General features: G+C 37.4%; 3 protein-coding genes and 1 pseudogene across 3 annotated transcripts; 1 reads left to right on the top strand and 3 right to left on the bottom strand.

The window, feature by feature from the left end:
- Positions 1-20,137: 20,137 nt before the first annotated feature.
- Positions 20,138-21,066, bottom strand: LOC123948616 (annotated as a pseudogene).
- A 6,707-nt stretch (positions 21,067-27,773) lies between these two features.
- Positions 27,774-28,736, top strand: LOC123948615 (olfactory receptor 4P4-like). The gene has a single exon (XM_046015817.1). The coding sequence runs from the start codon at positions 27,774-27,776 to the stop codon at positions 28,734-28,736; it is 963 nt and encodes a 320-aa protein (XP_045871773.1).
- A 15,226-nt stretch (positions 28,737-43,962) lies between these two features.
- LOC123948614 (olfactory receptor 4C46-like) lies at positions 43,963-44,736 on the bottom strand. Its single transcript, XM_046015816.1, has one exon. It carries the CDS (start codon positions 44,734-44,736, stop codon positions 43,963-43,965), a length of 774 nt encoding a protein of 257 aa, XP_045871772.1.
- Positions 44,737-66,822: 22,086 nt separating this feature from the next.
- Positions 66,823-67,752, bottom strand: LOC123949340 (olfactory receptor 4C46-like). The gene has a single exon (XM_046016750.1). The coding sequence runs from the start codon at positions 67,750-67,752 to the stop codon at positions 66,823-66,825; it is 930 nt and encodes a 309-aa protein (XP_045872706.1).
- Between the last annotated feature and the right edge of the window lie 4,337 nt (positions 67,753-72,089).

Raw genomic sequence — 72,089 nt, 5'->3', positions numbered from 1 at the left:
CACATTGATGGTTGCTGGGCCTTCAGTGGTGAATAGAGCAGAACAAAGGTCTTGCAATCAAAAAGCTTCATATATAATGAGAGATACCAAGAGGGGAGCAGAATATGATAAGACCATGTTATAAATGGGAAGGTGGTGACACCACAAAGGGGCAATGAAAGCATGTTTGAGGACACACAACAAATACCAGGGGCTCAGGAAGATTTCCTAGATGAAAACATCAAAAATGGGCACAAAGGAAGAAAGGGAATCATGAGAGTGAATAGACATGTGTTAGGATGGGTATATCCCCTTTGTTGCATAAGAAAGACCAAGGGTAAAAAAGAGTATGCAGAAAACACAATCATTTCAATATGCTGTGGCTCATCTATTCATTCAGTAATTAATTATTGAGCTTCTTCTATGTGTTGGGTTATAAGCTGGACCCTGAGCTCCTAAAAATCTACTTAGTAAGACATGAAACCAGAAAGTTAGTGACAGTGAAGATCAAGAAGAGTCTCATATATGTGATAGAGCTGAATGCCAGGCACCATGGGGAACAAATTGGAAGAGTCTTCATACCTTTTCATGGCCTGTAGTTCATTTCTCTTGGCAATGACTAATACCCTACTGTCTGTTATTGCAGTTTATCTATTCTCATCTACTGAAGGACATCTTGGCTGCTTCCAGTTGTATGGACAATTGTGAATAAAGATGCTGTTAAATATGTGTGTGCAGGGTTTTTGTAGACATAAGTTTTTAACTCCTTAGGGTAAATGCCAAGGAGTTGGATTGCTAAACTGTTTAAATTCTGTAAAAACAAAAAACAAAAAACTGATGAAGTGTTATTCAATGGCCCCACCATTTTGCTTTTCCATCAGCAATAATTGAGAGTTCTTGTTCCACATCCTCACCAGCATCTGTTGGTGATGATGTCCCACATTTTGGCCATCCTAAAGGATGTATTGCTAAAAAATCTACTTTGAGTCATTTTCTTATTCAAAATGTTCAGATTAAGTAATTCAAGAAGGCCCGTGGACTTGAAACCAATTGGTGTAAACCTCACAATTAAAATATGACAGGTTCAGATCGATGGCATGCATGTTTGACCTAACATAAAGATATGGAGCCCCATCTATCACTGTGAATTCTAAGATCAAAAAAGTGTGCTCTGGTCAACTTACGATGAATTCTACATACAACAAATTCTTACATAAATTCAGATTATTCCAAGGACACTGGATCATTACCCACAGTTACAGGGGTGTGAACAATGGAATCAGAATTGTCTGTAGAATACTGTTTCCTTTGTTTTTGAAGTCTAAGGACTCACATTTCACAAATAAACCCATTACCATTCAAAGCGAAATGTGAATGCCAATGTTCTGGATGGGAAGGAGTGACATAATAGACTTGTGTTCCCACATGATAAGGTAGCAAAGATGGAAAAGAGAGAATCATCTCTGAAGAGACTGGACAGCTACTAAGGGCAGAAGAAGTAGAGGGGATGAGATTTAAAATGTTGGTTAAGGGGACCTGGTTGGCTCAGTCATTAAGGGTTTGCCTTTGGCTCAAGTCATGATCCCAGGGTCCTTGGCCAGAAGCCTGCTTCTTCCACTCCCGCTTCCTCTGCTTGTGTTCTCTCTCTTGCTGTCTCTCTCGCTGACAAATAAATACATATTTTTTTAAAAAAATGAATAAGATAAAAATGGAGGGTAAACAGCTGTGGTGAGTGGAAATCAATACATTTACCATGAAAATTTTCATTTCTGGGTACAGAATGGAACAAAGGATCCAAGTTTTATGCACATTGACAGCTAATGTTGGGACATAATGAATCTGCAGAGTTTTCGTCAGAGATCTAGGGAATCTTAATGACACCTCAATGTTTCCTTCATCCATTTATGATACCACATGACATAAGCAGGAGAGAAATAGACTTTTTAAAAACAATACTTTTAAAAGATGATACTATCTTCTTCCTTTACCATACTGCTTTAGAGGTTTATCACATTGTATTATTAGTAGTTTGTTCCTCCTTAGAAATAACCCACTGTAGAAACCCACTTAGAAAGACCCACTGTATGGGTCTACCACATTTTTTTATACTTATTCACTAGCTGGTGAACATTTGTATGGTGTCCATGCAAGGACCTCAGTGAATTATGCTCTGTGAACGCTCATGTAGAAGACGTAGGGTGGACAAAAAGTATCATTTCTCTTGGGTTGATACCTAAGAGTGGAATTGCTGAGTTATAAGTTAAGCGTATGCTAGCATTTTAAGAAACTGACAAAGTTTTTTCAAAAATGATGGTGGTATGTTACATTTCTATAAGCAGCGTATGAGCGTTCCCTTTTCTCCACAACCTCAAAACACCAGGCATTTCAGTTATTTTTTAAAAAATGTATTTATTATTTATTTATTATTTATTTATTTATAGGGAATATTTCCAGCATTGTTACAGTTAGGGTTTTTTTTTTTTCCCAAGTTTTATTTAAATTCCAATTAGTTAACATACAATGTAATGTTAGTTTCAGGTGTAGAATTTAATGATCCAATACTGATAATCAACACCTGCTATTCTGGCTAATCTCAAGTGTAGTAACAATTAGGTGATATCAAATGTTCTGTTGATGTAATAATGTATTTTGTGTTTGAACACAAGCTAGGGATTTACTTCTAAGCATTGGCATTTTTTTTTAAATAAATAGTGTTTGTATTAACTTTATTTTTAAATTATTCTCTAATTTCTATTATGATTTCTTTTCACTTTTTATTAAATATGTTTCTAAATTAGCATATATTTGCAATTGAAAGTTACCCTTTTATTACTGTTTCATACCTTATCTGCATTGTCTTTAGATACATTGCTCTGAATGACTCAGATATTTTGACACTTGTTGAGAATATACTTCTGGCATAAAATAGGATGAATTATTTTAAATAACTCATACTCAACAGCTGATGAGTGTACTGTTTTTTATGTATCTGGCCGCTTCCAACACTACTGCATTTTGGGTGCCTGGGTAGCTCAGTTGGTTAAGTGTCTGCCTTCAGCTCAGGTCATGTTCCCAGGGTCCTGGGATCCAGCCTGCCATAGTTCTCTCTGCTCTATGGGAACCCGGCTTCTGCCTTTTCCTCTACCTGCCACTTCCCTTCTTGTGGTCTCTCCCTCTCTCCTTCAAACAAATAAATAAAATAAATCTTTAAAAAAATAAAATAAAAAACAAATACAACTGCATTTTGACTGTTCTTTCTCATGCTTTCAGTTACAATTTTTTCATGCTCTAGGGTTACGTGTATCTTTTGTAAAAAGTGCGTATCAATAGATAATGTACAGTCAACAAAAGACATGTTTCAAAATATTCAAAGCAACTGTACTCACAATGTCTTTGCATACGAAATGCCTGAATGTCTAGCAATGAAGGAATGGGTCAGTTGTCACATATCCATGCAGTGAGATACCCCAGATCAATGAAAATAATCAGGAAATAGATAAATCATAAAGAATAAGTCTCATGAACACACTGAGAAAAACAGACACTGAAGAGTAAAATCTGCATTACTGATTTTCTACAAATTCAAGGACTAGGTAAACTTCATCCGATTTATAAATAAAGATAGTGATTACTTTCCAAAGGTGGTCATTTTAAAGAGGTATGAAGAGGACCTCAGGTATACTGGTTATTTGTGACTTTTAATCTGATTGCTGATCCCATAATATTGTTCTACCCACTTATTGATCTACCCATTCTACACATGAAGATGATCTTTATTCTAGTAACAAAGTTGGTCATTTTAAGCACATGTCCTTTCAAACTTTAGACTAACAAGCCTTATGATGTATTCTCAAAACATAAATCTTTCAGTAGATTTGCTTCTCTATTATGGGGCTCATGGGTGACTCAGTCGGTAAGTGTCTGCCTTCAGGTTAGGTCATGATTCCAGGGTTCTGGGATCAAGTTCCACATCTGGTCCTCCACTCAGCGGAAAGTCTGCTTCTCCCTCTCCCTCTGCCCTCCACCCTGCTTGTGATCTCTCTCTCTCTCTCTCATATACTCTCTCGCTCACTTTCAATAAATAATAAAATCTATAAAATTAAAATAAGAGTCTTAAAAATGATGTTTTCTACTTACAATAGGTTTGCAGGGACATAACTCCCTTGTAGGTCAAGGAAGATTTCTAGTTGAAATCATACAAAAGGGGGCCTCTTCACATTGGCTTCTTTCACTCTGAAACATGTGTTTAGGTTTCCTGCATATATCTTCTTACCTTATTAGCTCAGTTCATTTCAGTTCTGAATAATATCCCATTCTCCCGATGGACAATAGTTTATTTATTCACTTACTGTAGGACATCTTGGTGGTTTCCAAGTTTTGGAAGGTTTGTGATTATGAATAAAGTTGTCATCAAAAACTATGAGCAACCAAAATGCATTAGTTTTTTTTTCATTTATTTTATGATTAAATCACATCTTATTTATCCTCTGCTTGTTCTCTCTCACTCTCTCACTCTCTGCCTGTCATTGCAGTAGGAAAAGGAAAAGTCTTGGATTGTGGATCCAAGGACTAATCATTTGGTTATCAATTTTAGGCAGGTAAGGGTGAGCAACACATGATTTTTTTTTTTATGTATAATACTTTAACGTTTTGGGAAATGATACTAAATTCTAGCCAATAGGTGGAAGGCCAGGAAGTGTGCTTCATCATTCTGAACTGTAGATTCACACTCTGTCTTCACTATTGATTTGAATGGCACATTCATCCATTTATGCCCCTCATAACAGTGATGGTCCACAAACTCCATGATTAGTCCCTGACTTTCATTCATGTCTCCCTCTTTTCTTTCTCAGAGTTGAATAGCCAATACATTTCTTCAAATTAATAGTGTGCCTCCTTTGATATTAATCATGTGCACCACACCTTTCTCATGGCTTTTTTCACCTCTGAATTTCTCAGAGTATAGATTAATGTATCGAACATAGGAGCAATGATATGATGTAAGATAGAGCAAACATTTTGTCCTCAGGAAGAGTAGTAGGTGGCCTAAGGTAGACAAAGAGTACAGTCCCCAAAAAAATAAGATGACCATAGTGATGAGACCAACAGGTGGAGAGAGCTTTGCGTCTTCCCTCAGCTGAGAGATTTCTTAAAGTGAACAATATCATTCCGTAAGAAACAAAAAAGACAATAAATGTTACTAAGGAAACCATACTTGAAAAGCAACTGCAAAGACCCTGGTGATGTAAGTATCAGTACAAGCCATTGTTAGCAAAGGAAAACTATCACAAAACTAGTGATCGATTTCATTAGGACCACAGAAGGGCAAACCAATCACAGTGAAAAATAGAGGAAAGGCATGGATTGCTCCACCAGCCCAAGAAGTTAAGACTAGGAGATGGCACCTTGTCCTGTTCATGATAATCACATAGTGCTTAGGAGTATGAGGATCATTGACCAATCTTCTACGTATTGCAACAGATACCAATCTTTGTTTATGAGGTAGAAACAATATTAATATTTCAGATATACCTAATTACTAAAACAAGTTGATTTATAGGCAGCTATTATCTAAGTAGACTGTGAATAATAAAAATGTGGAAATCACTTGACCAATTCAAATCTGATTCTAAGCAGAAGAGACATAGCAAGAGAATTCAAGTAATTTCTCAGGATTAAAAAGTAAAACACTATAAATGTTAAAAGACAGAAATCCTGTTTCAATCTGGGGCTGTCTTTCATGGGAGAGCACTGACGGGGATGTCATGAAGGACATTATGGAAAAACTCTTGATTCTCCCCCCTGAACAAAAAATAGTATGCCAGTCGATGGATTAACTGGCGTTCTACCTGTCTTTTTGAGAATTTATGTAAGTAAAGAGGTACAGAACATTTAATACACACATGTATTCTAGGATTCACTGATTCTAAAACATTTGAAATGGTTTGCTTTCAGTTTTAAAAAAATGCAAATTCCTCATCAGGATTCCTGCTTGTTTTCTGGATTATCATTGGAATTTCACCTCCAATAGCACAAAACCCCAGCCTGTATTCTGAGGAAAGTTACCCCATGATCAGTGCTCTTGGGAGAGATAAAGGGAAGAGGGAAAAGTCAGTTGAGGAGATTTACTTTCATCAGACAACATAGTGATTCTCACAACTCCTCCCACAGAAAAACTGAAGGCACAATTAATAAATAAAGAACATAAGGCAACCACTGAGCAAGTGGTTGAAACAGCAGCAACACAGAAAGGGGTAGAAACGCTGAGGCATCTCAAATCAACTGACCAGTGTGATCCTTGAGCAAATGGCTTCATCACTTTACGCTTCCTCTTCCTCATTTCACAACTAAGATAGCATTACAAAATGCATAATTTTAGTGAGGAATACATGAGGTAATACAAAACAGCCAGTGACATGTGTGGCTCGAAACTGTCATTTGTGTTCTATGGTCTTTCCGTTTTATGGTCTTTCCTCACTGAGTGATTAGTTTAGGACCACAGATTATCACGTGCGTGCACACACAATCAGTGGAAAAATAAAGGAAATGAAAAAGAACATTCATAACATGGGTTTAACAAGTATGATCATGATTATTTCCAATTCAAACAATTTGTTACTGAAACTCTGTTAATGTTAATCAACCGGTCTTAGACTGTTCCTTAACACTAATCGCTAGTCTATCTTTTTTTTTTCTTTACATAAAGTTATGCAAAAGCTTGCTTTTTGGTATTTCTCAATATACACTATGTGTACATTTTAGATTATACTATTATTTATGAAGGAATAGAACCTGTCATATTTAAATCAAGGTTTCTCTCACACATTCAAACTTTCCTTAGTGTAACAGAATGTAGGGTGCTATAAACTTTTGACTCAGATGAAAGTACTGTTTTAGGAAGGCAGATGTTTTGAAATATTAGAAATCTTTGTTATTGTACATATTAAAGCATAAACTGGTCTTTTAAAAAATATTTTATTTATTTATTTGACACAGAGAGAGAGAATGAAAGAGAGAAAGAACAAGCAGGAGAGGAGCAGAGGGAGAGGGAGAAGCAGGATCTCAGCAGGGCAGGGAGTCTGATACAGGACTCAATTCTAGGACCCTGGTACCATGACCTGAGCCTAAGCCAGACACTTTAACAACTGAGCCACACAGGAACCCAAAATAATCTTTTTTAAATAGGAATATGGAGGACTGCTTATATTCAAGAGTTGGGGAAACAATGAAATTCACTGCCTACTTGAAGATTGTTTATCTAACTCTACTGTTTTGCTCAGAGATTAAAAAGACAGGATTTTTGCTTATAGCAAATGTGCCGTTGAAACTAAGGCATGCTAAAACTTCTTTAAAGTAATCAAATTTCCATATGCTGCAAGAGAAGTTATATGCTTTAGAGTGAAATTATAGGAAATAAATATTTAAAAAACCCACATAATTAACCTAGCACATGTGTGGTGGGACCCTTCCCAAACCAAGGTGACAAGGGTAATTCACTGACCATAAGATCTGAGTGGCTGTCTGGTTAGATTTGGGACTGCATCAGGAAGCATTTCATTCTCAGATACTCACTCTGCCAGTTTGTCTCTAGTACCAAAGTCTGGAGTCATATGTGGAGAGAAAACTAGAATTCAAATAAATCCAGATGAATTCTCTGGAAATATATTCAACATGTCATAAACTTTCTACAATTTATAAGGGACGTGGCTTCCAACATTCACCAAGACTCGGTGGTGCAAGAAGTGGATCTTCATCCCTCAGGAAGCAGCCTGAGAATTTTGAAAGCTGATTTAGCTGCTTAATGATAGCTCAGAGGGAAAATAAGCAACATGGGTTTTTAGATTCTTGCAAAAGCTAATATGAGTATATATGTCCTAGGAATCATCCCTTTATTTTATGCCTATTCCTGAAGACAATTCGGTTCAGAGGAACACAATACAAACTTATATGACAATGTGAAAATTCATAGGTCTTTGAAATCTTTATGTAATTATATTCCCAAAGACATTTCTAGACAGGTCTTGGACCAAGTGTTGCAAAGCCACCATCACATAAATATGCTTGGTGCTCCTGGGTATAAATAATCCACAGATGCTTATATGGGGACAAAAAATTGGCCCTTTTTCCTTGAAGGCCCCCAAAGCTATAGTTTGGCTGCCATGTGCTCTTCTACTGTTCTGAAGGATAGAAGGGAAATTGTAGTAATAATAGTATTAGGTTTGTTTTCAGGAAATCAATAATGAGGTAGGACAAGGAGCACTAAAGACTGCCACTGATAGTCCTTTTTGTTTTCGTTGTTCTTTTTTGAAATTATCGAGATATTTGGTGTCAGGGTAAGTAGATAAATGAAATCAGTGATTTGTGGTATTATAATTGGTATGATGTTAGCATTGATGCATAAGATGTTGGAAAACGTTAGGGAAAAAAAAAAGAAAAGAAAAGAAAAGAAAAAAGAAATAAAGAAACATCTCTTCTCCATAATTTGGGAGGGGGGAAATGCAAAAATAATGTGGAAAAATCAGAGGAAAGAAGCCAAGTACAGCAAAACCTTTAATGTGTTTCCCATTTGTTTCCGTCTCTGCTCACTGGCTAGTCACAGGTGGTTCAGAATCAGCCTCATCTGCCTGCACTGAAGCCAATCCAGTCTCTCTCTCTTCCACAGGTCAGCCCATGCATGTGACGTTTTTGCATGCAAGAAGGGTCAGGATATCAAATTTTATAATATTTACTCTGTTTCAGATCAATCTACTTAGCCAAAGGATAGGTTGGATTAAGCTCATTATATTACTTCTTATTCATGATAATGCATATTTTGACACACACATATTATTAACTTTAATATATAGATTAAAAAGCAGAAGGTTCAAAAGTTTGAATAACTAGTTCAAGTAGCCAGTAAGCACTTGAAGCAAGAAAATGCTTTATTCTGGTTTCCTGCTTCCTTTGGAGCTTTAAATCTTTAATAACCCTGAGGAAATGAGGGATTCTAGCACTTCGTCTTACAGGACATGATAACCCAGTGATTTAGAGCTTGTCTATACCGGCGTTATGTCCAGTGTTGACCAAGCTGTGCTCCAGAGCTGGCCTATACCAATCCATGCCAGGAGACAGATGGTCATATCTCTAACTTTCTCCTGTGCACACACGTGGACAAACCTTAGAGAAGGATACCAGTTAATTCACATCCTCAACTGTTCAGTTCATCCTGTTCTGTATACTAGTTCTGCTGCATAGTTGTAATTATGGTGAAGTGCAAATCATCATTTTTTATGGACACTGTTTATTTATATATATATATATATATATATATATATATATATATATATATATTAGAAAAAGAGAGATAATGAGCATGGTGGAAGGGCAGAAGGAGAAGGAAAGAAATTCTCTAACTGATGTACCCTGAGTGCTGAGTCCAGCAAGGGTGTTCTATCTCAGGACTCTGAGGTCACCACCTGAGCCCAAACCTGGATTCTGATGCACAACCAACTTCACCACCACCAAGGGGCCCCTCTTTGGGACACCTTTGCCCCACATGTTTAGAAAATTATTCTTGTAGTCCAAAGTCATGAAGATCGTCTCATGTTTTACACCAACACTTCTTAACTGTTACATTTCATATATATGTATATAAATATATAAATATTTATATAATTTATAAATATAAAAATATATATTTATATTTTTATATTTATATATTTATATAATATATATTGTATATTTACAAATTTATAAATATACAAATTTATAAATATACATATATATGAAATATATAGCTCTAAGTACATATAGCTCTAAGTCCATTTTAAATAAATCTATACAGTTGTGATATATAGTTTTCTCTGCTTTTTTTGTTTTGTGCAGTAAAGATGCTCAATATTTCCACCCTCATTTTTGCAAAAAAATATTTTTTTCACCACTGAATTGACTGCAGAATTTTGCTGAGATTAGTGGACCCTATATGTGTGGGTCTACTACTGGGCTCTCTAATCTGCTTTGTTGGTCTTCTCAGGTTTCTTTATGAAAATACCACATCATTTTGAACACAGCAGTTTGGTAACATTGCTGGAAATCAGATCGTGTAAGTTCTCCAAATTCTTTCTCTTTTAATGCTGTGGGACCTGATTTAGGACCCTTGTATTTCCATACGAGATTTAAAGCTGTTTGTAAAAGTTTTCAATACATTCTTGTAATTATGCTTGAGAAATTGTGAATCTGGAAATGCCTTGGGGAGAATTCACCTCTTAATAATGTTGAGACATCTGGCCACAAACAGTATTTCTTCTACTTATTAAGTTGTTTATATTCTCCTAACAAATGTTTTACTCTCAGAGTACATGTTTTCTTTATATCTTGCTACATTTATTCTTGTTTTATAATTTTAAGACATTATAAAAGGATTTTTTATTTATCTTTTTATTTACTTATTTTTAAAATTTCTTCTCAGTGTTCCAGAATTCATTGTTTATGCACCACACACAGTGCTCCATGCAATACGTGCCCTCCATAATACCCACCACCAGGTTCACCCAACCTCCCACTCCCTGCCACTCCAAAACCCTCAGATTTTTTTTCAGAGTCCACAGTCTCTCATGGTTCATCTCCCCCTCCAATTTTCCTCAACTCCCTTCTCTTCTCCATCTCTGCAGGTCCTCTGTGTTATTTCTTATGCTCCACAAATAAGCAAAATCATATGATAATTGACTCTCTTTGCTTAACTTATTTCACTCATCATAATCTCTCCAGTACCGTCCATGTTGATAACAAATGTTGGGTATTCATCCTTTCTGATGGAGGCATAATACTCCAAAGTATATATGTACCACATCTTCCTTATCCATTTGTCTGTTAAAGGGCTTCTTGGTTCGTTCCACAGTTTGGCCTCTGTGGCCATATGTGCTACGACCACTGGGGTACAGTTGGCTCTTCTTTTCATTACAACTGTAGCTTTTTTTTTTTTCAAAGATTTTGTTTATTTACTTGACAGAGATTACAAGTAGGCAGAGTGTCAGGCAGAGAGAGAGAGAGAGAGAGAGAGAAGCAGGCTCCCCACTGAGCAGAGAGCCCAATGCGGGGCTCGATCCCAGGACCCCGGGATCATGACCTGAGCTGAAGGCAAAGGCTTTAACCCACTAAGCCACCCAGGCACCCCACTATATCTGTATCTTTGGGATAAATACCAAGTAGTGCAATTGCAGGGTCATAGGGAAGCTCTATTTTTAATTTCTTATGGAATCTCCACACTGTTTTCCAAAGTGGCTGCACCAACTTGCATTCCTAACAACAGTGTAAGAGGGTTCCCCTTTCTCCACATCCTCTCCAACACAAATTGTTTACTGTCTTGTTGATTTTGGCCATTCTAACTGGTGTAAGGTGGTATCTCAATGTGATTTTGATTTGAATCTCCCTGATGGTTAGTTATGATGAACATTTTATCATGTGTCTGATAGCCATTTCTATGTCCTCATTGGAGAAGTGTCTGTTCATGACTTCTGCCCATTTTTTGATATGATTATCTGTTTTGTGTGTGTTGAGATTGAGGAGTGCTTTATAGATCCTGGATATCAGCCCTTTGTCTGTATTGTTGTTTGTGAATATTTTCTCCCATTCCATGGGTTGCCTCTTTGTTTTGTTGCCTGTTTCTTTTGCTGTGCAGAATCTTTTGATCTTGATGAAGTCCCCAAAACTCATTTTCATTTTTGTTTCCTTGGCCTTTGGAGACATATCATGAAAGAAGTTGCTGTGGCAGATATCGAAGAGGTTACTGCCTATGTTCTTCTCTAGGATTCTGATGGATTCCTGCTTCACGTTGAGGTCTTCTATCCATTTTGAGTTTATCTTTGTATATGGTGTAAGAGAATGGTCGAGTTTCATTCTTCTATATACAGCTGTCCATTTCACGTTGATCTTTGTGTATGGTGTAAGAGAAGGGTCAAGTTTCATTGTTCAACACATAGCTGTCCAATTTTCTCAGCACCATTTATTGAAGAGACTGTCTTTTTCCACTTGATATTTTTTCCTGCTTCATCGAAGATTATTTGACCATAGAGTTGAGGGTCCATATCTGGGCTTTCTACTCTGTTCCACTGGTCTATGTGTCTGTTTTTAATGCCAGTACCATGCTGTCTTGGTGATCACAGCTTTGTAGTAAAGCTTGAAATCAGGCAATGTGATACCCCCAGTTTTGTTTTTCTTTTTCAACATTTCCTTAGCAATTTGGGGTCTCTTCAGATTCTATATAAATTTTAGGATTGTTTGCTCCACCTCATTCAAAAATGCTGGTAGAATTTTGATAGGAATGACATTGAAACTACAGATTGGTCTAGGAAGTATAGATATTTTAAAAATGTTTATTTTTCTGATCTATGAGCATGAGATGGTCTTTGATCTTTTTTTTTTTTTTTTGTCTTCTTTGATTTCTTTCATGGGTGTTCTGTAGTTCCTGGAGTACAGATCCTTTACCTCTTTGGTTAGGTTTATTCCCAGGTATCTTATTGTTCCTGGTGCTATAGTCAATGGAATCAATTCTCTAATTTCCCTTTCTATATTTTCATTGTTAGTGTATAATAAAGCAACTGATTTCTGTACATTGATTTTGTATCCTGCCACATTACTGAATTGCTGAATGAGTTCTAGAAGTTTGGGTGTGGAGTCTTTTGGGTTTTCCTTATAAAGCATCATGTCATCTGCTAAGAGAGAGAGAGTTTGACTTCTTCATTGTCAATTTTGAATACCTTTTATTTCTCTTTGTTGTCTGATTGCTGTTGCTAGGACATCTAATACTATGTAGAACAAGAGTGGTGAGAGAGGGTATCCTTGTCTTGTTCCTGATCTCAAAGGGAAAGCTGTCATCTTTTTCCCATTGAGGATAGTACTTGCTGTGGGTTTTTCATAGATAGATTTTATGAAGCTCAGGAATGTTCCCTCTATCCCTATACTTTGAACTGTTTTAATCAAGAACAGATGCTGAAAAAAAAAAAAAAAAGAACAGATGCGGGATTTTGTCAAATGCTTTTTATGCATCAATTGAGAAGACCATGTGGTTTTTCTTTCTTCTCTTATTGATTTGTTCTTTCACAGTGATTGATTTGTGAATGTTGAACCACCCTTTCATGCCAGGGATAAATCCCACCTGGACATGGTGGATAATCTTTTTAATGTACTGTTAGATCCTATTAGCTAGGATCTAGTTGAGATACTTAGTATTCATTTTCATCGGGGATATTGGTCTGAAATACTCCTTTCTGGTGGGGTTTTTGCCTTGTTTGGGGATCAGGGTCATGTTGACTTCATAAAAAGAGTCTGGAACTATTCCTTCTGCTTAAAATTTTTAGAAAAGCTTCAGGAGAATTGGTGTTATTTCTTCTTTGAAAGTTTGGTAGAATTCCCCAGGGAATCCATCAGGTACTGGGCTCTTGTTTTTTTGGGAGGTTTTTGATCACTGCTTCAATCTCGTTACTAGATATTGGTCTATTCTGGTTGTCCATTTCTTCCTGGTTCAGTATTGGAAGTTCGAAGTTTTCAGGGATGAATTCATTTCATCTAGGTTGCTTAATTTATTGGTGTATGACTGTTGATAACAATTTCTGATGATTGTTTCTATTTCCTTGTTGTTAGTTGTGATCTCTCCCTTTTCATTCATAATTTTATTAATTTGGGCCTCCTCCCTTTTCTTTTGGATTAGTTTGGCCAATGCTTTATCAAGCTTATTGATTCTTTCAAGAAACCAACTTGTAGTTTCATTGGTGTGTTCTAGTATATCTCTAGTTTCTACCTCATTGATCTCTGCTCTAATCTTGATTATTTCCCTTCTTATGTGTGGAGTTGGCTTAATTTGTCATTGATTCTCTATTTCTTTAAGGTATAAAGAGAGCTAGTGTATTCTGGAGTTTTCAACTCTTTTGAGGGAGGCTTAGGTGGCTATGTATTTCCCCCTTAGGACTATTTTGCTGTATCCCACAGGCTTTGGACCAAAGTATCTTCATTCTCAATGGTTTCCATGAATTGTTTAAGATTTTCTTTGATTTCCTGGTGGACCCAAGCATTCTTAAGCAAGGTGGCCTTTATTTTCCAGGTGTTTAAATTCCTTCCAAACTTTGTCTTGTGGTTGAGCTTCAGTTTCAAAGCATTGTGATCTGAGAATATGCAGGGAATAATCTCAATCTTTTGGTATCAGTTGAGACCTGATTTAAGACTCAGTATGTGGTTATTCTGGAGAAGGTTCCATGTGCACTAGAGAAGAATGAGTATTCTCTTGTTTGAGGGTAGAATGCTCTGTATATATCTATAAGGTCCATCTGGTCCTATGTGTCATTCAATGCTCTTGTTTCTTTATTGATTTTCTGCTTGGATGATCTAATACCGAAAGTGGCTTGTTATGATCTCCTATGAATAATGTATTCATATCAATATGACTCTTTATCTTGATTAACACTTTTCTTATTTAATTGTCTGCTCCCATATTGGGGGCATAAATATTTAGAATTGTTAGATCTTCCTGGTGGATAGACCCTTTAAGAATTATGTAGTGTAATTTTGTATCTCTGACTACAGTCTTTAATTTAAAATCTAATTTATCTGATATGAGAATCGCTACCCCAGCCTTCTTTTGACGCCCATTGACATGACAGATGCTTCTCCATCCCTTCACTGTCAGTCTGCATGTATCCTTAGGTTCAAAATAGGTTCTTGTAGACAACATATGGATAGGTCCTGTCATTTCGTTCAATCTGCAACCCCGTCCCATTTCTTGGGCTCATTAAGTCCATTCCTGTTGAGAGTGATTATTGAGAGATACATTTTTATTGACATCATGTTACCTATGAAGGCTTTTTTTTCTATAGATTTTCTCCATAAATTTCTGTTAAATGATATTCTTGGGTTTTTTTTCTTCTTTTATAGAACCCCACCCCCTTAATATTTTTTGTAGTGCAGGCTTGGTGGCACATACTCTTTTAAACCGTGCCAGTCTTGGAGGCTCTTTATCTCTCCATGCATTTCAAATGTCAGTTTTGCTGGATAAAGTATTCTTGGCTGTATGTTCTTTTCATTTAGTGCCCTGAATACATCTTGCCAGCTCTTCCTGGCTTGCCATGTTTCTGTGGACAGGTCTGATGTTATTCTGATGGGCTTCCCTCTGTACATAAGGAATCTCTTCCTCCTAGCTGCTTTCAAGAGCTCCTGTCTAAAATTATGATTCATCATTTTCACAATCAGATGTCTCAAGGTCTTTCTAGATTCTGTTATCTTGGGGGCAGAACTTTCTGCCTCTAGTACACAAACACTGGTTCCATTTGCCAGATTGGGAAAATTTTCATGGGGAATTTGTTCAACTGTATCCTCTAGTCTTCTTTCTTTCTCCTCCCCCTCAGGGATTCCAATAATTCTTTATGTTGGAACATTTCAGAGCATCATTTATTTCCCTAATTCTGTTTCCATGGCTTCTAAGCTGTTTGTTCCAGTCTTCCTCCTGATCTTTTTCTCTATCAGTTTGTCCTCTAGATCACTAATTCTATCTTCTGCTTCAGTTACCCTAGCTGTTGGAGAATTTAGATTAGATTGGAACTCATTGAGAGCCTTGTTAATATCATCCCTGGTGGCTTTCATTTGTGCCCTAATCAATTCCATTTCATTATTAAAGGCATTCTCCAACCTAGTCATTGCCTGGATAATTATTAGCCTGAATTCCCTTTCCGACATACTGTTTATGTCCATAGCAAATCGCTCTGATGGAGAGGGCACAGTCTCTGAATTTTTCCTCTGTTGGGCATTTCTCCTTCTAATCATTTTGGTGAGAGATGGTTGAGGGGATGTGTATCTGAATGTATCAACCATGGGGCAGGCAAGGAATACTCTGGAACACTCTACTCTCTGGCATCTTCTGGCCCTGTAGAGATCCAGAAGTATATAATTCTAATCTCAGACTGATTTTATGGGTGATCAGAGTTCTTTGGTGGATAATCAGTTCACTTTAGGGTACTGGTTGAAGCAGCACCACCTACTTCCCCACCATCTTGTCACCTCTCCTCACAGGGCTCTCAGATAGTCCCAAGTGAATGAAGAGAAGACCCTTAGAGCATCAATTCAAACTGTGTGAATGATTTTCGATAGTAGCCCCAAATATCTGGGTACCAGTGTGTGTAATGAATGTTTAAAATCCAATTTCTATTTGTTAGTTACTAGTATAAACTATGAAATTGAACTATGTATATATTGATCTTATATTTTGAAATTATGCTAAACTCACATTACAAAATTGGAGAACTAAAATTGTCTGTACTCACATTCAAATGATGTGTGTGTGTGTGTGTGTGTGTGTCTGCTAATGCAATACTGTTATATACACTTGCATCCAAGGTAGTATTAAAGCAATTATATTTATTATGTTTATATAAAAGAGAGATTACTAGTTCAGTGTTGTTAATATAGCAATATAGGGCATGAATAAGAATCTGGAGGAAAATCATTAACTATTATAATCTGAAATAAACTTAGTTCTGCCCTTAATTAGCATCTTGATCTTGACAGGATCCTTACCTTCTCTATGTTTCTATTACATTATGTATAAACTAAGTATAAAATCAATAGCAGGATTTAACTTACCGGTTTGTGGGGGGATATATATATATATATATATATATATATATATATATATACACACACACACACACATAGTTATATACATTAAAATATTATTTTTATGGACCCTACAGAAAGTATGACTCATAAGAGTATAATTTGAACAACTTTATGCTAAATTTAGAAAGACTTACAATTCCAGTTTTTGGTGATGTTGTAGGGAAACAGAAACTCTCACATATTGCTGGTGGAAATATAACATAGCACTACCACTTTGAAAACACTTGACAATTTCTTGATATGTTAAAATACATGTAACATGGGGCGCATGGGTGGTTCAGTTGGTTAAGCATCTGGCTTTGGCTCAGGTCTGACTCCTGGGATCAAGCCCCGTATAGGGCTCCCAGCTCTTTGGGAAGCCTGCTTCTCCCTTTCCCACTCTTCCTGTTTGTGTTCGTCTCTTGCTCTATCTCTCTCTGTCAAATAAATAAGTAAAATCTTTGGAAAAATTAATAAAATACACAATGTATAAGTCAGCAGTTCAACTCTTATTTATCAATCGTAGAGAAATAATAATCTATGTCCACAAGAAGGCTTGTACATGAATGTTCACATTTCATCATTCACTACGGCCATTAACTGGACAAAATTCCAATGCCCATCGGCTAGAATAAGTATACAAAATATGCTGGAGCCATACATAGGCACACTATTCTTACTAAAGAGGAACAAACTTCCAATAATACAATGTGATAGACTTCTAAAACAGTATCGTGAGAGAAAGAGAAAATATTTTCTTTTGGATGTTATGAAGTATGTGGCTTCACAAATGAATCAAGAGATAAACTGCATTGTCCTTGAGATTCCATAATCTCTGACCAAAGCTCTGTGGATTCATTATGTCCCAGCAGTACCAGTCAGTGTGATAAAAATTTGATCATCAGTTCCATCCTTAACCCAAGAGTGACAATTCTCACAGTATACGTAGTTATCACTCACCTCAGCTGAGTTTATACCCCATTTTTAAACTTATTCCTTCTAGTTCTTCTTCCCTTAGTAGCTTTCCAGTCTCTTCAGTGATGGTTTTCTGTTTTTCATCTTGCTACCTTATCATGTGGGAACATATGTCTGTTATGTCACTCATTCCCACCCACAAAACTGGCATTCACGTGTTTCTCTGAACTGTAAATGGTATACTTATAAAATGTGAGTCCTCAGGCCTGAAGAAAAAAGGAAAAAGCATTCCAACAGACAATTCTGACTCCACTGCTCACACCTCAGAAACTGTGTGTAATAAACCTGTGCCATTGGAATAATCAAACGTTGTGTAAGAACTTTTTTGTATTTAAAGTTCATCATAAGTTGATGAGGGCACACTTTTTAATCTCAAAATTCATTGTGATGGATGGGATTCAATATCTCTATTACAGGTCAAACATGGCATAGATTCTGAACCTGTTATATTTTAATTGTGAGGTTTGGACCAATTGGTTTCAAGTCCATGAGCCTTCTTGAATTAACTAATCTACACATTTTGGATAAGAAAAAGACTTAAAGGAGTTTTGTTTTTTTTTTAACAACTCACCCATTAGAAAGGACAAAATATGGGACACTATCACCAACAGACGTTGTTGAGGATGTGGAATAACAGGAATTCTCATTTATTGCTGATAGGAAAGCAAAATGTTGCAGTCATTTGGGAAGACGATTTGTCAGCTTTTACAGAACTAAAACAATTTACAATCCTGCTCCTTGATTTTTACAAAAAGGAGTTGAAAATTTATGTCCATAAAAAAACCTGCACATGCAGTTTAACAGCATCTTTATTCACAATTGTCCATACAACTGGAAACAGCCAAGACATCCTTCAGTAGGTGAGGATAGATAAACTGCAATATCAGACAGTGATGTACTATTCATTGCCAAGAGAAATGAGCTACAGGCCATGAAAAGGTATGAAGACCCTTCCAATGTGTTCCCCATGGTACTTGGCATTCTGCTCCATCACAGATATGAGACACTTCTTGATCTTCCCAGTCACTAACTTTCTAGTTTCATGTCTTACTAAATAGACTTTTAGGAGCTCAGTGTCCAGCTTATAACCCGACACCCAGTAGAAGCTCAATAATAATTATTGAATGAATAGATCAGCCAGTAGCCACAACGTACTGAAATGATTAGATTTTTCTTTTTTACCCCCTGGCTTCTGTTATGCATCCTCTCCTAGGAATCCTCTCAGAAAAACACGTGCTTATTCACTCTGATGATTCCCCTTCAATTTTTGTGCCCCTTCTGATATGTTTTCATGTAGGAAATTTTCCCAACCCCCTGGTCTTTGTTGTGTGTCCCTCAAAGTGGCTTTCATTGCCCCCTGTGCTGCCACCACCTGCCCATTTATAACATGGTCTTATCATTTTCTGTTCCCCTCTGCATGTCTCAGTAGATCTGAAACTCCCTGAAGGCAAAACCCTGGTTCCTCTGTACTCACCTCTGAAGACCAGCAACCATCAATGTGTCAGATACATTTGTTGGGCTCAAGAAATTTCTTTTGGTGAATGAATGAGAGAAATATTATCAAATATAAGTGAATGGAATACATTTACCCTGAAGTTGTTTTGTGTGTAGATAGCAGCACATATTTTTTAAAACAACAATTCATAATGAAATGTTACCAAGAAGTAAGTAATTAACAGAGGAAAATGACATGAATAGCTCAAATTCATATGATGATGACATCTTGCTGAGAGCAGGGGGAGTATCAAGGTAAGCTATTTTCTCCAACACTGAGGATCCCAGTTTCAATTTTTTCTTAGTACATAGTTTAAGTAGGAGTTTAAAAAACTCTACTTTCTCAAAGAAATTTAGCTAGAATTGGTAGAACCTAGATCAGTGAAATGTAGGAAATAAGTGCCTGTTCTCTGGTACTATTGCTTTTCTCTACCTTTTCTTGACTATAACCCTCTTCCTTTATAACATTATTCACTCAGTCAATATCTTTATGCCCCAGACATTATGCTGCCTTGTAGATGATATTTTGAACAGGGAGCCAAATACTCTATGGAGTGTGACTTTATTTTATAAATAGAAATTCCTCTTAAATAATAGGATGCTCATTTATTTGAGTCATCATTTTTTTCTGAATGTTTAGCAGCCTAAGATGGGTGGCATGAGTATTACAAAATGATGCTTTAGGCTAAAAGAAAATTTGAAAACTTCAAAGAGCCTTTGTTACCTCTCAGAGGTTAAATGGCTCTTTACTTTTGTAATCCTATTGTCCTTTAATACCATAATTTTATAGGCAACATTTTACATCACCCTTGAGGTATAAGGCTTATGTAAAATTATAGTGAACTTGTGTGTATATATATATATATATATATATATATATATATATATATATTAGCATGGTCTGTGACTAGGCTTTTTCTTTCTTCTACACTTTCCTTTTCCACTCAGTGCAGAATCTGTCATTCACAGCAGGTTACTACTTTCTTTATATAGTAAGATTCCTTGCTAAGTCCTTCCAAAATGTCCTTTTGACCTTTGTTTCCATTGCATTGATGTTGAGTGTCAGGCATGTTTATTTCTCACTTGAAATAACTTTTCTACTACACAATTTCCTAATGGCATTTTTCATCTGGTCATTTCTCAGAGTATAGATTAAGGGGTTTAATATTGGCGTTATCATAGTGTAGAACACTGCAAGTGCTTTATCGATAGATAAAGTAGCTACAGGTCTCATGTACACAAATATGAAGGGCACAAAGAACATGACAACCACCGTGATGTGGGAGACACAGGTGGAGAGGGCTCTGTGCATTGCCTCCAAGCTGTGGTTCCTTAGGGAACGCAGAATGACCACATAGGAGACCATCAAGAGGAGAAAGTTTAACAGACAGATGAAACCACTGTTGGCAGCAACAAAGAGCCCTAGCGTGTGGGTATCAGTGCAGGCAAGCTTGAGCAAAGGGATCAGATCACACATAAAGTGATCTATGACATTAGGGCCACAGAAGGGTAAAGGGATGATAAAGGGGATCTGTATGGTTGCATGAAGAAAGCCTCCCACCCACACCACTCCCTTAAGAAGGCCACAAACCTGCTGATTCATGATGGTCGTGTAGTGCAATGGCTTATAAATGGTCACCTAGCGATCATAGGCCATCACAGTAAGTCGGATGACATCAGCACCTCCAATGAAATGTTCCCCAAAGACGTGGGTTATGCATGCATTGAATTCGGTGGTCTTCTTTTCACGGAGTGAATCTATCATCAGTTTAGGGTTATTAACAGAAGAATAACAGGCATCAATGAAAGAGAGATTGGCAAGGGAAAAGTGCATGAGGGACCTGATAAAGGGCTGGCAGTGATAGTGACCACAGTGAGCACATTTCCCACCACACAGATGTTATAGGTGACTAAAAAGACAACAAATATGACTTTCTGCATCTTTGGATTCTCTGTGAGCCGCAGTAGAACAAACTCTGTTACATTGTTCTTATTTTCCATTATGTCATCTTATGATTAAAAGCATTACCTGAAAAAAAATTTGTTTAATGTAACATTGAATTTATTAAGCTTCTTAATCTAGTAAATAAAAAAAACCTAGATTTTAGTGAGTTGTGGAATTTTCTGACGTTTTTTGAGACAGAAAATAAGTTTTGCTGATTACTAAAATTATCTCCTTGATGAAGTTTCTGTTGAGTGTGGCCAAGGGGAACTTTGTAAACAGACAGGCAAGAGGTCATCTGTGTACACATCATCATTTGAGGTGACTAACCCTAACATGAAGCAGTGGATCCTACACATAATGGCAGCTGAGTATGAAAAGGGAGGGTAGTTTCTGATGTAAAAGCTATGAATGCAAGGTTAAGGAATTTTTCCCTTTTTTCTTAGTAATAGGGGAATGATGGCAGAAATTGAGACTACGATGGAAAAGAAGAATATGAGAAAGCAGGAATAAGGAATATAATATTAATCAGGGTCTACTTGTGTCTTGGATGAAGTGGGGTGAGGTTCAGGCAGGGCACAAAAGCTGGAAAAAGAAACCCCAGTTAGGTTGTTCACTATAATACTTAACAGAAGACTTACAGGGCATTGGTGGTGGGTCTGTAAAGAACACTAATGAGGGGCTCCTGGGTGGCTCAGTGGGTTGGGCCTCTGCCTTCAGCTCAGGTCATGATCTCAGGGTTCTGGGATCGAGCCCCGCATCGGGCTCTCTGCTCAGTGGGGAGCCTGCTTCCTCCTCTCTCTCTGCCTGCCTTTCTGCCTACTTGTGACTCTGTCTGTCAAATAAATAAATAAAATCTTAAAAAAAAGAACATTAACAAAAGTGACCATAAATAATCATAATGCATTTGTCTAAATACAATAATGCTATTTTATATATATGGATATGTATGTATTTATAACTCATTGTTATATTCATGGCATAGTGGCAAGTGCTCTGTGCACAGGATCCCATTAAATACTTTGTGTTAACATCCTTTGTGGTTGCTATTATTCCATCCATTGTGAGATGAGAAAACAGTGTCAGAGGTTAATGGTAATAATAACAATAACTATATTTATTAAATTGAATATTTAGTGGCTCTGAATGTGTTTGCAGACATTTGCTGATTTAATTCCCACCACAAAACTGTAAGGTAATTCCTGCTATTGTTTTCATACTTATTTTATACATTATGCAATAGAAAGAGAAGTTAAAGATCCTGCCAAGATCAAGACACTAATTAAGGGCAGAACCAAGATTCCTTCAGGTTGTAATAGTTAATGATTTTCCTTGAAGTTCTTACCCATGCTCTATATTATTATAATTTACAACACTGAACTAGTGATCTCTTTTTTACATAACTATAATAATTATAATTGTTTTATTACTACTTTGGAGGCAAGTGTATATAACACTATTACAATAGAACTTTTGTATAGGTAATCATTTGACACTGAGTACAGACAATTTTAGTTCTCCTACTTTGTAATGTGAGTTTAGCATAATTTCAAGACATAACATTTCCTCAGGGTTATTAAACATTTAAAGCCCCAAAGGAAGCAGGAAACCAGAATAAAGCATTTCCTTACTCCCATTGTTTACTGGCTATTTGAGCTAGTTTTTCAAACTTTAGAACCTTCTGTGTTTTTATCTACATAGTAAAGCTAATAATATGTGTGTCAAAATATGCAGTATTATGAACAGTAAGTAATATAATGAGCTTAATCCAATCAACAGTCTCTCAGAGGATTTTTGTTATCCTTTGATTGAGTAGATTGATCTGAAACAGAGTAAGTATTATAAAACTTGATATCATGACCCTTCATGCATGCAAAAACGTCACACACATGGGCTGGCATGTGGAATAGAGAGATTGGACTGGTTTTGGTGCAGGCAGATGAGGCTGAGTCTAAACCACCTGTGACTAGCCAGTGAGCAGAGAAAGAACCAGATGGGAAACACATTAAAGGATATGCTGTACTTGGCTCCTTAGTCTGATTTTTCCACATTATTTTTGCATTTCCTCCATCCCAAATTATGGAGAAGAGCTTATTATATCTATATATATATATTTTGGTCTACTGTTTTCCATCTGCTCATTTATCAATGCTAACATCAAACCAATAAAATATCACAAATCATTGATTTCATTTATCTACCTGCCCTGCTCACCAAAGATCTCGATAATTTCCTAAAAAAGAACTGAAACTAGTCATCGTGGTTACTTGTCCTGCTTCATCTCAGCTTTTCCTGCACTAACCTGATGCTATTATAGGCTATAAGTTCCATCCTATTCTTCAGAAAGCTGGAGCCCAGGGCAGTCACACTCTATAGCCTTTTGAGGCCTTCAGGGAAAAGGGGCCAATTTTGTCCCATAGAGGCAACTGTAGAAAGTTTATACCCAAGAGCGCCAAGCACGTTAATGTGACAATGGCTTTGCAACTCTTGGGCCAAGATCTGTCTAGAAATGTCTTTGGGGATATAATTACATAAAGATTCCAAAGACCTATAAATTTTCACATGGTCATATAAGTTGTATTCTGTTCCTCTGAATAGAATTGTCTTCAGGAATAGGCATAAAATAAAGGGATAATTCCTAGGACCTATACACTCGTGTTAGTTTTGCAGGAAAATATATAACCCATTTTGCTTGTTTTCTTCCCGAGCTATCATTAAGCAGCTAAATCAGCTTTTGAAACTCCCAGGCTGCTTCCCTGAGGTATGAAGATCTACTTCTTGCTTCAAAGAGTCTTAGTGAATATTGGAAGTACACTTCTCTTGTAAATTGTAGAAGGTTCAAGATTTGTTGAAATTTTCAAAATATGTGCAGAGAATTCATGTGGGTGTGTTTGAATTCCAGATTTGTAACTCTCTGCAGTAGATTCCAGGTTTTGGTACTAGGGTAAACTGGCAGAGTGAGTATCTCAGGACATAATTCTTCCTGATGCAGCCCCAAATGTGACCAGACAGCCACTCGGATCTTATGGTTAATCAATTACCTTTGTCACCTTGGTTTGTGAAGGTTCCCACCATACATGTGTTAGAATAATTACGTGCTCTTTATTTTACTTCTATACGATTTCATTCTAAAGTATATAGCCTCTCTTGAAGCATATGACAATTTGATTACTATAAAAATGTTTCGGCACACTTGAGTTTTCATGGCATATTAGCTAAAAGCAAAATTCTGCCTTTTGTGGAGCAGAAGAGTAGAGTTAGAAAACAGATCTTCAATTAGGCAATGAATTTCATTGTTTCCCTAACTCTTTTTTTTTAAAGATTTTATTTATTTATTTGCTAGAGAGAGAGAGAGAGAGAGAGAGAGCATAGGCAGGCAGAGTGGCAGCAGAGGCAGAGGGAGAAGCAGGCTCCCTGCTGAGCAAGGAGCCCGATGTGAGACTCGATCCCAGGATGCTGGGATCATGAACTGAGCTGAAGGCAGCCGCTTAACCAACTGAGCCACCCAGGCATCCCTTCCCTAACTCTTGAATAAAGGCTGTCTTCCATATTCTGATTAAGAAATGGACAAGTTTATGCTTGAATCTGTACTATAACAAAATTTCTTAAATTTCAAAACGTCTGTCTTCCTAACATAGAGTAGTTTCATCTGAGTCAACCATGGTAAGTTTATAGCCACTACATTCTGTTACACTAAGGGAAAGTTTGAATGTGTTGTAGATACTTTTATCTAAATATGACGGGTCCTATTCAATCATAAACAGCAAAATCCAAATACATAATTTTATTCAATAATATCAAAAAGTAAGCATTTGCACCTTTTTGTAGAGAAAAAATTGGAATAGTGATTAGAGTTAAGAAACAAGTTAAGATAACCCATGGATTATAATATTAACAGAATTTCAGTAACAGATTGTTTAAATTGGAGTTTATTATGATCATACTTGGTAAACCCATATTATGAATGCTCTTTTTTATTTTCTTTACTTTTCCCTTGATTCTGTGCGTGTGTGCATGACAATATGTGGTCCTAAAGTAGTCACTCATAGAAGAAAGACTGTAAAAGAAAAATGACAGTTTTGAACTACACATGTAACTGGGTAATTCATATTAGCTCACGTATTCCTCACTAAAATTCGGAATTTAGGATTGATATCTTAGTTGTGAAATGAGAAGGAGGAAATGCAAAGAGATGAATCCATTTGCTCAAGGAACACACTGGTCAGTTGATTTGAAATGCCTCAGCGTTTCTACACCTTTCTGTGTTGCCTGTTTCAACCCCTTGTTCAGTGGATACCTCAAGTTCTTTATTTACCAATTGTGCCTTTAGTTCTTCCATGAAAGGGGTCCTCAGTATCACTTTATTGTTTTATGACAGTAAATCTCCTCAACTGACTTCTCCCTCTTCCCTTTACCTCTCCTAACAGCACTGATCATAGGATAACTTTCCTCAGAATACAAGCTAAGTTTTGTGCTACTAGAGGTGAAATTCCAAAGATGATCTAGAAAACAAGCAAGAATCCTGATGAGGAATTTGCATTTTTGTAAAACTGAGGGCAATTTATTTCAAATGTTTTGGAATCAGCAAATCCTAGAATATAGGTATTCTTTTCTGCTCAGAGGACTCAAAAGAGTTTTTCCATACTGTCCTTCATGACAGCCCTCTCAGTGCTTTCCCATGAATGACAGCCCCAGATTGTGGAAGAAACAGAATTTCTGTCTTTTAATATTCATAGTGTGTTACTTTTCAGTCTTGAGAAATTACTTAAATTCTCTTGCTATGTCTCTTCTGTGTAGAATCAGGATTTGAATTGGTCAAGTGATTTCCACATTTTTATTATTCACAGTCTACTTTGATAAAAGTCGTCTATAAATCAATTTGTTTTAGTAATTAGGTATATCTGAAATATCAATGTTGTTTCTACCTCATAAACAAAGATTACTATTCTTTACAATAAGCAGAATATGGGTCAATGATTCTCACACCCTAAAGCTTTTCAGTACTCCTTAGTTACAGGTAACTGCTGAACACTCTGTGACATAATTAATTATTTTATTCTGTTATATATCGGAGGACAGGGATCCTTGACCCTGAAAGCAAAGTAGGAACAAATTGAAAATTTCTCTATTTATGAGGTTAGGATTTTGAATAGCAATTTAAAAGAGAATTGATGTCTTATGGTACAGAGTTTTCTGAAAATGCTAAAGCTGTCACATATTAGTCATCTAAAATCTTTTTGAGGAATATCAATAACATAGATACTAAATCTGGGAGTCTCTACAAATGGTGGTTGCTAAATCATATTGTAACATTTTGTATTTTAAATAGACATCTGGGGGCCCAAATATGTCTGTTACTTGAGAGTCAGACTAAAGTAGAAAGTGGGCTAGGTTTGTAAACCCACTAGAATCAGATTTTCCCTCTTTAGTGGGTAGAATAGCTCTTGGATGGTTTCTTTTTATTCCACACTCATTTTACACTGATTAAATGATGTCTTAAGATATACATTGGACACAAAGATGTGAGTTCCTTAATTTTTCATTTATTCCTTATTACAAAAAATATCATGGAGTTCTAACTCAACAGAAAGAGTGTCTTCAAGTTACTTTCAGTATCATCCCCTTTTATTGGCATTTGATCTTTAGACTGTATCTCAATATGAAATGTTCTGACAAAGCCATGACAACAGTGTAATTCAAAAATATGTGGACAATTCAACAATTTTATCTTTCCTTTATTAATTGCTATCACAAACATCAATGACAGCATGTATTTTTGAAATAGTATTTAACTCATGAAATATAAGTACAGCAAATGAATGGGTTTCTTGAATATTTTTCAAGATTTCAGTCATTAATTGATATTCTCTCTTTTGCTGTACTGTTTTTGCCTGCTCTTTCCTTTTAATGTGAGAGCAATTCCATTGCTTTAACACAACCCATTGACAATAGCTGACCTGGTAGGAAAGTATAGTGTGCTCAACATGACTTAGAATTCAGTAGTTCAAACAAATGCACATTTCTTCAGAATTCATTCCCAGAAATTTAAGACAATTTCCTGAGATCATTTTAAAAGAAGGAAAGTTGAGGGGCCTGGGTGGCTCAGTGGGTTAAAGCCAGTGCCTTTGGCTCAGGTCATGATCTCAGTGTCCTGGGATCAAGCCCCAAATTGTGCTCTTTGCTCAGTAGGCAGTCTGCTTCTCCCTCTCTCTCTGCCTGCTGCTCTGCCTACTTGTGATCTCTATCAAATAAATAAATAAAACCTAAAAAATAAATAAATGAAAGAAGGAAAGTTGATTTTATATGTAAGTTATAAGAATTGGGAAAATATAGGGGGAAAAAACTTTCCTTGTTTTAGATTTAATAATGTAATTAGTATTTCTTTATCAAAGGTATTTATGGGTATTAATATTCATAGTATTAAAGTATTAATAGCATTAAAGTATAAAAAGTATTAATAGTCATAATAATTAGAAAGTATTAATAGCAATGACATATTTTCAAAATAGTACTTAAATATTTAAATAATTATTAAGTAATATTGATAAAAACATGTAATTATTCTCATAATTGCATTATAAATATTTCATGATAGATTTACAAGACCGCATAAAAAGAATAAGCAACTCAATTCCATAACCCAGAATAATTGTTCTTAACACTATTTATGAAAATATGCATTTTAATAAATTTTATATATAGTGTTCCTACAGTTAATATTCACCTAGAATTATCTTTTTTTTTACTTTCAGAAATGTAAGTCCTTATGGAAACCTACACAAAACCCAAATACGTGAAAAAACAGAAAAACATCTCAGAATTCATACTTCTAGGACTTTCATATGACCAGAACATAGAAATGTTTTGCTTTGGGCTCTTCTTATTCTGTTATGTTGCCCTGTTGGCAGGAAACCTTCTGATCCTTGTCTCCATTCGATGCAGTTCCCTTTTTCACCAACCCATGTACTACTTCCTCATCCACTTATCTTCTATGGACATCTGCTATACCTCTACCGTCACACCCAAGTTAATTGCTGACCTGTTAGTGGAAAGAAAAACCATCTCCTACAGTAATTGCATGTTACAGATCTTTACCATGCACTTTTTCGGAGGCGTTGAGATCTTCATTCTTACTGCCATGGCCTTCGATCGCTACGCTGCCATCTGCAAACCTCTCCACTATGTGATTATCATGAACAGGAAAAGATGCCACCTCCTAGTCTTAGCTGCTTGGGCTGGTGGGGCCATCCATGCCTTACCTCTGTTTTCTACTGCAATTGGTTTGCCCTTCTGTGGTCCTAATGAAATCGATCACTACTTCTGTGATATTTTTCCTTTGCTAAAGCTGGCCTGTTTTGATACCTACATCACTGGTGTCCTTGTGGTTGCCTTTTCAGGTATGGTTGCCTTAGTAACCTTTATTGTCTTATTTGTTTCTTATGGGATAATATTGTTCACTTTAAGAAATCTCTCAGCTGAGGGAAGACGCAAAGCCCTCTCCACCTGTTGGTCTCATGTCACTGTGGTCATCTTATTTTTTGGGCCTGCAATCTTTATCTACCTTAGACCACCTACTACTTTTCCTGAGGACAAAATATTTGCTCTATGTTATACCAATTTCGCTCCTATGTTCAATCCCTTAATCTATACTCTAAGAAATTCAGAGATGAAAAAAGCAGTGAGAAAGATTTGGTGCTCATCATTCTTTTCAAAGGACTCACACTCTTAATTTGAACAAGTTCATTGGGTAATCAACTCTGAGATAGAAAAGAGGAATATGTGAATGAAGAAGGCAGGAACTGGATCATGGGGATTATGGACCATCACTGATATGAGGGGAATAAATGGATGCAATAGGACTACAGGACTTAGATGGTCAAGGAACAGGTCCTGATGCTTGCATACCAAAATTAATTGTGAAATAAGTTAATTTTGTGAGGTATTAAGAGGGTTTAGATAGGGAACCGTCATGAAAAAAAAATGAGTCAAAGCAAAGAAATGAATGATACATTATTACTGAATTATAAAGGGAAATATCTTAATGATAGTTTTCTTAATACATTGCACTTAGAGGCCAGACCACACAGTGATGGACGTTCTTTAGTAGTTCAGAAGTTTTAATGTTAAAAAGAACAATAGTAATAATAATCTAAAACTAAAAGAATTAATTTAAATTTCTGATAGTTGCCACGGCCCGCGTGACAAATCGACCAGGAAGCGCGAGAGTAAGAGGATGGTAAAAATAATTAAAGAGACAAAGAGATGGGGGCAAGAGGAGCATAGGGGATGATTTCCACAAATGCCGAGTTTATTCGAGGCATCAAGGCATTATATAGCCAACAATAACTATTTTTAACTGATTACAAAAGAATTTACTACTTGCACAAAAAACCCTTCAGACTTCCCCATTATCTACTTCTCACGGTCTAAATGCAGACTCTCCAAGGCCAGTGATCTCTGTCTTCAGATAATTCCTTAACCAGCTGCACTGACTCCAAAGTAACTCAAAACATACAAGAAGTAACAACAAACGTGAGAGTGATTCATGAGCTGTGCTGGAACAGCAAGGAACAGCTATGAATTTATGACCCCAACCAAACTGCTCTCATCTAACAAGTAAACGTGTGGGAAATCACGTAGGCGAGCGCACAACACATAGCACAGACCCTTTCTCAGTGCTACTCAACATTTCCATCCTAAACCTTTTGTTAGGCTACTTGGACTTTAAAGGAGACATAAGTCAGGGCCTGGTTTGGTCCTCCTCTCAAGCCTTATCGCGGCCTCCCACAGATAGTACATTCCTTAGTTCGTACAAATTAGTTGTAGAAATGAATAAATATTTAGAGTAGAATCTGTTTTATTTCTTTTAAGATTTTTTTTTTTTTTGAGAGAGCATGCACATGAATGAGCAGGAACAGGGCTTCAGGGGTAGCAGGGTAGAGGGAGAGGTAGGAACACACTCCCCACTGAGCAGGGGTCCTGATGCAGGGCTCCATCCCAGGACCCTGGCAACTGAGCCAAAGGCTCAGCTTTTTACAGAACTAAAACAATTTAGCAATCCCACTCCTTGGCATTTACACAAAGGAATTTAAAATTTATGTCCACAAAAAAACGCATATTTAACAGCAGCTTTATTCGCAATTGTCCATACAGCTGGAATTAGCCAAGATGTCCTTCAGTAGGTGAGGATAGATAAACTGCAACATCAGACAGTGGAGTATTATTCATTGCCAAGAGAAATGAGCTCCAGGCCATAAAAAGGCATGAAGACCCTTCCAATGTGTTCCTCATGGTACTTGCATTCAGCTCTATCACAGATATGAGATTCTTGGCCTTCCCTGTCACTAACTTTCTTGTTTCATGTCTTACTAACTAGACTTTTAGGAGCTCAGTGTCCAGCTCATAACCCAACACGCATTAGAAGCTCAATAATAATTATTGAATGAATAGATGAGCCAATAGCCACAACCATATTGAAATGATTGTGTTTTCTGCACACTCTTTTTCACCCTCAGTCTTTGTTATGAATTCTCTCCTGGAAATCCTCTAAGGTAACAAATGCCTATTCATTCTGATGATTCCCTTTCAATTTTTGTGCCCCTTGTGGTGTGTTTTCATCTAGGAAATCTTCCTGATCCCCCTGGAATTTGTTGTGTGTCCCTCAAACGTGCTTGACCATGTGCTGTCCCTACTGTGTGTCACTATCATAAGGCTATTTTTATTTATGTAAAAATTATTGATAAATTTCAATTGATAGTTATGATTTTAAAAGACTTTAACAAATGATGAAATAAAAAAAAAAGTGGTCCACATTTACCATGTCATTCTATGCTTTCAGTACAATTCCAATAACAATCTCAACAGGAATTTTAAAGAAATTAACAATTCCATCCTGAGATTTATATAGAAATACACAAATTCAAAGGAATCTCGAAGATTTACACACACATACACACAAACACACACACACAACCACACACACACACACACAAAGTAGTTTGGATGCTCACTCTACTAAAATTCAAGAATTGCTATTAAGATCCCATAATTAATGCTGTGTGGTATTGGCACAAAGGTAGACACTGAGACTTTCACACCAATAGAATGCCCAGAAAGAGGCCTAAATATATGATTTTTTACAACGATATCAGGTAATTCAATGGAGAAAATACAGACTTTCCCATAAATTATACTGGATGTGTTGCATATCCATATGAGGAAAAAAGAATCTAAACCACAACCTCACCTCATACCATACATAAAAATGAACTCAAAATGAGTGTGAGGTCTACATGTTAAATCCATAGAAAATGCCAAATAAACTTTTTTTTTTAATTTAATTTCTTTTCAGTGTAACAGAATTCATTGTTTATGCACCACACACACTGCTCCATGCAATATGTGTTCTACATAGTACCCACTACCAGGCTTATCCAACCTCCCAACCCCCACCCCTTCAAAACCCTCAGATTGTTTTTCAGAGTCCATAGTCTCTCATGGTTCATCTCCCTTTCCGATTTCCCTTAATTCCCTTCTCCTCTCCATCTCCTCATGTCCTCCATGTTATTTGTTATGCTCCACAAATAAGTGAAACCATATGATACTTGAATCTCTCTGCTTGACTTATTTCACTCAGCGTAATCTCTTTCAGTCCCATCCATGTTGATACAAAAGATGGGTATTCATCCTTTCTGATGGAGGCATACTTCTCCATAGTGTTCATGAACCACATCTTCATTATCCATTCGTCCGTTGAAGGGTATCTTGATTCTTTACACAGTGTGGCAACTGTGTCCGTTGCTGCTATGAACATTGGGGTACAGATGGCCCTTCTTTTCACTACACCTGCTTCAGTATTGCAATTCAGAGTTATAGGGAAGCTCTATTTTTTAATTTCTTAAGGAATCTCCACACTGTTCTCCAAATTAGCTACACCAACTTGCATTCCCACCAACAGTGTAAGAGGATTCCCCTTTCTCCACATCCTCTAAACACATATTGTTGCCTGTCTTGCTAACTTTGGCCATTCTAACTGGTGTAAGGTGTTATCTCAATGTGGATTTGATTTGAATCTCCCTGATGACTAGTGATGATGTACATTTTTTCATGTGTCTGATAGCCAATTGTATGTCCTCATTGGAGAAGTGTCTGTTCATGACTTCTGCCCATTTATTGACATGATTATGTGTATTGCATGTGTTGGGTATGAGAAAATGTTTATAGATCCTGGATATCAGCCTTTTGTCTGCACTGTCATTTGCAAATATCTTCTCCCATTCCATGGGTTACCTCTTCGTTTTGTGGACTGTTTCCTTTGCTGTGCAAACGCTTTTGTTCTTGATGAAGTACCCAAAATTCATTTTCGAATTTGTTTCCTTTGCCTTTTGACACATATCTTGAAAGAAGTTGCTGTGGCTGATGTCGAAGAGGTTACTGCCTTTGTTCTCCTCCAGGATTCTGATGGATTCCTGCCTCATGTTGAGGTCTTTTATCCAATTCGAGTTTATCTTTGTGTATGGTGGAAGAGAATGTTCGAGTTTCAGTCTTCTACATAGCTCTCCAATATTCCCAGCACCATTTGTTAAAGAGATTGCCTTTAATCTACTCAATATTATTTCTTGCTTTGTTGAAGATTTTTACCATAGAGCTGAGGGTCCATATCTGGGCTCTCTACTCTGTTCCACTGGTTTATGTATCTCTTTTTGTGCCAGTATCAAGCTGTCTTTGTGATCACAGCTTTGTAGTAAAGCCTGAAATCAGGCAATGTGATACCCCCAGTTTTGTTTTTTTCTTTTTCAACATTTCCTTAGCAATTCGGGATCTCTTCTGATTCCATACAAAGTTTAGGATTGCTTGCTCCAGCTCTTTGAAAAATGCTGGTGGAATTTTGATCAGAATGGCATTGAAAGTATAGATTGCTCTAGGCAATATAGACATTTTAACAATGTTTATTTTTAGGATCCATGAGCATGGACTGGTCTTCGATCTTTTTGTGTCTTTTTTGATTTCTTTCATGGGTGTTCCGTAGTTCCTCGAGTACAGATCCTTTACCTCTTTGGATAGGCTTATTCCCAAGTATCTTATGGTTCCTTGTGCTATAGTCAATGGAATTGATTCTCTAATTTCCTGTTCTATATTTTCATTGTTGGTGTGTAAGAAAGAAACTGATTTCTGTACATTGATTTTGTATCCTGCCACATTACTGAATTGCTGAATGAGTTCTAGCAGTTTGGGTGTGGAGTCCTTTGGGTGTTCCTTATAAAGTATCATGTCATCTGTGAAGAGAGAGAGTTTGACTTCTTCATTGTCAATTTTGAATACATTTATTTCTCTTTGTTGTCTGATTGCTGTTGCTAGGACATCTAATACAATATCAAACAAGAGTGGTGAGAGTGGGCATTCTTGTCATGTTCCTGATCTCAAAGGGAAGGCTGTCAGTTTTTTCCTATTGAGGATGATATTCACTGTGGGTTTCTTGTAGATAGATTTTATGAGGTTGAGGAATGGTTCCTCTACCCCTATACTTCGAAGCATTAAAATCAGGAATGGATTTTGGATTTTGTCAAATACTTTTTCTGCATCAGTTGAGAGGACCATTGATTCTTCTATCTTCTCTTATTGATTTATTCTATCACATTGATTTGTGAATGTTGAATCACCCTGGCAACCCAAGGATGAATCCCACATGGTCATGGTGGATAATCTTTTTAATGTACTGTTGGATCCTATTAGCTAGGATCTTGTTGAAAATCTTAGCATCCATATTCATCAGGGCTATTCTGAAATTCTCCTTTTCACTGGGGCCTTTGCCTGGTTTGGAGACCAGGGTCATGCTGATTTGGCAAAAAGCGTCTGGAAGTTTTCCTTCTGCTTCAATTTTTTGAAACAGCTTCAGGAGAATAGGTGTTATTTCTTTTTTTTTTTTTTATTTCTTTTTTTTTTAATTTTCATTTATTTATTTTTTTCAGTGTAACAGTATTCATTCTTTTTGCACAACACCCAGTGCTCCATGCAAAACGTGCCCTCCGCATTACCCACCACCTGTTCCCCCAACCTCCCACCCCTGACCCTTCAAAACCCTCAGGTTGCCCCAACCTCCCACCCCTGACCCTTCAAAACCCTCAGGTTGTTTTTCAGAGTCCATAGTCTCTTATGGTTCGCCTCCCCTCCCCAATGTCCATAGCCCACTCCCCCTCTCCCAATCCCACCTCCCCCCAGCAACCCCCAGTTTGTTTTGTGAGATTAAGAGTCATTTATGGTTTGTCTCCCTCCCAATCGAAGAGTAGGTGTTATTTCTTCTTTGATAGTTTGGTAGAATTCCCCAGGGAATCCGTCAGGTACTGGGCTCTTGTTTTTTTGGGAGGTTTTTGATCACTGCTTCAATCTCGTTACTAGATATTGGTCTATTCTGGTTGTCCATTTCTTCCTGGTTCAGTATTGGAAGTTTGAAGTTTACAGGAATGAATTCATTTCATCTAGATTGCTTAATTCATTGGCGTATGACTGTTGGTAATAATTTCTGATGATTGTTTCCATTTCCTTGGTGTTAGTTGTGATCTCTCCCTTTCCATTCATAATTTTATTAATTTGGGCCTCCTCCCTTTTCTTTTGGATTAGTTTGGCCAATGCTTTATCAAGCTTATTGATTCTTTCAAGAAACCAACTTCTAGTTTCATTGATGTGTTCTACTATACCTCTAGTTTCTACCTCATTGATCTATGCTCTAATCTTGATTATTTCCCTTCTTATGTGTGGAGTTGGCTTAACTTGTCATTGATTCTCTATTTCTTTAAGGTATGAAGACAGCTGGTGTATTCTGGAGTTTTCAACTTTATTTATTTATTTATTTATTTTATTTTTGTTATTTGTTTATTTACAGCATAACAGTGTTCATTGTTTTGGCAACACACCCAGTGCTCCATGCACTACGTGCCCTCCCTATTACCCACCACTGGTTCCTCAACCTCCCACCCACCGCCCCTTCAAAACCCTCTGGTTGTTTTTTAGAGTCTATAGTCTCTCATGGTTCACCTCCCCTTCCAGTTTCCCTCAACTCCCTCTCCTCTCCATCTCCCCATGTCCTCCATGTTATTTGTTATGCTCCACAAATAAGTGAGACCATATGATACTTGACTCTCTCTGCTTGATTTATTTCGCTCAGCATAATCTCTTCCAGTCCCGTCCATGTTGCTACAAAAGTTGGGTATTCATCCTTTCTGATGGAGGCATAATACTCCATTGTGTATATGTACCACATCTTCCATATCCATTCATTCGTTGAAGGGCATCTTGGTTCTTTCCAGTTTGGCGACCGTAGCCATTGCTGCTATAAACATTGGGACACAGATGGCCCTTCTTTTCACTACATCTGTATCTTTGGGGTAAATACCCAGCAGTGCAATTGCAGAGTCATAGGGAAGTTCTATTCTTAATTTCTTCAGGAATCTCCACACTGTTCTCCAAAGTGGCTGCACTAACTTGCATTCCCACCAACAGTGTAAGAGGGTTCTCCTTTCTTCATGTCCTCTCCAACACACGTTGTTTCCTGTCTTGCTAATTTTGGCCATTCTAACTGGTGTCAGGTGGTATCTCAATGTAGTTTTAATTTGAATCTCCCTGATGGCTAGTGATGATGAACATATTTTCATGTGTCTGATAGCCATTTGTATGTCTTTGTTGAAGAAGTGTCTGTTCATATCTTCTGCCATTTTTTGATATGATTATCTGTTTTGTGTGTGTTGAGTTTGAGAAGTTCTTTATAGATCCTGGATATCAATCTTTTGTCTGTACTGGCATTTGCAAATATCTTCTCCCATTCCGTGGGTTTCCTTTTTGTTTTGTTGACTGTTTCCTTTGCTGTGCAGCAGCTTTTGATCTTGATGAAGTCCCAAAAGTTCATTTTCGCTTTTGTTTCCTTTGCCTTTGGAGACATATCTTGAAAGAAGTTGCTGTGGCTGATATTGAAGAGGTTACTGCCTATGTTCTCCTCTAGGATTCTGATAGATTCCTGTCTCACATTGAGGTCTTTTATCCATTTTGAGTTTATCTTTGTGTACGGTATAAGAGAATGGTCGAGTTTCATTCTTCTACATATTGCTGTCCAGTTTTCCCAGCACCATTTATTGAAGAGACTGTCTTTTTTCCATTGAATATTTTTTCCTGTTTTGTCAAAGATTATTTCACCATAGAGTTGAGGGTCCATATCTAAGCTCTCCACTCAGTTCCACTGGTCTATGTGTCTGTTTTTATGCATGGAGTTTTCAACTTTTTTGAGGGAGGCTTAGGTGGCTATGTATTTCCCCCCTAGGACCATCTTTGCTGTATCCCATAGGTTTTGGACCAAAGTATCTTCATTCTCAATGGTTTCCATGAATTTTTTAAGATTTTCTTTGATTTCCTGGTGGATCAGAGCATTCTTAAGCAAGGTGGCCTTTATCTTCCAGGTGTTTGAATTCCTTCCAAAGGTTTTCTTGTGGTTGAGCTTCAGTTTCAAAGCATTGTGATCTGAGAATATGCAGGGAATAATCTCAATCTTTTGGTATTGGCTGAGCCCTGATTTATGACTCAGTATGTGGTCTATTCTGGAGAAAGTTCTATATGCACTCGAGAAGAATGAGTATTCACTTGTTTGAGGGTGGAATGTTCTGTATATAACTATAGGGTCCATCTGGTCCTATGTGTCATTCAATGCTCTTGTTTCTTTATTGATTTTCTGCTTGAATGATCTATTACCAAAAGTGGCTTGTTACAATCTCCTATGAATAATGTATTCATATAAATATGACTCTTTATCTTGATTAACACTTTTCTTATGTAATTGTCTGCTCCCATATTGGGGGCATAAATATTTACAATTGTTAGATCTTCCTGGTGGATAGACCCTTTAAGAATTATGTAGTGTCCTTCTGTATTTCTGACTACAGTCTTTAGTTTAAAATGTAATTTATCTGATATGAGAATCGCTACCCCAGCCTTATTTTGAGACCCATTGACATGACAGATGCTTCTCCATCCCTTCACTTTCAGTCTGCATGAATCCTTAGGTTTAAATAGGTTCTTGTAGACAACATATGGATGGGTCCTGTCATTTCATTCAATCTGCAACCATGTCCTATTTCTTGAGCTCATTAAGGCCATTCATGTTGAGAGTGATTATTGAGAGATACATTTTTTGACATTGTGTTACCTGTGAAGGCTTTTTTCTATAGATTGTCTCCATAGATTTCTGTCATTATATATTCTTGGGTTTTATTATCATAAATATTATATATTCTTGGGGTTTTATTTGCTCTTTTATAGAACCTCTCTTAATATTTCTTCTAAGGCAGGCTTGGTAGTCATATATTCTTTTAAACTGTGCCAGTCTTGGAGGCTCTTTATCTCTCCATGTATTTTGAATGTCAGTTTTGCTGGATAAAGTATTCTTGGCTGTATGTTTTTCTCATTTAGTGCCCTGAATACACCTCGCCAGCTCTTCCTGGCTTGCCATGTTTCTGTGGACAAGTCTGATGTTATTCTGATGGGCTTCTCTCTGTACATAAGGAATCTCTTCCCACTAGCTGCTTTCAAGAGCTCCTGTCTAAAATTATGATTCATTATTTTCACAATCAGATGTCTCGAGGGCTTTCTAGATTCTGTTTTCTTGGGGGCAGAACTTTCTGCCTCTAGTACATGAACACTGGTTCCATTTACCAGATTGGGAAAATTTTCATGGGGAATTTGTTCAACTGTATCCTCTAGTCTTCTTTCTTTCTCCTCCCCCTCAGGGATTCCAATAATTCTTGATGTTGGAATATTTCAGGGAATCATTTATTTCCCTAATTCTGTTTCCATGGCTTCTAGGCTGTTTGTTCCAGTCTTCCTCCTGATCTTTTTCTCTATCAGTTTGTCCCCTAGATCACTAATTCTATCTTCTGCTTTAGTTACCCTAGCTGTTGGAGAATTTAGATTAGATTGGAACTCATTGAGAGCCTTGTTAACATCATCCCTGGTGGCTTTCATTTGTTCCCTAATCAATTCCATTTTTCTATTAAAGTCTTTCTCCAACCTAGTCATTGCCTGAATTCCCTTTCCGACATACTGTTTATGTCCATATCCAATAGCTCTGATTGAGAGGGCACAGTCTCTGAATTTTTCCTGTTGGGCATTTCTCCTTCTAATCATTTTGGTGAGAGATGGTTTAGGGGATGTATAGCTGATTGTATCAACCATGGTGCAGGCAAGGAACACTCTGGAACAGTTCTGCCCACCAGCATCTTCTGGCCCTGTAGAGATCCAAAAGTATATAATTCTAATCTCAGACTGAATTTATGAGTGATCAGTTTTTTGGTAGACAATCAGCTCACTTTAGTGGACAGGTTGAAACCATGCCTCCTACTTCTCTACCATCTTGCCACCTCTCCTCTCACTGCCCTCAGGTGAATGAAGAGAAGACCCTTAGAGGAGCAATTCAAATTGTGCAAATGACTTTAGGTATTAGCCCCAAATATCTGGGTACCAGTGTCTGCAATGAATTTTTGAAATCTTATTTCTATTTGTTAGTTACTAGTACAAACTATAAAATTGAACTATGTATATATTGATCTTATATCCTGAACTTATGCTAAACTCACATTACAAAGTAGGAGAACTAAAATTGTCTGTATTCACAATCAAATTATGTGTGTGTGTGTGTTTGTGTGTGCATGTCTGCTAATGTAATAGTGTTATATACACTTGCATCCAAGGTAGTATTAAAGCAATTATATTATTATGGTTATATTAAAAAAGAGATTACTAGTTCAGTGTTGTTAATTATAGCAATGTAGGGGATGGATAAGAATCTAGAGGAAAATCGGGCGCCTGGGTGGCTCAGTGGGTTAAGCCGCTGCCTTCGGCTCAGGTCATGATCTCAGGGTCCTGGGATCGAGCCCCGCATCGGGCTCTCTGCTCAGCAGGAGCCTGCTTCCCTCTCTCTCTCTCTGCCTGCCTCTCTGTCTACTTGTGATCTCTCTCTGTCAAATAAATAAATAAAATCTTTAAAAAAAAAAAGAATCTAGAGGAAAATCATTATGTATTATTATCTGAAATAATCTTGGTTCTGCCCTCAATTTGCATCTTGATCTTGTCAGGATCCTTAACTTCTCTATGTTTCTATTACATTAGCTATAAACTAAGTATAAAATCAATAGCAGGAATTATCTTACAGATTTGTGGTGGGGATTAAATCAGGAAATGTCTGCAAAAATACTCAGAACCACTAAATATTCAATTTAGTAAATATAGTTATTGTTATTATTACCATCAACCTATGTCTCTAAAAATGCCTCTAAGTCATCTTAAAATGGATGGAATAATACCAGCCACACAGGATGTTACCAGTATTCAATGGGATCCTGTGTAGAGAACACTTGCTACTGTGCCGTGAATATATCAGTTATTCATATATATATTTAAATATATGAATACATATATATTCATATATATGAATACATATATATTCATATATATGAATACATATATATTCATATATATGAATACATATATATTCATATATATGAATACATATATATTCATATATATGAATACATATATATTCATATATATGAATACATATATATTCATATATATGAATACATATATATTTAGATATAGATATTATTCTATATTGTGTATATGACATATGCATCATATATATATATATACATACACACATACATAATTATATACATTAAAATACTATTTTTATGGGGCCTTCAGAAAGTATGACATAATAGTTTAATTTGAACAACTTTATGCTAAATCTAAAAAGACTGACAATGCCAGTTTTTGGTGATGTTGTAGGGAAACAGAAACTCTCACACATTGCTGGTGGAAATATAACAGAGCACTACCACTTTGAAAACTCTTGACAATTATTTGATATGTTAAAATACATGTAACATGGGGTGCATGGGTGGCTCTGTTGGTTAAGCGTCTGCCTTTGACTCAGGTCTGACTCCTGAGATCAAGCCCTGCATCGGGCTCCCAGCTCTGTGGGAGGCCTGATTCTCCCTCTCCCACACTTCCTGTTTGTGTTCCTCTCTTGCTCTGTCTCTCTCTGTCAAGTAAATAAAGTCTTTGGAAAAATTAAAACAAAATATACTTAAAGTATAAGTCAGCAATTCAACCCTTAGGTATCAATCGAAGAGAAATAACAATCTATGTCCACAAGAAGGCTTGTACATGAATGTTCACATTTCGTCATTCACTATGGCCATTAGCTGGACAAAATTCCAGTGCCCATCAGCTAGAATAAGTGTTCAAAATATGCTGGAGCCATACATAGGCACACTATTCTTACTAAAGAGGAACAAACTGCCAATAATACAATGTGATAAACCTCTAAAACAGTATGGTAAGAGAAAAAGAAAATATTTTCTTTTGGATGTTATGAAGTATGTGGCTTCACAAATGAATCAAGAGATAAACTGAGGTGTCAGCGAGATTCCATAATCTCTGACCAACATATTGAAAGATTAGATTTTTCTTTTTCACCGCCTGGCTTCTGTTACGCATCCTCTCCTAGGAATCCTCTCAGCTGACATATGCATATTCACTCTTAAGATTCGCCTTCAATTTTTGTGCCCCTTCTGATATGTTTTCATGTAGGAAATTTTCCTGACCCCCTGGTCTTTGTTGTGTGTCCCTCAAACATGCTTTTATTGCCCCTGTGCTGCCACCACCTGCCCATTTATAACATGGTCTTATCATTTTCTGTTCCCCTCTGCGTGTCTCAGTAGATCTGAAACTCTCTAAAGACAAGACCCTGGTTCCTCTGTACTCACCTCTGAAGACCAGCAACCATAAATGTGTCTGATACATCTGTTGGGCTCGAGAAATTTCTATTGGTGAATGAATGAGAGAAATATTATCAAACATAAATGAATCGAGTATATTTAACCTGAAGTTGTTTTGTGTGTAGATAGCAGCACATATTTTTTAAAATAGCATTTCATAAGGAAATGTTACCAAGAAGTAAATCATTAACAGAGAAAAATGACATGAACAGCTCACATTCATATGATGATGAAAACTTGCTGAGAGCAGGGAGAGTATCAAGGTCAGCTATTTTCTCCAACACTGAGGATCCCAATTTCAATTTTTTTCTTATTACACAGTTTAAGTAGGAGTTTTAAAAATTGTACTTTCTCAAAGAGATTTAGCTAGAATTGGTAGAGCCTAGATCAGTGAAATGTAGGAAATAAGTGCCTGGTCTCTGGTACTATTGTTTTTCTCTACCTTTTCTTGACTATAACCCTCTTCCTTTATAACATTATTCACTCAATCAATATCTTTATGCTCCAGACATTATGCTGCCTTGTAGAAAATATTTTGAACAGGTAGCCAAGTACTCTATGGAGTGTGACTTTATTTTTTTTTTTTCCCTTTTTATTAATTTTTTCAGCGTAACAGTATTCATTCTTTTTGCACAACACCCAGTGCTCCATGCAAAACGTGCCCTCCCCATCACCCACCACCTGTTCCCCCAACCTCCCACCCCTGACCCTTCAACTATAAGATACCTAGGAATAAACCTAACCAAAGAGACTAAGAATCTATACACAGAAAATTATAAAGTACTCATGAAAGAAATTGAGGAAGACACAAAAAAATGGAAAAATGTTCCATGCTCCTGGATTGGAAGAATAAATATTGTGAAAATGTCTATGCTACCTAAAGCAATCTACACATTTAATGCAATCCCTATCAAAATACCATCCATTTTTTTCAAAGAAATGGAACAAATAATCCTAAAATTTATATGGAACCAGAAAAGACCTCGAATAGCCAAAGGAATATTGAAGAACAAAGCCAAAGTTGGTGGCATCACAATTCCGGACTTCAAGCTCTATTACAAAGCTGTCATCATCAAGACAGCATGGTACTGGCACAAAAACAGACACATAGACCAGTGGAACAGAATAGAGAGCCCAGAAATCGACCCTCAACTCTATGGTCAACTAATCTTCGACAAAGCAGGAAAGAATGTCCAATGGAAAAAAGACAGCCTCTTCAATAAATGGTGCTGGGAAAATTGGACAGCCACATGCAGAAAAATGAAATTGGACCACTTCCTTACACCACACACAAAAATAGACTCCAAATGGATGAAGGACCTCAATGTGAGAAAGGAATCCATCAAAATCCTTGAGGAGAACGCAGGCAGCAACCTCTTCGACCTCAGCCGCAGCAACATCTTCCTAGGAACAACGGCAAAGGCAAGGGAAGCAAGGGCGAAAATGAACTATTGGGATTTCATCAATATCAAAAGCTTTTGCACAGCAAAGGAAACAGTTAACAAAACCAAAAGACAGCTGACAGAATGGGAGAAGATATTTGCAAACGACATATCAGATAAAGGGCTAGTATCCAAAATCTATAAGGAACTTAGCAAACTCAACACCCAAAGAACAGACAATCCAATCAAGAAATGGGCAGAGGACATGAACAGACATTTCTGCAAAGAAGACATCCAGATGGCCAACAGACACATGAAAAAGTGCTCCACGTCACTCGGCATCAGGGAAATACAAATCAAAACCACAATGAGATATCACCTCACACCAGTCAGAATGGCTAAAATTAACAAGTCAGGAAATGACAGATGCTGGAGAGGATGTGGAGAAAGGGGAACCCTCCTCCACTGTTGGTGGGAATGCAAGCTGGTCCAACCACTCTGGAAAACAGCATGGAGGTTCCTCAAAATGTTGAAAATAGAACTACCCTATGACCCAGCAATTGCACTACTGGGTATTTACCCTAAAGATACAAACATAGTGATCCGAAGGGGCACGTGTACCCGAATGTTTATAGCAGCAATGTCTACAATAGCCAGACTATGGAAAGAACCTAGATGTCCATCAACAGATGAATGGATCAAGAAGATGTGGTATATATACACAATGGAATACTATGCAGCCATCAAAAGAAATGAAATCTTGCCATTTGCGACGACATGGATGGAACTAGAGCGTATCATGCTTAGTGAAATAAGTCAATCGGAGAAAGACAACTATCATATGATCTCCCTGATATGAGGACATGGAGAAGCAACATGGGGGGGTAGGGGGATAGGAGAAGAATAAATGAAACAAGATGGGATTGGGAGGGAGACAAACCATAAATGACTCTTAATCTCACAAAACAAACTGGGGGTTGCTGGGGGGAGGTGGGATTGGGAGAGGGGGAGCGGGCTATGGACATTGGGGAGGGGAGGCGAACCATAAGAGACTATGGACTGTGACTTTATTTTATAAATAGAAATTCTTATTAAATAATAGGATATTCATTTATTTGAGTCATCATTTTTTTTCTGAATGTTTAGCAGCCTAAGATGGGTGACATGAACATTACAAAATGATGCTTCAGGCTACAAGGAAATTTGAAAACTTTGGAGAGCCTTTGTTACCCCTCAGAGGCTAAATGGCTCTTTGCTTTTATAATCCTATTGTCCTTTAATACCATAACATTATAGGCAACATGTTACATCAACCTTGATGTATAAGGCAGATGTATAATTATCGATAGTGAACGTGTGTGTGTGATATATATGTGTGTATATATATATATATATGTATATATATATATATATATATATTAGCTTAGTCTGTGACTAGACTTTTTCTTTCTTCCACACTTTCCTGTTCCACTCAATGCAGAATCTGTCATTCACAGCAACTTACTATTTTCTTCATACAGTAAGTATTCCTTGCTAATTCCATCCAAAATATCCATTTTGACCTTTGTTTCCATTGCATCAATGTTGAGCATCAGGCATATTTATTTCTCACTTGAAATAACTTTTCTACTACACAATTTCCTAATAGCATTTTTCTTCTGGTCATTTCTCAGAGTATAGATTAAAGGGTATAACATTGGTATTATCATAGTGTAAAACACTGTGCCTGTTTATCGATAGATAAAATAGCTACAGGTCACATGTCCACAAATATGCAGGGCACAAGAAATATGACAACCACTGTGATATGGGAGATGCTGGTGGAGAGGGCTTTATGCCTTGCCTCCAAGCTGTCATCCCTTAGGGAATGCAGAATGACTACATAAGAGACCATCAAGAGGAGAAAGTTTAACTGACAGATGAAACTACTGTTGGCAGCAACAAAGAGCCCGAGAGTGTGTGTATCAGTGCAGCCATGATTGAGCAAAGGGTTCATATCACACATAAAGTAATCTATGACATTAGGGCCACAGAAGGGTAAAGGGATGATAAAGAGGATCTGTATGGCTGCATGAAGAAAACCTCCCACCCACACCACTCCCATCAGCAGGCCACAAACCTGCCGATTCATGATGGTTGTGTAGTGCAGTGACTTACAAATGACCACATAGCAATCATAGGCCATCACAGTGAGTAGGGATGCATCAGAACCTCCAATGAAATGTTTCCCAAAGACTTGGGTTATGCATGCATTGAATGTGGTGATAATCTTTTCACGGAATGAATCTATGATCGGTTTAGGGTTATTAATAGAAGTATAACAGGCATCAATGAAGGAGAGATCAACAAGGGAAAAGTACATGGGGGACCCCAATAGTAGGCTGGCAGTCATAGTGACCACAGTGAGCACTTTTCCCACCAGACAGATGATGTAAGTGACAAAAAAGACAACAAATATGATTTTCTGCATCTTTGGATTCTCTGTGAGCCCCAGTAGATCAAACTCTGTCACATTGTTCCTATTCTCCATTATGTCACCTTATGATTAATTGCATTAACTGAAAAAAAAACTTTTGATTAATGTGACATTGTATTTATTAAGCTTCTTAATCTAGTAAACAAAAAAATACCTTGAATCTAGTAGGTATTGGAATCTCATGACGTTTTTTGAGACAGAAAATAAGTTTTGCTGATTACAACATTATCTCCTTGATGAAATTTCTGTTGAATATGGCTATGGAGAACTTTGTAAACAGACACGCAAGAGGTCATCTGTGTACACGTCATCATCTGTGGTGACTAACCCTAACATGAAGCAGTGGATCCTACACATAATGGCAGCTGAGTATGAAAAGGGAGGGTAGTTACTGATGTAAAAGCTATGAATGCAAGGTTAAGGAATTTTCCCTCTTTCCTTAGGAACAGGGAAACAATGGCAGAAATTGAGACTATTAATGAAAAAGTGAAGAAGAATATGAGGAAGGGCGAGTAAGGAATATAATATTAATAAAGATCTACATGTGCCTGGATGAAGTGGGGTAAGGTTAAGTGAGGGAATAGAAGCTGGGGAAAGAAACCCCATTTATTATGTTCTTTCTAATACTTAACAGAGGACTTTCAGAGCATTGGTGGTGGGTCTGTAAAGAAAGTATACAAAAGTGACCATAAATAAATCATAATGCTTTTGTTTAAATACAATACTGTATGTACACACACACACACACACACACACACACACACACATATATGTAGGGATATGTATGTATTAATAACTGATTGCTATATTCATGGCATAGCAGCAAGTGCTCTGTACACAGGATCCCATTAAATACTGATAATATCCTTTGTGACTGGTATTATTCCATCCATTGTGAGATGAGAAAGCAGTGTCAGAGACTTAGGTTAATGGTAATAATAATGATAATTATATTTATTAAGTTGAATATTTAGTGGCTCTGAATGAGTTTGGAGACATTTTCTGACTTAATCCCCACCACAAACCTGTAAGGTAATTCCTGCTATTGTTTTCATACTATTTTATACATTATGCAATAGAAAGATAGAGAAGTTAAAGACCCTGGCAAGATCAAGATGCTAATTAAGGGCGGAACCAATATTCCTTCAGGTTATAATAGTTAATGATTTTCCTTGAAGTTCTTACCCATGTTCTATATTGTTATAATTAACAACACTGAACTATTAATCTCTTTTTTTACATAACTATAGTAATTATAATTGCTTTATTACTACTTTGGAGGCAAGTGTACATAACACTATTATGTTAGCAGACATGCACACAGACACTTAGAACTTTTGTACAGGTAAACATTTGACTTAGTACAGACAATTTTAGTTCCTCTACTTTCCAATGTGAATTTAGCATAATATCAAGTCACAACAATAATATATACAGAGTTCAATTTCATAGTTTGTACTAGTAACTAATAAACAGAAATTAGATATTAATAATCCATTTGTAATGACTGAAATTATAAAATAAGTAAGAATAAATGTAGGTTATGGAGAGAATGGTTTGGTTATGGACATTGGGGAGTGTATGTGTTGTGAAAGTATAAGCCTGATGATTCACAGACCTGTACTCCTGTGGCTAATAGTACAATGTGTTAATAAAAATAATTTAAAAAAATAGAATAAATGTAGCAAGATAAAAGGAAAATGTACTCTGAAAGCAAAATATTTGTTAAGAGAATATAAACACCTTAATATATAAAAGAAATACTGTTTCTGACAGATGTCTCAACGTTATTAAGAGGTGAATTCTCCCCAAAGGCATTTCCAGATTCACACTTTCTCAAGCATAATTACAGGAACATATTCAAAACTTTTCCAAACATTTTATTTTTTTTAATATTTTATTTATTTTATTTGGCAGAGAGAGAGGACACAAGTAGGCAGAGAGGCAGGCAGAGAGAGAGGGAGAAACAGGCTGCCCACTGAGCAGAGAGCCCTATGCGGGGCTCGATCCCAGGACCCTGAGATCATGACCTGAGCTGAAGGCAGAGGCTTAAACCACTGAGCCACCCAGGCGCCCCTTCCAAACAGTTTTAAAACTCATATGGAAATATGAGGGCCCTAAATTAGGTCTCACAACATAAAAAGAGAAAGAATTTGAGAACTTACATGATCTGATTTCCAGTGACGTTACAAAATTGTTGTGTTCAAAATGATGTGGTATTTTAATAACGATACCTTAGAAGACCAACAAAGCAGAGTAGAGGAACCAGTAGTAGACCCACACATATATGGTCCACTAATCTCAGCAAAGTCTGCAGTCAATTGAGTGGTGAAAAATATTTTTTGCAAAAAATGAGGGTAGAAATACTGGGCATCTTTACTGCACAAAACAAAACAGAAAATATTTTTATCTGTATATCATACCGGTAAAGATTTATTTAAAATGGACTTAGAGCTATATGTGGAATGTAAAAGTTAAAAAATGTTGTGTAGGGGCACCTGGGTGGCTCAGTGGGTTAAAGCCTCTGCTTTTGGCTCAGGTCATGATCCCAGGGTCCTGGGATCGAGCCCTGCATCTGGCTCTCTGCACAGTGGGGAGCCTGCTTCCCTTCCTCTCTCTCTGGCTGCCTCTCTGCCTACCTGTGATCTCTGCCTGTCAAATAAATAAATAAAATCTTAAAAAAAATGTTGTGTAAAACATAGAAAAAGATCTTCATGACCTTGGATTATAAGAAAAATTTTCTAAACATGTGCAACGAAGGTGTCCTAAAGAGGGGCCTCCTGGTGGTGGAGATTTTGGTTCAGCTTCGAAATCCAGATTTGGGCTCAGGTTGCAACCTCAGGGTCCTGAGATAGAGCAACCTTGCTGGACTCAGCACTCAGGGGGAATTCTGATAGAGAATTTCTATCTCTCTCCTCCTGCCCTTCCACCATGCTCATTATTTCTCTCTCCTTCTAAAATAAATAAATATATCTAAAAAAAGTTCATAAAAAACGATGATTTGCACTTCTTCACCAAAATTACAACTATGCAGCAGAACTAGTTTACAAAGAGGGATGAACTGAAGAGTTGAAGATGTGAATTAACTGGTATCCTTCTCTAAAGGTTGTCCACTGTGTGTGTAGAGGAGAATGTTGGAGATATGACCAGCTGTATCCTGACATGGATCTGTGTAGGCTAGCTCTGGAGCATCGCTTGGTCAACACTGGCCATAACACTGGTACAGATAAGCTCTAAATCACTGGGTTGTCATGTCCTTTAAGACAAAGTGCTAGGATCTCTCATTTCCTCAGGGTTATTAAACATTTAAAGCCCCAAAGGAAGCAAGAAACTAGAAATAAGCATTTTCTTGCTTCTGTTGCTTACTGGTTATTTGAACTAGTTATTCAAACTTCAGAACCTTCTGTGTTTTTATGTACACAGTAAAGCTAATAATATGTGTGTTGAAATATGCGTTATCATGAACAAGAAGTAATATAATGAGTTTAATCCAACCAACAACCTCTCAGAGGATTTTTGTTATCCTTTGGCTGAGTGGATTGATCTGAAACAGATTAAGTATTATAAAATTTGATTTCCTGACCCTTCTTGCATATGAAAATGTCACATGCATGTGTTGGCATGTGGAAGAGAGAGACTGACTGGCTTCAGTACAGGCAGATGAGGCTGAGTCTAAACCACCTGTGACTAGTCAGTGAGCAGAGAAAGAACCAGATGGAAACACATTAAAGGTTTTGCTGTACTTGGCTCCTTAGTCTGATTTTTTTCACGATATTTGTGCATTTTCTCCCTCCCAAATAAGGGAGAAGAGCTCTTTATATCTTTCTTTCTTTTTTCTTTTTCTTTTCTACTGTTTTCTATCTGCTCATTCATCAATGCTAACATCAAACCAATAAAATATCACAAAACACGGATGGGGAGTCAAGATGGTGGGGAAGTAGGAGAAGGTGCCATTTCAACCTGTACCCTAAAGTGAGCTGATTATCTACCAAAGAACTCTGATCACCCATGAAATCAGCCTGAGATCAGAATTATACATGTCTGGATCTCTGCAGGAACAGAAGACGCCAGTGGCAGGTAAAGCAGAGTGGGAATGTCGAACTGATATCGGAAGATAAGCAAAAGGGGGAGGGAGCCACCAGAGGTGACCAATTGGAAAGTAATACCCCAATATGAGAGTGCCCTGCATCTGGGGACGAGCATTAACTTGGAGTCTGGTTGAAAGTACTCAAAGAAGGGGCGCCTGGGTGGCTCAGTGGGTTAAAGCCTCTGCCTTTCACTCAGGTCATGATCCCAGGGTCCTGGGATCGAGCCCCGCATTGGGCTCTCTGCTTGGCAGGGAGCCTGCTTCCTCCTCTCTCTCTGCCTGCCTCTCTCCCTACTTGTGATCTCTATCTGTCAAATAAATAAATAAAATCTTAAAAAAAAAAAAAAAGAAAGTACTCAAAGAAAAAAAAAAAAAAAAAAAAAAGCAAAGGATCCTGGGGGAAATAGTGGGAATAGCGGCGGTTAGGGACAGGGGCCTAAGTCCCCGGACCAGGACAACCTCCCCTGGTGCTGAGCCAGAGAGTGCTGCAGAGCAATCAGGTCTTGGTCCCTGAGCCGCCAGCGCGCCCGAGAACGAGTGGGGTCCGGCTCCCTTGAGGGGCTGGGAGCCTGGCCAGATGGCAATCTTGAAATGCGCACGCCCCACACCCTCCACTGGGAGAGGTGCTCATAGGTGCTAGCCTGAAGCTCTGGCATCTGGAAAAACCAGACATTCCCAGCCTGGGACAGTAGGAAAATCTCAGTGTGCAATCATTGCTTGGAACCTTTCTGGCGGTCTGGAGCTGCCCAGACAGCCACCGCTGCCCTGGTATTGGGTACAATGAGGAGATCCTGCATCCCCAGGGACCTTGATTCAGAACCTACTCTGGCAGCAGCTCTGCAGAGCATTCTGAGGCTTCTCTCTGAGAGGGAGGTCTGGGTGCAGTTTGCTCCCCTCTAAACCTCCAAAAACCATCAAAAGCTGTCAAGACGAGAGAAAACAGATGAAAGAACATAAAAACCTCCAGAGAACAAAAGCTTGAAAAAAACGGTTTCCTCAGAGCCCACCCCCTTGAGGGGGGTGGGAGGACCTAACTCAGGGAACATCATTGTCTGAAAACCCACGTGGCAGCCCCCCCCCCGAAAACCAACCAGGAAGGAAGAAAAAAAAAAAAAGAAGACTACAAGAGAACAACCACCACTACTTCATAAATACAACTTTTATTTTTAACTCTTTACCAATATTCTGGTTCTTTTTTTTTTATATATATACAGATAATTTTTTAACCTATTTACCATCACACTGACAAATTCCTTAATAACCTTCTAACCTGAACTTTATGATACATACCCCTGTGTTTTTCTTTTGCTTTTCTATTTTTTTATTTTTTTAAATTTTAACTTAGTTTAGTCTAGTTTATTCTTTTATAATTTTTATTTTCTAATATACATATAGAGTTAAACTTCAAGGTAATCCCCTTTCCCCAATTAATGCTACCCCTATAGGCAAACCAATTTTTAATACCCCTGTATCTTAGCAAAGTTGAGTTCCTTAACTAAAACATCAAGATACATCCAGGAAGAGTCAAAATAACCTTCCTCACCCACACTGAGAATTTATAACCACTCTCCCAACTTTTCCTTCTGCCAGTGTTTCTGTGTATTTGTGTTTGTCCTGATAGTATATAAATCTTATACTTGGGGTTCTTTCTGATGAGGTTCTTCCTTTTTTTGCTTATATATATTTTTTTTTTCTCTCTTGTAATATAGTTTTATCAGTCTTTTTCTTTGTCTGTTTTTTGTTTGTATACTTCATAAATCTTACTTTGGGGCCCATTTGGGCTGAGCCTTCTCTTTTATCTTCCCATTTTTACCTCTCTCTCTCTCTCTTTTTTCCTTTTTTTTTTTCTCTTTTTCTTCTTCGCTAGGTCTTTTTCTTTTATTTTTTCTCTCATTTGGGTGGGGAACCCTGATTGCACAGAAGCGTTCCAGGGTGCACCTTGACTGCACCACAATCAATAAACCCAGCTGCATCCGTTAAGTCATCTTTTACCAAAATGACTAGGAGGAGGAATACCCAACAGAAGAAAAATGCAGAGGATGGACCTTCTGCAACAGAGCTAATGGCTATTAACATAGACAATATGTCGGAAAAGGAATTCAGGTTAACAATTATCCAAGCAATAGCTAGGTTGGAGAAAGCCATGGATGACCAAACAGAATTGATTAGTGCAGAACTGAAAGCCAGCAGGGATGATATTCACAATGTTAGGGCAGAACTGAAAGCCACCAGGGATGATGTCCAAAATGCTCTCAATGAGTTCCAATCTAATCTAAATTCTCTAAAACCTAGGGTAACTGAGACAGAAGATAGAATTAGTGATCTGGAGGACAAACAGAGAGAAAGGATCAGGAGGAAGCCTGGAACAAACAGCTCAGAAGCCACAAAAACAGAATCAGGGAAATAAATGATGCCATGAGACGTTCCAACATCTGAATTATTGGAATCCCTGAAGGGAAGGAAAAAGAAAGAAGTCTAGAAGACATAGTGGAACAAGTTGTCTTTGAAAATTTTCCCAATCTCACGAATGGAAACAACGTTCATGTACTAGAGGCAGAGAGGTTTCCCCCCAGATTTTAGATTCTCGAAAGTCCTCGTGACACCTTATACTTAAAATGAGGAATTATGATTCAAGAAAGACCCTCTTAAAAGCAGCTAGGACAAAGAAGCTCCTTCCATAGAGAGGAAAGCCCATTATAATAACATCAGACCTGTCCACAGAGACCAGGCCAGCCAGGTAGGGCTGCCAAAATATATTGAGTACTAAATGAGAAGAATATGCAACCAAGAATACTCTATCCAGCAAGACTGACATTCAAAATGGATGGAGAGATAAAGAGTTTCCAAGACCCGCAATGCTTAAAAGACTATGCAACCACCAAGCCAACACTGCAGGAAATATTAAGGGGGGTCCTATAAAAGAGAAAAAATCCTAAGAATATCATTGAACAGAAATATAGAAACAATCTACAGACCGAAAGACTTCAAAGGTAACACGATGCCAATCAAAACGTATCTATCAATAATCACTCTCAATGTGAATGGCCTAAATGCGCCCATAAAACGACACAGGGATGCAGATTGGATAAAACAACAGGACCCATCAATATGTTATCTACAAGAACCTATTTTGAACCTAAGGATTCATGTAGACTGAAAGTGATGGGATGGAGAAGCATCTTTCATGCCAATGTGCCACAAAAGAAGGCCGGGGTAGTGATTCTCATATCAGATATATTAGATTTTAAACTAAAGACTATAGTCAGAGAAACAGAAGGACACTACATATTCTTAAAGGGAGTATCCACCAAGATGATCTAACAATTGTAAATATCTATTCCCCCAATATGGGAGCAGTCAATTACATAAGAAAACTATTAATCAAGATAAAGAGTCATATTGATATGAATATATTAATATTAGGAGATCTTAATACACCTCTCTCAGTAATAGATCATCAAAGCAGAAAATTAATAAAGAAATAAGAGCATTGAAGGAAACATTGGACCAGACGGACCTCATAGACATATACAGAACATTCCACCCTAAAACAACAGAATACTCATTCATCTCAAGTGCACATGGAACCTTCTCCAGAATAGACCACATACTGGGTCACAAAGCAGGACTCAACCAATACCAAAAGACTGACATTATTCCCTGCATATTCTCAGATCACAATGCTTTGAAACTGGAACTCAATCACAAGGAAAAGTTCAGAAGGAACTCAAACACCTGGAAGCTAAAGGCCACCTTGCTTAAGAATGCTTAAGATCAACCAGGATCCACCAGGAGATGAAAGATGAACTTAAACAATTCATGGAAACCAATGAGAATGAAGACACATCAGTCCAAAACCTATGGGATACAGCAAATGCGGTTCTAAGGGGGAAATACATAGCCATCCAAGCCTCCCTCAAAAAATTGAAAAATCCAGAATACACCAGCTGTCTCTACACCTTAAAAAAATGGAGAATCAATAACAAGTCAAACCAACTTCACATGCAAGAATAGAAATAAACAAAATTAGAGCAGAGATCAATGAGGTAGAAATCAGAGATACAGTAGAATGTATCAATGAAACTAAAAGCTGGTTTTTTGAAAGAATCAATGAGATCGATAAACCATTGGCCACACTAATCCAAAGAAAAGAGAAAAAGCCCAAATTAATAAAATTATGAATGAAAAGGGAGAGATCACAACTAACACCAAGGAAATAGAAACAATCATCAGAAATTATTACCAACAGTTATATGTCAATAAGCTAAGCAACCTAGATGAAATGGATGCATTCATGGAAAACGATAAACTCCCAAAATTGAACCAGGAAGAAATTGACAACCTGAATAGACCAATATCTAGTAATGAGATTGAAGCAGTGATCAAAAACCTCCCAAAAAACAAGAGCCAAGGACCTGACAGATTCCCTGGGGAATTCTACCAAACTTTCAAAGAAGAAATAACACCAATTCTCCTGAAGCTGTTCCAAAAAATTGAAGCAGAAGGAAAACTTCCAGACTCTTTTTATGAAACCAGCATTACCCTGATCCCCATACCAGGCAAAGACCTACCAAAAAGGAGAACTTCAGACCAATATCACTGATGAATATGGATGCTAAGATTCTCAACAAGATCCTAGCAAACAGGATCCAGCAGCACATTAAAAAGATTATCCACCATGACCAGGTGGGATTCATCCCTGGGTTGCAAGGTTTTTTCAACATTTGCAAATCAATCGATGTGATAGAACAAATCAATAAGGGAAGAGAGAAGAACCACATGGTCCTCTCAATTGATTCAGAAAAAGCATTTGACAAAATCCAGCATCTGTTCCTGATTAAAATGCTTCAAAGTATAGGGATAGAGGGAATATTCCTGAACTTCATAAAATCTATCTATGAAAGACCCACAGCAAATATCATCCTCAATGGGAAAAAAGCAGACAGCCTTCCCATTGAGATCAGCAGCATGACAAGGATGCCCAGTCTCACCACTCTTGTTCAACATAGTATTAGAAGTCCTAGCAATGACAATCAGACAACAAAGAGAAATAAAAAGTATAGAAATTGGCAATGAAGAAGTCAAACTATCTCTCTTCGCAGATGACATGGTTCTTTATATGGAAAACCCCAAAGACTCCACCCCCAAACTACTAGAACTCATACAGGAATTCAGTAACGTGGCAGGATACAAAGTCAATGTACAGAAATCAGTGGCTTTCTTATACACTAAGAATGAAAATACAGAAAGGGAACTTAGAGAATCAATTCCATTTACTATAGCACTAAGAACCATAAGATACCTGGGAATAAACCTAACCAAAGAGGTATCTGTACTCAAGGAACTACAGAACACTCATGAAAGAAATTGAAGAAGACACAAAAAGATGGTAGAACATTCCATGCTCTTGGATTGGAAGAATAAACATTGTTAAAATGTCTACACTCCTAGAGCAATCTATACTTTTAATGCCATTCCAATCAAAATTCTACCGATATTTTTCAAAGATCTGGAGCAAATAGCAAATAATCCTAAATAATCCTAATAATCCTAATAATTTAGCAAATAATCCTAAAATTTGTATGGAATCAGAAGAGACCCCGAATTGTTAAGGAAATGTTGAAAAAGAAAATCAAAACTGGTCACATCATGTTACCCGATTTCAAGCTTTACTACAAAGCTGTGATAACCAAGACAGCATGGTACTGGCATAAAAACAGACACATAGATCAGTGGAACAGAGTAGAGAGTCCAAATATGGACTCTCAACTCTATGGTCAAATAATCTTCGACAAAACAGGAAAAAATATACAGTGGAAAAAAGACAGTATCTTCAATAAATGGTGCTGGGAAAACTAGACAGCTATATGTAGAAGAATGAAACTCGACCATTCTCTTACACCGTACACAGAGATAAACTCAAAATGGATAAAAGACATCAATATGAGACTGGAATCCATCAGAATCCTAGAGGAGAACATAGGCAGTAACTTCTCCAATATCAGCCACAGCAACTTCTTCCAAGATATGTCTCCAAAGGCAAAGGAAACAAAAGTGAAAATAAACTTTTGGGACTTCATCAAGATCAGAAGCTTCTGCACAGCAAAGGAAACAGTCAACAAAACAAAGAGGCAACCCACAGAATGGGAGAAGATATTTGCAAATGCCAGTACAGACAAAAGGTTGATATCCAGGATATATAAGGAACTCCTCAAACTCAACACACACAAAACAGATAATCATATCAAAAAATGGGCAGAAGATATGAACAGACACTTCTCCAATGAAGACATACAAATGGCTATCATACACATGAAAAAATGTTCATCATCACTAGTCATAAGGAAGATTCAAATCAAAACCACATTGAGATACCACTTTACACAAGTTAGAATGACCTAAATTAGCAAGACAGGAAACAACGTGTGTTGCAGAGGCTGTGGAGAAAGGGGAACCCTCTTACACTATTGGTGGGAATGCAAGTTGGTGCAGCCACTTTGGAGAACAGTGTGGAGATTCCTCAAGAAATTAAAAATAGACCTTACCTATGACCCTGCATTTGTACTGCTGGTATTTACCCCAAAGATACAGATATAGTGAAAAGAAGAGCCATCTGTATGCCAATGTTTATTGAAGAAATGGCCACAGTCGCCAAACTGTGGAAAGAACCAAGATGCCCTTCAACAGGCAAATGGATAAGGAAGATGTGGTCCATATACACAATGGAGTATTATGCCTCCATCAGAAAGGATGAATACCCAACTTTTGTAGCAACATGGACGGGACTGGAAGGGATTATGCTGAGCAAATAATTCAAGCAGAGAGAGTCAAGTATCATATGGTCTCACTTGTTTGTGGAGAATAACAAAGAACATGGAGGACATGGGGAGATGGAGAGGAGAAGGGAGTTGATGAAAACTGGAAGGGGAGATGAACCATGAGAGACTATGGACTCTGAAAAACAACCTGAGGGTTTTGAAGGGGCGGGGGTGGGAGGTTGAGGAACCAGGTGGTGGGTAATAGGGAGGTCACGTATTGCATGGAGCACTAGGACTGGTACAAAAACAATGAATACTATTACACAGAAATAAAAAAAAAGACTAATGGCAATCATCCTCTTCTACTTTGTACTAGTATTTTGAAATTTCATTCATAAATCATTACTAAATGAACTCATTATCTTTGGAGAACCACATATGTGAATTAAAATCCCATCACTCCATTTTGCTACATTAAAAAAAATCACAAATCACTGATTTCATTTATCTATCTGCCCTGCACACCTAAGATCTCGATAATTTCCAAAAAAAGGACTGAAACTTGTCATCTTTGTCTCCTTGTCCTGCTTCATCTCAGCTTTTCCTGCACTAACCTGATGCTATTACAGGCTACAGTTTCCCTCCTATTCTTAAGAAAGCTGGAGCACAGGACAGTCACATTCTATAGCCTTTTGAGGCCTTCAGGGAAAAGGGGCCAATTTTTTTTTTTTAAGACCCCATTTATTTATTTGACAGAGAAAGATCACAAGCAGGCAGAGAGGCAGGCAGAGAGAGAGTAGGAAGCAGGCTCCCTGCCGAGCAGAGAGCCCGATGCGGGACTCGATCCCAGGACCCTGAGATCATGACCCGAGCTGAAGGCAGCGGCTTAACCCACTGAGCCACCCAGGCGCCCAAGGGGCCAATTTTTTCCCATGGAGGCAACTGCAGAAATTTTATACCCTAGAGCACCAAGCACATTAATGTGACAATGTCTTTGCAACTCTTGGGCCAAGATCTGTCTAGAAATGTCTTTGGGATTATAATTACATAAATATTTCAAAGACCTATAAATTTTCACATTGTCATTTAAGTTTTTATTGTGTTCCTCTGAACCGAATTGTCTTCAGGAATAGGCATAAAATAAAGGGACGATTCCTAGGACGTATATACTCATATTAGCTTTTGCAATAATATAAAAACCCATGTTGCTTATTTTCCTTCTGAGCTATCATTAAGGAGCTATATCTGCTTTCAAAATTCTCAGTCTGCTTCCTGAGGACGAAGATCCACTTCTTGCACCACTGAGTCTTGTTGAATACTGGAAGGCACGTACCTTATAAATTGTAGAAAGATTAAGACATTTGAAAATATTTCCAGAGAATTCTGAATTTATTTGAATTCTAGGTTAGTAACTCTCTGCGTTTGACTTCAGGTTTTGGTACTAGAGACAAACTGGCAGAGTGAGTATCTGAGAATGAAATGCTTCCTGATGCAGTCCCAAATCTAACCAAACAGCCACTCGGATCTTATGGTCAGTGAATTACCCTTGTCACCTTGTTTTGGGAAGGGTCCCACCACACATGTGTTGGGCTAATTATGTGGGTTTTTTAAATATTTATTTCCTGTAATTTCACTCTAAAGCATATAACTTCTCTTGCAGCATATGAGAATGTGATTACTCCAAAGAAGATTTAGCATGCCTTAGTTTCAATGGCACATTTGCTACAAGCAAAATCCTGTCTTTTGTGGAGCAAAACAGTAGAGTTAGATAAACAATCTTCAAGTAGGCAGTGAATTTCATTGTTTCCCCAACTCTTCAATATAAGCAGTCCTGTAAATTCCTATTTAAAAAAAAAAAAACAGTTTGGGTGCCTGTGTGGCTCACTTGGTTAAGTGTCTGGCTTAGGCTCAGGTCATGGTTCCAGGGTCCTAGGATCGAGTCCCATATGGGCTCCCTGCTCTGCTGAGAGGCTGCTTCTCCCTCTCCCTCTTCTGCTTCTCTCCTTGTTCTCCCTCTCTCTCATTCCCTTTTCTCTGTGTGTCAAATAAATAAATAAAATGTTTTTGTAAAAGACCAGAAAATGCTTTAATATGTACAATAAAAAAATTCTAATATTTCAAATAATCTGTATTCCTAAAACAGAGAATTTCTTCTGAGTCAAACATGATAAGTTTGTAGCACTCTACATTCTGTTATAATAAAGGAAAACTTGAATATGTGGGAGAAACCTTGTTTAAATATGACAGGTTCTTTTCCTTCATAAATAATATAATCCAAAATGTACACATAATGCAGGAATCCTAAATATATGTTTCAGAATGAAAGAAGCCAATGTGAAGGTGCCCCCTTTTGTATGATTTCAACTAGATTTCTTCCTCCACTTACAAGGGAGTTATGTCCCAGTAAACCCAATATAAACAGAAAATATCATTATTAAGGCTCTTATTTTTTATTCTTATAGATTTTATTATTTATTTGAAAGTGAGTGAGAGAATATGTGTGTGTGTGAGAGAGAGAGAGAGAGAGGGAGAGACATCACAAGCAGGGTGGAGAGCAGAGGGAGAGGGAGAAGCAGACTTCCCGCTGAGTGGGGAACCAGATGTGGAACTTGATCCCAGGACCCTGGGATCATGACCTGAGCCGAAAGCAGCTGCTTAACTGACTGAGCCACCCTCGCTCAAGTTAAAAATGCATGAAATCTTCCCGACCTACCAAAACTCATAGCTTAGCCTAGCCTACCATAAGTGTGCTCAGAACACTTACATTTTTCGCCTCAGTTGGACAATGTCATCGATTATGAGGCCTATTTTGTATGAAAGCATTATCTCTAGTAATTTATTAAATAGTCTAGGTCACATGGTAATCAGAATGGCTACATGGGTACACATGTTTGTAAGTGTATTGATTGTTGACCCTCGTGATTGCTTGGCTGACTGGGAGTTGGGCCTCGCTGCCCCTGCCCAGCATCACAAGAGAGGATTGTACTGCCTATCACTAACATGGGGGAAGACCCGAATTCAAAATTGAAAGTACAGTTTCTATGGCATGTGTATCACTTTTACACCACCATATTGTCAGAAAAGTACAAGTTAAAGGATTTTGAGTGCGGGGCCATCTGTACATGACATTCTGGAAAAGACACAACTATGGAAACAGCAAAAAGATCAGTCCCTGGATGGCAAGGATTAGGGAGGATGAATAGGTCCGGCACAGAGGATTTTTAGGGTAGGGAAATTCTTCTCCACGTCCCTGAATTTTGGAGAGTGAAGTCATACATATCAAAATCCTCAGAATGTACAACACTAAGGATGAATCCTGATGTAAACTGAATTTGGGGTGATCATGGTGTTTTGCTGCGGCTTCCTTTGATTGTAACACATGTAGCACTCTGGAGAGAGAGGTTGTCCCAGTGAAGGGAGACAGGGTGTATGGGATCTCTGTAGTTTCCGCTCTATTGTGTATGAAATGAAACTGTTTTAGAAAATAAAGTTTATTAATCACAAAAAGCCACTGTAGCACAATACCTAAAGGAAGTCATCTTGTAAGAAAATGAAGTGTCTTCTGAAAAAGTTTGTCTAGTGAAAACAGATGTTTTAAAACCTTGCAACTTTAGTGTAAGACCTTTTGCTCATGTTTTATAGCATGTAAAATAAGATCATTTAAGAACTTAGCAATCGTGACAGAGAGGGGACTGGATAGTGGAATTTTATGAGAAGGAAGATAGTTACAATGATGAGTTTTATTTATTTATTTAAGATTTTATTTATTTGAGAGTGCACACTGGAGAGTGGGGGAGGAGCAGAGAGAGAGGGAGAGTAGCCAACTCCCTTTTGATCAGGGAGTGGGACCCTGGGCTTGATCCCAAGTCCCAGAGATCATGACCTGAGCTGAAGGCAGAGGCTTAACTGACTGAACCACTCACGTGTCCATGAAATTGTTTTGGGTTATACACATGCAATGGAGGAACTAGAGGCATTCTGGAGACACTGTGCAAGGAAGCACGAATAGCAGGAAAAAGTAATGTGGGTGAAAAATTAAACAGTGTTTTTTATTTCTTTTTTTTTTATGTTTACAGATTAAATTTTATTCCTTCTAAGCATCATAACAGAACATATAGGTTTATATACTTAAGAGATAATCATATATAAACTTTTTTTTTATATTTTCAGTGTTCCAAGAGTCGTTTATGCACCACACCCAGTGCTCCAGCAATATGTACCCTCCTTCAGACCCACCACCAGACTAACCCATCCCCCACCCTCCCTTCCAAAACCCTCAGTTTGTTTCTCAGAGTCCACAGTCTCTCAAGATTCATTTCCCCCTCCGATTAACCCCAATTTACTTTTCCTTTTCTTCTCCTAATGTTCTCCATGTTATTCCTTATGCTCCTTAAGTAAGCGAAACCATAAGATAATTAAATTCTCTGCTTGACTTCTTTTACTCAGCATAATCTCCTCCAGTCTGTTGATACAAAAGTTGGGTATCCATCATTTAAGATGGGGGCATAGTATTCCATTGTATATATGGCCATATCTTCTTTATCCATTTATCTGTTGAAGGCCATCTTGGTTCTTTCCACAGTATGGTGATTGTAGCCATTGCTGCTAGGAACATTGGGATACAGTGTTTTTATAACAAAGAAAAATTGGACAAACTGCCTTCTCAGCAGCTACTAATAAGGAAGTGAATCTTTTTTTTTTCTTAAGATTCTATTTTTATTTATTTGACAGAGAAACAGAGAGGGAACAGGAGCAGGATGAGTGGAAGAGGGAGAGGCAGGCTTCCCGCTGAGTAGGTAGGCTGATGTCGGACTCAATCCCAGAACCCTGGGATCATGACATGATCTGAAGGCAGACACTTAATGACTGAGCCACCCAGGCACCCCATAATAGAGAAGCAGATCTATTGCAAGATTTATGTTTTGAAAATACATTGTGAGACATTTGTCAGTTTAAAGTTTGAAAGGGCACGTGCTTAAAATGACCAACTTTGTTACAAGAATAAAGATCATCTTCATGTGTAGAATGGGTAGATCAATAAATGGGTAGAACAATATCATGGAAGCAGCAATCAGATTAAAAGTCACAAATGGCAGGGTGTTGGGTGGCTCAGTGTGTTAAAGCCTCTGCCTTTGGCTCAGGTCATAATCCCAGAGTCCCAGCCCTGCATCAGGTTCTCTGCTTAGCAGGGAGCCTGCTTCCTTTCATCTCTCTGCCTGCCTCTCTGCCTACTTGTGATCTCTGTCTGCCAAATAAATAAATAAAATCTTAAAGAAAAAAAAAAAAAGAGTCACAAATGCCCAGTACACCTGATGGCCTCCTCATACTTCTTTAAAATGACCAGCTTTGGAAAGTAATCACTATCTTTATCTATAAAACGGATGAAATTTACCTAGTCCTTGAATTTGTAGAAAATCAGTAATGCAGATTTTACTCTTCAGTGTCTGTTTTTCTCAGTGTGTTCATGAGACTCATTCTTTATGATTTATCTATTTCCTGATTATTTTCATTGATCTGGAGTATCTCACTGCCTTTATATGTGACAACTGACCATTCCTTCATTGCTAGACATTCAGGCATTTCGTTTGCAAGAATACTGAGTACAGGGGCGCCTGGGTGGCTCAGTGGATTAAGCCGCTGCCTTCGGCTCAGGTCATGATCTCGGGGTCCTGGGATCGAGCCCCGCGTCGGGCTCTCTGCTCCACGGGGAGCCTGCTTCCTCCTCTCTCTCTGCCTGCCTCTCTGCCTACTTGTGGTCTCTCTCTCTGTCAAATAAATTAAAAAAAAAAAAAAGAAGAATACTGAGTACAGTTGCTTTGAATACTTTAAAACATGTCTTTTGTTGACTGTACATCATCTATTGATACATACTTTATACAAAACATACAGGTAACTCTTAGGGCATGAAAAAATTGTAACTGAAAGCATGAAAAAGATAGAATAGTCAAAATGCAGTTGTCTTTGTTTTTTATTTTATTCTTATTTTTTAAAGATTTATTTTATTTATTTATTTGAAGGAGAGAGGGAGAGTCTACAAGAAGGGAAGTGGCAGGTTGAGGAAAAGGCAGAAGCAGGATTCCCGCAGAGCAGGGAGACCTATGGCAGGCTGGATCCCAGGACCCTAGGAACATGACCTGAGCTGAAGGCAGACACTTAACCAACTGAGCCATCCAGGCACCCAAAATGCAGTAGTGTTGGAAGCGGCCAGATACATACAAAAAAAACAAAAAACAAAAAAACAAAAAAACAGTACACTCATCAGCTATTGAGTATGAGTAATTTAAAATAATTCATCCTATTTTATGTCATATATATTCTCAACAAGTGTCAAAATATCTGAGTCATTCAGAGTAATGTATCTAACGACAATGCAGATAAGGTATGAAACAATAATAAAAGGGTAACTTTCAATTGGAAATATATGCTGATTTAGAAATATTTTTTTTCCCATTTTATTTATTTTTTCAGCGTAACAGTATTCATTCTTTTTGCACAACACCCAGTGCTCCATGCAAAACGTGCCCTCCCCATTACCCACCACCTGTTCCCCCAACCTCCCACCCCTGACCCTTCAAAACCCTCAGGTTGCCCCATGATTTAGAAATATTTTTAATAAAAAGTGAAAGAAAATCGGAATAGAAATTAGAGAATCATTAAAAATAAAGTTAATGCAAACACTATTTATCAAAAAAATATGCCAATACTTACAGGTAAATCCTTAGCTTGTGTTCAAACACAAAATACATTATTACATCAATAGAACATTTGTTACCACCTAATTATTACTACACTTGAGATTAGCCAGAGCAGGAGGTGTTGAATAGCAGTGTTGTATCATAAAATTCTACAACTGAAACTAATATTACACTCTATGTTAACTAACTGGATTTTAAATAAAAACTTTAAAAAAAACCATAAATGACTCTTAATCTCACAAAACAAACTGGGGGTTGCTGGGGGGAGGTGGGATTGGGAGAGGGGGAGCGGGCTATGGACATTGGGGAGGGGAGGCGAACCATAAGAGACTATGGACTCTGAAAAACAACCTGAGGGTTTTGAAGGGTCAGGGGTGGGAGGTTGGGGCAACCTGAGGGTTTTGAAGGGTCAGGGGTGGGAGGTTGGGGGAACAGGTGGTGGGTAATGGGGAGGGCACGTTTTGCATGGAGCACTGGGTGTTGTGCAAAAAGAATGAATACTGTTACACTGAAAAAATAAATAAAATGAAAAAAAAATCAAAAAAAAAAAAACCTTAATTGTAACAATGCTGGAAATATTTCCTATAAATAAATAAATAAATAAATTTTTATTAAATGAATCGTCAGGTGTTGTTGAGGTTGTGGAGAAATGGGATCATACATTATTAATGGAAATATAACATAGCACTACCATTTTTGAAAACCCTTTGTCAGGTTTTTAAGATGCTAGTATATACTTATAACATAGCAATTCCACTCAGGTATCAACCCAAGAGAAATGATCATTTATGTCCACCCTAAGTCTTCTACATGAGTGTTCACAGAGCATAATTCACTATGGTCCTTATGTGGACACAATTCAAATGTCCATTTGTGAATAAGTATTGAAAATGTGGTAGACCCATAAAGTGGGATACTATTCTTTCTAAAGAGGAACAAACTGCTAATAATACAATGTGTTAAACCTCTAAAACAGTACGGTAAAGGAAGAAGATACTATCATCTTTTAAAAGTGTTGCTTTTAAAAAGTCTATTTCTCTCCTGGTTGTGTTATGTGGTATCATAAATGGATCAAGGGAAAAATTGAGGTGTCCTTGAGATTCCCAAGATCTCTGCCCAAAGCTCTGCAGATTCATTATGTCCCAACAGTAGCTGTCAATGTGCATAAAACTTGGATCCTTGGCTCCGTTCTGTACCCAGAAATGAAAATTCTCATGGTAAATGTATTGGTCTCTGCTCACCTCAGCTGTTTATCTTCCCTTTTTATTTTATTTACGTTTTTAAAGATTTTATGTATTTATTTGTCAGAGAGAGAGAAAGCAAGAGAGAGAACACAAGCAGGGGAAGCGGGAGTGGAAGAAGCAGGCTTTCCTCCAAGAACGGAGCCCAATGCAGGGCTTGATCCCAGGACCCTGGGATCATGACTTGAGCCAAAGGCAAACCCTTAATGACTGAGTCACCCAGGTCCCCTTACCCAACATTTTTAATCTCATCCCCTCTACTCCTTCTTCCCTTAGTAGCTGTCCAGTCTCTTCAGAGATGATTCTCTTTTTCCCATCTTTGCTACCTTATCATATGGAAACAGGTGTCTGTTATGTCACTCCTTCCCACCCAGAAAACTGGCATTCACATTTTTCTCTGAATGGTAACAGGTTTACTTGTGAAATGTGCGTCCTTAGACTTCAAGAACAAAGGAAACAGTATTCTAACAGACAATTCTGATTCCATTGTTCACACCCCAGTAACTTTGGGTAATGACCCAGTCCTTGGAATTATCTTACTTTATGTAAGAATTCGTTGTATGTAGAATTCATCATAATTTGACCAGAGCACACTCTTTTGAACTTAGAATTCACAGTGATAGATAGGGCTCCATATCTTTATGTCAGGTCAAACATGCATGCCATCGATTCTGAACCTCTCATATTTTAATTGTGAGGTTTATACCAATTGGCTTCAAGTCCATGGGCCTTCTTGAATTACTTAATCTGCATATTTTGGATAAGCCAATGACTCAAAGGAGGTTTTTTAGAAATGCTTCCATTAGGATGGCCAAAATATGGGACATCATCTCCAACAGATGCTGGTGACAATGCAGAACAAGAACTCTCATTTATTGTTGATGGGAAAGCAAAATGATGCCACCACTTGGGAAGACACTTTGTCAGTTTTTTACCGAACTTAAATATTTAGCAGTCCCACTCCCTGGCCTTTATTCAAAGGAATTAAAAACTTATGTCTACAAAACCCCTGCGCACTCATGTTTAAGAGCATCTTTACTCACAATTGTCCATACAACTGGAAGCAGCCAAGACGTCCTTCAGTAGGTGAGGATAGACAAACTGCACATCAGACAGTGGAGTATTATTCATTGCCAAGAGAAATGAGCTCCAGATCATGAAAATTTATGAAGACCCTTGCAATTTGTTCCCCATGGTACTTGGCATTCAGCTCTATCCCAGTTATGAGACTCTTCTTTATCTTCTCTGTCACTAACTTTCTAGCTTCATGTCTTACTAACTAGACTTTTAGGAGTTCAGTGCCCAGCTTATAAACCGACACATAGAAGAAGCGCAATAATTAATAATTGAATGAATAGATGAGCCAATATCTACAGCATATTGAAATGATTGTGTTTTCTGCATACTCTTTTTCACCCTTGGTCTTTGTTATGCAACAAAGGTAATATTCTTTTTTTTTTTTAAGATTTTATTTATTTATTTGACAGAGAGAGAGATCACAAGTAGGCAGAGAGGCAGGCAGAGAGAGAGGAGGAAGCAGGCTCCCCGCGGAGTAGAGAGCCCGATGGGGGGCTCAATCCCAGGACCCTGAGATCATGACCTGAGCCGAAGGCAGCGGCTTAATCCACTGAGCCACCCAGGCGCCCCCCAAAGGTAATATTCTCACTCTAACACATGCCTATTCACTCTCATGATTCCCATTCCTCCTTTGTGCTCATTTTTGATGTTTTCATCTAAGAAATCTTCCTGTCCCCCTGGTCTTTGTTGTGTGTCCCTCAAACATGCTTTCATTTCCCCTCTGTGCTGCCACTACCTTCCCATTTATGACATGGTCTTATATTCTGCTCCCCTCTGGGTGTTTCTCAGTGGATCTGAAGCTTTTTGATGGCAAGAACTTTTTTGCTCTATTCACCACTGATGGCCCAGCAACCATCAATGTGTCTGTATATTTTTTGTCTAGAAATATCTATTGGTTAACAAATGAGGAATACTATACACAAACACAGAGATATATAAATGGAATATATTTATCCTAAAGTTTTTTTGTGTATAGATAGAACCACTTTTTTAAAAAACTTTTCATAATGAAATGTTACCTAGAAATAATCTAATTAATAGAGAAAAATTGCATGGTCAGCTCACATTCATATGATGATGAAATCTTGCTGAAAGCAGGGAAAATATCAATATAAGATATTTGCTCCTTCATGGAAAATCTCAGTTTCAATATTTCTAAATACATAGTTTAATCAGGAGTTCAAAAATATTGTGGTTTCTCAGAGAGATCTCACTAGGAATCTCGGTCTGAATCAGATAAAGGTAGGGAAAAGTCCCTTGTCTCCACTATTATTTCATTGGCCTAAGTTTTCTTGATGTTATTCAACCCCCTTCATGCCATTATTCATCATTCAATATTTATTGTGCCCAAGACATTGTGCTGACTTGCAGAAAATATTTTCACATATAGTTAAGTGCTCTATGGAGTGTGACTTTATTTAATAGAAGTCCCTCTCATATAATAGATGTTCATTAATTTGTGTCATGATTCTTTATAATGGGTTCGCAGCCTATGAAGAGTAACATGAACAATATTATATGACTCTGAAGTCTACAAGGGAATTTGGAAAGTTGGGGTAATCTTAGTTATCCCTCAGAGGTTAAAAGGCTCTTCACTTTTACAATGCTATAGTCATTGTGTACTCTAATTTTATAGCAAGCATGTTATCATTAATACTGATATATAGGGCACCTGGGTGGCTCAGTGGGTTAGGCCGCTGCCTTCGGTTCAGGTCATGATCTCAGGGTCCTGGGATCGAGTCCCGCGTCGGGCTCTCTGCTCAGCGGGGGGCCTGCTTCCCTCTCTCTCTCTCTCTCTGCCTGCCTGTGATCTCTCTCTCTCGCTATCAAATAAATAAATAAATAAAATCTTAAAAAAAAAATACTGATATATAAAAATGAGCAGAATTCTTAATAAAATACATTAGATTTTATGGACAGTGAATACATAGATACTGAATATTCATAGTGAATATGAATATATATATGCTTATACTACATGCTGTACATATGCATGTATATATATGTACAAATATGTATATATGTGTGTATATATGTATATATATTTAAATGTGTATATATATGTATATATGTGTGTATATATATGTATACATATGTATATATGTAAAAAGCTATGGTTAGTTTTTTTCTTTCTTGCACACATTTCTGTTACACTCAGTTCAGAAGTTAGCATTCATACTAGTTTATTTTCTCTTTATTTGGTAGGTATTCCTTTCTGAGAACTTCCAAAATGTCCTTTTGACCCTTGTTTTCATTGATTCAGTGCTGAGCTCCAGGCATATTTATTTCTCACTTGAAATAACTCTTCTACTACACAATTTCCTAATGGCATCTTTCATCTGATCATTTCTTAAGGTATAGATTAAGGGGTTTAACATTGGTGTTATCATAGTATAGAACACTGAAACTGTTTTATCAATAGATAAAGTAATCACTGGTCTCATGTACACAAAAATGCAAGGCACAAAGAATAGGATAACTACGGTGATGTGGGAAACACAGGTGGAGAGGGCTTTGCGCTTTGCCTCCAAGCTGTGGTTCCTTAGGGAGTACAGAATGACCACATAGGAGATGATCAAGAGGAGGAAGAGGAAGACACACATGAAACCACTGTTGGCAGCAACGAAGAGGCCTAGAGTGTGTGTATCAGTGCAGGCAAGATTGAGCATAGGATTCAGATCACACATAAAGTGATCTATGACATTAGGGCCACAGAAGGGTAAAGAGATGATAAAGAGGGTCTGTATGGCTGCATGAAGAAAACCTCCCACCCACACCACTCCCATTAACAGGCCACACACCCGCCGATTCATGATGGTCGTGTAGTGCAATGGCTTGCAGATGGCCACATAGCGGTCATAGGCCATCACAGTAAGTAGGATGATATCAGCACCTGCAATGAAATGTTCTCCAAAGATTTGGATTATACATGCATTGAATGTGGTGGTCTTCTTTTCACGGAGTGAATCTATGATCAGTTTAGGTGTATTAACACAAGAATAGCAGGCATCAATGAAAGAGAGATAGGCCAAGAAATAGTACATGGGACAATCCAATAATGGGCTGGTAGTGATAGTGACCACAGTGAGTATATTTCCTACCTCAGAGATGATGTAAATCACCAAAAAGACGACAAATATTATTTTCTGCATCTTCGGATTCTCTGTGAGCCCCAGTAGAACAAACTCTGTCACGTTGTTTCTATTCTCCATTATTTCATATTATAAATAATTGCATTACCTGAAAAAAATTCCCTTGGATTAATGTAACCTTGAGTGTATTAAGCTTTTTCATCAAGTAAGCAATACATACCTAGATTCTATTGAATTGTGGATTCTCATGTGGTTTTCCGATATAGAAAATAAATTATGAGTTCTTTAAGATTACATAAATCATTTTCTAGTTGAAGTTTCTGTTGAGTATACCCGTGGAGAACTTTGTAAACACACAGGCATGAGATCATTTGTGCACACTTTGTCATCTGATGTGATTAGCCATGTAACTGGAATTAGTCAATTGAATACACACTGGCAGCTAAGTAAGAAAAGGGAGTGGTTTATGATATAAAAACTGTGAAAGCAAGATTAGGAATTTTCCATTTATCCTTAGAAAATGGGAAACCATGAGAAGACAGTGAGAGAGTACATGGAATAGTGAAGAGGAATTTTAGGAAGAGATAATAAGGGAAAAAATTTTAATAAAGATCTTCATGTGTGTTGGATGAAGTGGGGTGAGGTTCAGTAAGAGGTTGGAAGCCAGAGACAGAAACCTCAGTTAGGAGATTATTTAATATAGTTGACATAGGATTAACAGGGTGTTAGTTGTGGGTATGTAAAGTATACAAAAGCTATTATAAAAATAATTAATAATGTTTATTTTTTATATACAATAGTATTATTTTTGCTAATTATATATATATATATAGAGAGAGAGAGTTTAATAATTAATTAATATGTTCATGGTATAATAGCAAGTGTTGTGTAGATAGAATCTCATTAAATACTGATAACATCCCATTTGTTTGGTTTATTCCATCCATTTTGAGATGAGGAATCAGTGTCAGAGAATTAGTTTGATGGTAATAATAACAATAACAATACTTGCTAAATTTGAGTATTTAGTGGCCTTCAGATTTTTTGCAGACTTTTGCTGATTTAATCCCCACCACAAGCCTGTAAAATAATTCCAGCTCTTGTTTTGACAATTATTTTATATGTTAAGTAATAGAAACATAGAAGAGGTAAAGATCCTGCCAAGATCAAGATGCTAATAAAGATCAAGAAGTAAGATTAGTTCAGATTATACTTCTTCATGGTTTTCCTTCAAATTATTACCCATGTGCTATATTGTTATAATTAACAACATTGAACTAGTAATCTATTGATGTGATCACAATAATTATAATTGCTTTATTACTACTTTGAAGGCACGTGTCTATAGCACAAGTTCATTAGGACACACACACACACACATACACACAGAAATGCTTAAACTCCCAATTATCAAGTAAAAAGAAATCAAAAATTGAAAAATCAAATAAAAATAAAAATGTGGGGCACCTGGGTGGCTCAGTGGGTTGGGCCGCTGCCTTCGGCTCGGGTCATGATCTCAAGGTCCTGGGATCGAGTCCCACATCGGGCTCTCTGCTCAGCGGCGAGCCTGCTTCCCTCTCTCTCTCTCTCTGCCTGCCTCTCTGTCTACTTGTGATCTCTCTCTGTCAAATAAATAAATAAAATCTTAAAAAAAAAAATGTGGTACTGTGTTCATTGAAAGCTCTATTTTATCTTGACTTCTCCTTCAGATTTAATTCTCCCTACTATAATCCATCTCCAAAGCAAACCATCTGTTTTTGTTTTGTTTTATTTTGTTTTGTGTTGTTTTGGGGTTTTTGTTTTGTTTTGGTTTTGGTTTTCAGTTTTTGCTTGTTTTTTTTTTTTTTTTGGTTTGTTTTGTTTTTTGGTTTGTTTTGTTTGTTTGTTTGTTTTTGGGTTCTTTTTTATTTTTAGTTTACAATCAAGCTTTCAAACCATCTGTTCAATGTTGAAAAGGATTTCCATTGTGGTTAAGTGCTTTGGTTTGAAAATCAAAAAGACAAGGTTAGAATTTCAATTTTTCCACTTACCTCTTCTTTTATCTGGAGTACCTTTGTAGCGCATTACATCCTTGTTTCCTCATCTATAAAGCAAGATTAATCATATCAAAATGAGAGATTTTCATGAGAATTGTTTAAGGAAACCTACTTGAACATATCACCACCATGTTATATGCACGAAGGACTTTCATCTATTTTGTAACTGTGTAATTAACTAGCATTTAGGAATTATTGACGTTTAGAGTGATAATTATCTAATCATTTAGCTGTGCAAGAAGTTCAGGAAGAACAGTCTCCAATTTTACTTTTTTTTTTTAATTATTTATTTATTTATTTATTTATTTATTTATTTTAAATATATATTTTTTTAAGTTGACAGACAGAGATCACAAATAGGCAGAGAGGCAGGCAGAGAAGGAAAGAGAAGGAGAAACAGGCTCCCCACTGAACAGAGAGACCAATGTGGGGCTGGATCCCAGGACCCTGTGATCATATCCTGAGCCAAAGGTAAAGGCTTTAACCTACTTAGCCACCCAGGTGCCCCTCTAATTTTATTTTTAAAGAAGGCACACAGACTCAATTATCCGTAGCCTTTTTTCCAGAAAGAATTTTCCATTCATGCTTGGATAACACAACTGATGCTATGTGTCATGTATTATTCATACTTATGTGAGAAGTGTTTTTTATTGTGTTTTCACTCTCATGATTAGTCTAGATTATCAAACTAAATGTCTTATTGCAAAAGCATGCTGTTTGGTGACAAAGAGCAGGGTCCTACAATTGGCTTAAATTCCTTGAGTTTTAATTTTTTTCTGTCAGCTTAGGTGAATGATATTTACCAACTATCTTTTCAAGAAATGGGGCGAGGATCGAATACTTGAATACTATATTTGAAGGGACTGAAACAATGATTAATATATATGGGAGGCAACAATATTTAAGATGCATCATCAATTTTGAAGACTTACCTTACAGACTTAGAAGACCTTAATGATGTTTGGAGGTGTTCAGAAATAACTCCATCTTCAAACTGACCTCCTCTCAGATAAGTGACTTTCAATATGAAAGATAAGACACACCCAGTAAGAGACTGCTCAAATAATTTGGTACCAAATCAAGTTTTTAAGGAAGTGTTTTTAATCAATCAAAAGCTTCCCTTCTAGCTTAAAGCCTCAAAAAGTTTTACAGAATACTTACAATTTGAATTTAGAATGGATTATTTTGGAAAAAATATGGAGATGTCATCTATAGATGGCCCTGGTCCCAAAGGCAAGAAACAAGATATATGGGGTAAACACATTCAAATGGCTCATTCTAAGCATATGAATCTTGCTCTGCAAATGGAATCAACAAAAATCATATTCATTTTACACTGCATGCATATTTAAAGAGTTTTCCGTAGGTTCAAAGACCTTGTCATGGTGTTGTTACTTTTTCTCCCAGGAATTAATTATCTCCTCTCATAGAAAGGATTCGTCTTAGAACCATGCTGAAGAGACATGTTTGACAAACATCCAGTTGTGAATAGGGAATTGCATGTCCCGTATTTGGAATCCAAACACATAGGAATACCCTTTCCCTAAATGAACCTGAGCTTCTAAGAAAGCAGCAAGTTAGGCAAGTAGAAAAGTGGCATAATTCCAGTGTGGTGACCTGTGATTTAGGTACCTATTGATTCATGTCACAGAGAGAACTTCTGCCTAATAATACAACTTCTCTGGAACCTGCTACAGATTGCTTGAGAGCTAGAGCAGTGAGGGCATGGAATCAATGGATGGCATTTTAAGGCTCTTGACTCCAAAAGCTGTTTTTGTTTGTTTGTTTTCACAATCACTAGGAGACAGGGAGTAAAAACAAATTCTAAGAAGCTCCCAACTGGTTATCTTTGGGATTCATAGTTTGTTCAGCATAGAATACTAGGCACCATTAAAATTGTGGAGGCAGATCAAAACACAAGAAGAGTCCCAGTCGTTCTACAACTATGTCATTTAGTACTGTTGTTTCCTTTGAGTAACTCTAGGAGACCTGTGGTGATGTATTGTTGTGGTTTTAATGTGTTTTCTCTGATGACTAATAATGTTGAGGGTTTTTTTTTTCATCTTATTATTAGCCATTTGTATACCTTCTTTTATACATTTTGTTCAAGTAGTTTGCATAATATTTAAACTAAGGGGTTCTGGTTTCCTTATTACTAAGTTTTAAATGTTCTTTACATATAATACAGGTATTTGTCATATGTGTGTTATGTATATCTGCAAATTTTTCACCTATTCCATGGATTGCCTCGTCATTTTTTTTTCCATTTTATTTATTTTTTCAGCATAACAGTATTCATTCTTTTTGCACAACACCCAGTGCTCCATGCAAAACGTGCCCTCCCCATTACCCACCACCTGTTCCCCCAACCTCCCACCCCTGACCCTTCAAAACCCTCAGGTTGTTTTTCAGAGTCCATAG

Source organism: Meles meles, chromosome 8, assembly GCF_922984935.1.
Source record: "Meles meles chromosome 8, mMelMel3.1 paternal haplotype, whole genome shotgun sequence".
In the NCBI taxonomy this organism is placed as follows: domain Eukaryota; kingdom Metazoa; phylum Chordata; class Mammalia; order Carnivora; family Mustelidae; genus Meles; species Meles meles.
The sequence above is the reverse complement of the archived record's forward strand: the minus strand, read 5'-3'. Positions and strand labels throughout refer to the sequence as shown.

What these genes read in the sequence shown, in the direction of transcription:
- LOC123948615 (XM_046015817.1), top strand. Translation starts at nt 27,774, where the DNA reads ATGGAAACCTACACAAAACCCAAATACGTGAAAAAACAGAAAAACATC.
- LOC123949340 (XM_046016750.1), bottom strand. Translation starts at nt 67,752, where the DNA reads ATGGAGAATAGAAACAACGTGACAGAGTTTGTTCTACTGGGGCTCACA.
- LOC123948614 (XM_046015816.1), bottom strand. Translation starts at nt 44,736, where the DNA reads ATGGAGAATAGGAACAATGTGACAGAGTTTGATCTACTGGGGCTCACA.